Genomic DNA, 72089 nt, shown 5'->3' with positions numbered 1-72089 from the left:
GAATCATTCTTTAATATTATATTTGTGTCGTTTTCTTTTACTAAATTCATTTTCTCCACACAAAATTTAGTGATAACTACACTATAAGAAAAGTTATCATACCTAGTGCTAGGCTGCTTTTATTATTGCTTTACAGTGTGATTTAGTTTGTGTTTAGTTGAATATGTTGCTTTTGTGCGGTATTATGCTTTTGTTTTATGTTTAATTGCAGATTAGTATTTAGTTACGGGGATGGAGTGGATTGAGGAGAAAAATGCATGTGAGTATCAAAATGCCAAGTTTGATGTAAAATGCGATATTGGAACTTTCTGAGGATGTGTGAGCTACTCAAATCTCATGCGAAAGAAGTCAATTTAATGAGAAAAATGAATTTGAGCCGCGACCTAGTTGAAGTCAAAAAGCCCAGCATTTTGGAGTCCCGGGAGCTGCGATCTCGGAGGTGTGCAGTGACGCTTGAATGTTGAGTTGCGGCACTGCTGAAGTTAGAGGCAAAGGAGTTTTGGACTTTTTGCAGGGGCGTCGCGACACTTGAATGTTGAGTTGCGGTGCTTGATTCCGTACAACCCACGAAACCCTATTTTTATGAGGGCAAAATGGTCTTTTCATAGGGAATCGTCAGGGTTTGAAAAGATTAAGCCAAAAAAATGGTTGCCTTGTATTGATGATATACGTTGTATATATACAACCTACAAAAGAATCATTCAACTATTCATATCTTCTAAATTAGGAAACACTCCTAATATACATCAAATTTGTATCTCAATTTTATCTCACAAATTAATATTAGGATCCCAAAGATATTATCGTAACACCCCTCCTCAAGTTGGAGCATGCGGGTTCAAGATGCCCAACATGCTAAAGAAAAAATCAAATTTTTTCTTGCCTAGAGCCTTTCTAAATATCCGCCAATTGAACCTTCGTTGGAACATAGGAGGGATTAATCAATCCCTCTGTAATATCATCATGAACAAAATGACAATCAACTTCAATATGCTTTGTGCGTTCATGATAAACTGGGTTCCGAGCAATATGTAAAGCTGACTGGCTATCACAAAACAATGGAATAGCTCTAGGATGGTGAACCCCTAAACTCAACAACAATCCTTTGAGCCACTTAAGTTCACCACAAGAGGATTTATGTCTATAAGAACCCCACAAATCAACATGAATTAATTCAAAAAGGTGACTAGCTTTATTTTCACTCAAAGGAAATCTATCTCTAGGATGTTTGGCACGAAAACACACTTCACATGCTTTATTCAAACTACCCCTAAAATTACGAATGGGAGGAAGCAATTTTACTACTTTCTCGGAAGGATGCCCCATTCTATTATGCCAGAGTGCCAAAGAAGAGATCTCTCCATCAACTGTGACTGCCTGAATTGAGCTCGGTTCCTTGAAGTAGTAGAGTCCATCATGCTTACTTCCCGTTCCAATCAGCTCCCTCGTTTGGTCCTGTATAGCACACATATAAGAGTTAAATATGACAACACTGTTCAAATCGTCACACAATTGCGACACGGCAAGTAAGTTGCAATTTAATTTAGGGGCATAAAGAACATGTTGAGGAGTTATAGCAGCCGACAATCTTACTGAATCCTCCTTGGTTGCTACAACCTTCTTGCCATCAGGAAGGCCGACGGGACACAAGATATTTTTCACATCAAACAAGAGAGAAATATTGCTAGTTATATGATTGGATGCACCGGTGTCAATAATCCACAAATCACCATTAAACTTACCACTCAAACGATCCTTAGAAACAGTCATCTTACCGAACACACTTGCAAGTGCCTTCCATTGATCCGCAGAAAACACTTAAGAAGAAGGTGCGCCAAGAGTTTCAGTGGCTGTTGATTAGCACGAACGTCGTTGCCCCCCCCCCCGCCCCCCCCCCCCCCCTCGACCACGGCCAGCCGGAACCAAGGAAGATGACGATTTCCCTCGACCTGCCCCACCATCATTCTTCGTACGATCCTCCCACCAATCAGGATAGCCAATTTTCTCAAAGAAAGTGGTCACTTCATGACCGGTTTTCTTATAGTGGGTGCAAGAAAGATGCAATTTACCAGGCTTCTCGGATCTGTCCCATCCTCGCCCAACGGGACGACTAGCAAAACCGACTGCTTTCCGCTTCTCATCAGGTACATTCGATGCCGTTCGAACCCGTTCATCTTGAATTGCTAATTTGTAAGCACGATTAAGAGAAAGCAACGGATCTTGAGCAAGAATACTCGATCGCAATCGACCATAATACTCGTTGTATAATCCCATCAAAAATTGGTGAAGCATATCTTTTTGACGGCGGATTTCATGGTCTTGGCCAACGGTACATCGTGTACAACAAGAGCAAGTAATCAAAGGTTCGTGGGTATGCAATTCTTCCTACAAAGCGGTCAGTTTTCTGTAATAGGTGGCTCGTCATAGCTTTAGTTTGTCGGCAGCTACCAAGGGAAGTTTTTAATTCTTGAATACGCGGACCATTAACAAGAGCAAATCTCTCTCTGAGAGTATCCCACAAACGTTTCACATCTTTGTATTTTGAGAGAGTACTTTTTACCTCAGGAGCAATGGTGTTCATAATCCATGAAACGAGCATAGCATGAATAGTAATCCAATCAGCTTGCGTACAAGGAGGCTCCGGTGAGGTGATTGTGCCATCAAGAAAACAAAATTTACGTTGCACTTGAAGAGCAGTTTCGATTTCGCTTGCCCAATCGTCATAATTCTCACTGGTAAAGCGGGCGGGAGTGATGAAGTCGCCAGGACGATTGTGAGGACCAAGGAAAAAAGGGGAATTTATTTTGATTTTATCGATTTTAGGTGGTGGTGGTTGCGGCGGCGTTTCGGCGCCGGCCGTTGATATGGTCTGTGATAGTGGCATGTCATTGCCGGCCATTGTTGTGGATCAGCGTGTGGCTTTGGTACCATGAAAAGATTAAGCCAAAAAAATGGTTGCCTTGTATTGATGATATACGTTGTATATATACAACCTACAAAAGAATCATTCAACGATTCATATCTTCTAAATTAGGAAACACTCCTAATGTACATCAAATTTGTATCCCATTTTTATCCCACAAATCAATATTAGGATCCCAAAGATATTATTGTAACAGAGTTACTATAAAAACATAATTATGAGCGACTCAAATGACAACTGGCCGCTGGAAAACAAGAGGAACTTGGAGATCAAGATTAAGGAATTCATCAAGAGTTTTTCTTCTTTAATTTCTTTTTCTATGTTATTTTTTGAATTAATGGATGTTATGAATCTAGCTATGAAATAATTTTATTTTCTAGGGTTTGTAATGGAGTCTTTTGAAACTCATTAATGATTTGATACAATTTCTATGAGTCCTTCCTCTATATTGTAATTTATTCAACTTTTGCTTAATGCTTGTGAGTGCTTGATCACCATTTATATGATTTATGATTTTAATTCAAAATCTGAGAAATGAGAGTTGAATATGGTATGGTTGAATAAACATGAATTTCGATATTGGACGAGAGTACTTGTATGATTTGTGTAGCTTTAAGATTGTTTTGCTTAATGCCTATTATATGATTAATTTATCATAGAGATATAGAAAATTTGTATATAATTGAAATCTATATGTCCTAATAAGAATATAGATTACCCATGTTGATCCGCTATCACAATAGGAAAAAGAATAGTAGAAATTGTGTGAATAAGGTATACCCTAGTTTTCATCCATGCAAATTTTTCATTGATAACCTAGTTTTCATCCATTAATTCAATTCTTCAATATTTGTTTTTTTAATTTCAGTTGTTTTTATTCTTTTTATTGCATTATTTTCCAATCAAAGTTTTATTGATAAAATAAACTAAGAAATTAATTCATTGGTAACTGATAATTAATTCTCGTGGAAACAATCCTTTATTTTCCATTTTATTACTTGTTGCACTATCAAAATTTCACCTACTTTAAATATACATGTTATACCCTAATATAATAAGCAAACTAAAATCTTTTTCAATCATTTAGTTAGACATTGCACACTGATGTAAGATAAAATGCTAACCAAACAACTGCCAAGCCCTACTTTTGTTTACTTTCTATTATGTGCCATCTAATGTGGCCATTTTCTACTATCAATTAGTGCTTTCAATGAGACCATAAGATTATCCAGTTAAATTGTTAAAAGTGATATATAATATACATATTGGTAAGCATTTTCTTTTTCATACATTGACCAAAGAAAAAAAAAAATCAGTGTCCATTCACATGACTTATGGTCCACTCTAGTAGACTTTAATTTAACTTTTGTCAGTGAAAGGCTTTTGGCCTAGATTATATTGTCTGCAACTTAGAATTTAGGCTTCCGATTCCTTGTTAAAGTGTACTACTAAGCTTTGTTACACCTAACATGACGGCCAGAGTTACTACTAGGATCCGATTGTGAAGAATATGTAGTTTTTTAGTATTTACTTCACTTTTGGGATAAACGGTAGTCAATGTGTGTGAACTTTCATCATCTTTACGAGCAAACGATTACTTAGTTATAGAGTATCAAATGTGTAAATTGTAATATGATATGATCACATCAACCACAACCAGCTTGGCCAATAATAAAAGCGTTGATTACTTTAATGAATTCCCAACCAACATTACCACCTTAGTCAACAAACCATTATCTCAAGAAAAAGATGGAGTTTGAAAAGAAAAAGTAAACAAGAAAAGGGAAAAAAAAACAGCAAAAACAAAAAAGAATACCCATCAGCACCTCCATCTCTCTTGTCTCTTTGCTTTGCCTTGCTTTGCTTTCTGTCCAAGCTCCTTAGTTTCCTTTTTCACTTTCACACTTCTCGTCTCCACTGATATTTACTTCGAAAGTTCTCTGTTTGTACTTGTTTTTTTCCCTGCTCTTCAATCACCCAGAGAACCTAAAATAAGAAAACTAGCAGTGTTTTCATCAAAATCAATAGTGCAAGTATTTCTAGCTCAATCATTTTTGGTAGGAAAACCCCTTTTAGTTATCCAGCCTAAATAATAGTGTAATATATTGTTTGAGTTTTATTGTCACAGCTGGTTTGATATTGGTCTGATACTGGTTTCCATAATTGAGCATTTTTTTGTGATTTGATTTTAAGTTTTCCTTATTAAGTTGGCTAGTTGGCTAGTTTGGTAGCATTAGTTTTTAAACCCCCTATAGATGTTTTCTTAGGTCATTCATGGGGTCTCTAGGAAGCCCAAAAACCTGGGTACCATACCTGAACAGCAAAGACTGTTCTCAAGGCTTCTGTAGTTTGTACTGCCCACAATGGTGTTACATGAACAGCCCTCCTCCGCCCCCTTTGGATTTCCCAGACGACAGCCATTCATCTCCAAATTTCTCCCCTCTTGTCGTAGCCATCATTGGAATTTTGGTCAGTGCTTTCCTACTGGTGAGCTATTACACCTTAATCTCCAAGTACTGTGGTAACATGGATCAAGCTGGTGCAGGAGGAAGAAGATTCGGAGAAGAAGATAACGCAGATGATGATTTTGAAGAAACTCACAACCCTTCAGACCACGAGCCGTGGCATGTGGTGACCAATGGCTTAGACGAAGCTCTGATCAAATCCATCACTGTTTGCAAGTTCAAGAAAGGAGATGGCTTAATCGAAGGAACCGATTGCTCTGTTTGTCTAAGCGAGTTTCAAGAAGACGAGAGCATTAGATTATTGCCCAAATGCAGTCACGCGTTTCATATTCACTGTATTGACACTTGGCTCAGATCACACTCGAACTGTCCTTTATGTCGCGCGCAAGTTGTTTGCGTAAATGCCTCAACGACTACGGCGCAGCTCCCTCCAACGACAGAAACCTCCTCCAGCAGTGAAACAATGGAAGAGAACCCTCATCGTGAAAACGAAAATGGAGTTCTGGGTCATGGTCAGAACTCGGAAAGATCATCTGGGAATGAAGAAGTCGAGCGCGGTAATGGCGTTTACGTGCGAAAGACAAGCTCCCTGCGTGCCTTCAGTGACTTGGGAAATAATTTAGAGGAGAGACATACAATTATCGAAATCGGAGATGAGATCAGACGGTCGCTATCGATGGATCATCCTGGTCACAACCGGGTTTCGATAGCTGATGTTCTCAACCATGGCAACGAAGAGGAAGAAGAATACTCAATTGGAAAAAATGACAGGAGAAAGGGGATTTTGAATAGTGTAAGGAGTCCTGTTGCAATGAAGAGATCGGTTTCGAGTGGTAGATTTTTCCAAGCAAGGTCTGTTATGGCCGGAAGAGGACGAAACTCTGTTATTCCCCTCTGAAAAATTATTATCATTATTTCTCAAGTAAAAAAGAAAAAAAAAATCATTGTCAAAAGAATAGTGAGATATTTTGGTTTGAAAAAAAAACATTATATTATATTTGTTAGTGAATTTTTTTTTATTATCTCCAAGAGAATGAGAATAGTATTTTTGTCAAATTGATGGAGGATAATTCAATGGTGGCCTTTTGCACCCTTTTCTTTTCTTTTTGAAAACGATCTTTTTTGGGTGTGCTTTTGTTAGTTACTAAACCACAATTTCTGTTCCTTACAATCAACTCTGTAATACTAACTTTCCTCGGAAAAATGTTACTGCACTTGTAACTAAAATATGCTTCCTCTTTGCCTCAAAACAAGAAAAATAAGTGGAAAAACATTGTATTGTAACATTTTTTTTAGCACTTCAAAAAAACAAAAGAATAATGATACTTCATTTGGTATTAAGCACTACAATTGTCTGTAATAATACTAACTTTGTAGAGAAGCACACAATGCAAATACTATTTAGATATAAAATGGCAAAGAAACCTCTAAGGGCCAATTTAGTACTACTGTAGCTTATGCATGTGGAAAAAAGCAGCTAAAGCATGAAATTGCTAAAAATTTGGTAAATTATAGATTTAGGAGTGGTGTGAGTTGGAAAATTTATATTTGAGTATTTAGTAAAGTAGATGATTGGATTGATGTCAAATATAAAAAAGATCAAAATAGACATCATATATATATATATTTTTTAATTTTATTAAAATAAATTTGCACTTACTAAACATAGTTATTTATTTTTACTTTATTGGAAATATTGATTAAATTTATTATTTTTCTTTTCAAAATAATAAATAAAAGGGATTAGTAAGATTTTTTTTCTAATAAAAAAGATAAAAAAGAATTATATTTTAATATAAATATTATATCTATGTAAACATGTTAAAATTAAAATAAGTTTTGACCATAATAAATAATCCAAAATTTAATCAAATAGGTATGACACAATACAATAACTATTGAGAGAGAGTGAGATTACACTACTGCAATAACAAGAATCTACACACAATAACACTTGACAGAGTCCAAAAAAAGATTGAGATAGAAATATGCAAACTCTAGTTGTAGAACAAAACCCTTGATGGATGCTTGAGGCTTTCCTTAGTAGGAAAGAGAATTGAGATTGAACATGCATTGAAATTCACAAAGACAATCACTTTCTTTATGAATTTCTTAGAAAAAACTTTTGATCTTGAGAGCCAGAGAGAGAGAGAGAGGTTAGAGAGAGATTTGAGATAGTGATCAAGTTAATCAAAACTCTAAGAGACTCATTTTATAGTGTAGGCACCGTCATTAAGTTCAACAAATATGATTAGAGCTTTTAAACACATCATTTGGATCTTAAAATACGTGTCTAAACAAACACGACAGGCGACACGTCGCTTGTCTATAGGCGATGCGTTGCCTACTAGCGGACGATGTGCTGCCTGATGTGCATTGCCAAAACCCTAAGACTATGTTTGGTAGGAAGGATAGAGAGAAGGAATGATGGATAGGGTAGGAATGGTGGAGAGAAGGAATGCTTGATAGGGTAGGAAAGATAGAGAAAGAAGAGAAGTGAAAAGTAAATGAGTACTCCTTTATGTTGTTTGACAAGTAAGGTTGGATGGAAGATAATAATATTTCCTTTTGTTTGGTATTAGAAAAAAAATGGGGCGGATGGAGATTGATTTTATTTAAAATTGTTATCTTACTTTTAATATCTTATTTTATTTATTTATTTATTATTTTTATTTTGTTATTTAATTATATGAATATAATGTTTTATATATTTTAATAAAGGAATGAGATTTTAAAAAAATGAAATTATAAAAAATAATTATATTTTAATTACTTTTTTCTTAAAATTAAAAGGAGTTCAAAACTAAAAAAAAAGGTATATAATTGTAATTAATAATAAAATTAAAATTAAAAAAAATATAAGTTTTATAATAATTTTTTAAACCTGAGAAAAAATAAAATAAAATGATGATTTTTTTAAAGAAACCAACTAAATAATGTGTTGTACCAAAAAAATACGAGCTCATTCGTCTTGTTCGAGGTACAGTTAACAAGCAATAAATAAATATTACTAAGCCCTGGGGACACTATACTAGCTCTAGGATGAATAGATTAAGTTTAAGTCAACCGAGGTTATCAAGAGGCTCCCCAAATCGCACTAGATAGGTGTAATAGAGGTAGAATGGAATCATTTCCAAATCGCCCTCATCGGGCTACGAGAATCTTTATGGTCACATCATTTTAAGGTACAATTCCAGTTCGATGGATGCATTCAGATCGTAGTAGTCTCGTAAAGTGCACAAGCTTGAATACCAACAGACTCAGAGACTTTATATACATAATTAATGTTATGATTAGTTAAATACAAACAAGGTATAAACACTTAGTAGAATTCACATAATGAAGATGTGAATTTGAGTTTCAATTGTAGGCACTTATAAAATGCAAATTTGGGTCCAGAGTGATACATGAGAGTATATAAGGGTTCCCAAACAATTTGGTGGCATTTGGAGCATTTTTGGGACCTTTGGAAGTGTCCAAAGTAAGAGAGGGTGGCGATACGTCGCCACCCAAGAGGCGAGACATTGCCTAACACCTAGGGTTTCCAGAAACCCTAGTAGGCAATGCATTGCCTACTGTATTACGTGAAAAATCGTAAATGATCTAGGGGAAAGGAAATGGCAAGAACAAGGGCAAGGGTCGAAAACCCTTGGGCCCCAAGAAAAACGAGGGGAAATTTAAAAGTTCGAAGGGACCTTGATTTGTGTGTGGCAAGAATGACCCCTTTGCTAGAGATTGTAAGTTCAAGAGGAGCCATAACAATGAGGCAAAAGTCAACTCAGCCCAAGAGGAACTAGTGGCAACACTAAGTGAGGTTAATGCAATTCATGGAAAGGTGAGTGGATGGTGGTATGATACTTGTGACACCATTCATGTAACCTATGATAGATCTCTATTCAAGACCTTTGAATCTTCAAAGGAAGGGCATGAAATCCAAATGGGCAATGGGAAAAGGTCCAAGGTTGAAGGAAAAAGAACTATTAATTTGTTATTCACATCCGGCAAGAAGGTTCTACTCATCAATATTTTGTATGTACCGGAAATGATTAGAAACCTTGTGAGTGGCAATTTACTTGGTAAACCGGGAATCAAGGTTGTGATAGATTTCGACAAGCTTATTTTATCTAAAGAAAATGTTTTTGTGGGAAAGGGATATGCTTGTGATGGCATGTTCAAACTTTGTACTTCTGTTGACATTGTGGACAATAAAGTTTCTTCTTCTTCTTGTTATATGCTTAACTCAAATTCTATTACTTTGTGGCTTGTTAGATTTGCACATATAAGATTTAGCACAATCAAAAGGCTAACAATGTGGATTAATTGATTGTGATAATGTTGAACATGAAAAATGTGAATTATGTGTTAAATCTAAAATGGTAAAGAAACATTTTCCTAATTTTGAAAGAAACTCTAAGTTGTTAGATTTGATACATAGTGATTTATGTGAACTTAATGGAATGTTGACTAGAGGAGGTAGTAGATATTTTATTAATTTCATTGGTGATTGCTCTAGGTTCACATATGTATATTTGCTTAAAAATAAAGATGAAGCATTTGATGTGTTTGAAGTGTATAAAGCGGAAGTTGAAAATCAACTTGAAAGGAAAATTAAAATACTTAGAAGTGATAGGGGTGGTGAATACTTTTCAAATGAATTTAACTTGTTTTGTGAAGAACATGGAATAATTCATGAATGTACAGCCCCTTATACTCCACAACAAAATGGTATAGCGGAAAGAAGGAATAGAACATTTATTGAGATGATTAATGCTATGCTATTACACTCTAAATTGAATTTTAGTTTGTGGGGTGAAGCCTTGCTATCTGCTTGTCATAGTTTGAATCGTATTCCTATGAAGAAAAATAATATATCTCCATATGAGTTATGGAAAGGAAAGAAACCAAACATTGGTTCTCTTAAAGTGTGGAGCTGTCTTACTTATTGCAAGAGCACCCATCCAAAAAGAACTAAGTTGGGTCTAAGAGCTATAAGATATGCATTTGTGGGTTATGTCCAAAATAGCAAAGCTTATAGATTATTATTCTTGGAGTCTAATGTAATAATTTAATCTAGAGAGGTTGAGATCTTTGAAAACATGTCATGCGATGACAACAAGTTAGAACCAACTCAAACTAGAGAGCCTCGAGAGGAGACTCCTAGAATAGTTGGCGAGCAACCTCAATTGCCTAGAAGGAGCCAAAGGCTAAAAGATTTGGGATCAAATGAGAAGTGTTCTCCAATAGAGACACTATACCTTGTTGAAGGTGATATTGAGGAAGTTACTTGGAAACATCCAATAGTACTTCAAATAGAAGATGATCCTAAAACCTTCAAGGAAGCAATGTCCTCAAGGGACTCCGCTTTTTGGAAGGAGGCAATTAATGATGAAATTGATTCAATTATGTCAAACCACACTTGGGAATTGGCTGACCTTCCAAAGGGGTGAAAATGGATATTTAGAAAGAAATACTATACCGATGGCACCATACAAACCTTCAAGGCTAGGCTAGTAGCCAAAGGTTTCAAATAAAGAGAGGGAATATATCACTTTGACACATATGCACCGGTAGCAAGAACTACTTCTATAAGGTTGTTGTTTGCCTTATCATCTATATACAACCTTTATGTTCACCAAATGAATGTCAAAACAACATTCCTAAATGGGGATCTCGAGGAGGAGGTTTATATGGAACAACCAAAAGGTTTTGTTCTTCAAGGAAATGAACATAAAATGTGTAGACTTGTCAAATCATTATATGGTTTAAACAAGCTCCAAAACAATGGCATGAGAAGTTTGATAAAGTCATTGTTTCTAATGGATTTAGAGACAACAATGCAGACAAGTGCTTATACTCTAAGACTTGTGGTGACTTTGCCATACTTGTATGCATATATGTAGATGATATGTTGATTTTGAGTAATGACATGAAAGGAATAATGGAAACGAAGATGTTTCTATCTTCTAACTTTAAAATGAAAGACCTTGGAGAGGTGGTTACCATTCTAGGTATCAAAGTTAGAAGGAATAGTAGGGGTTTTGTGTTGAGTCAAATACACTATGTTGAGAAAGTGCTTGACAAAGAATATACATCATTTGAATCAAACATAGTATTTGAAAAGAATGAAGGAAGAACGGTGGCTCAATTGGAATATGCAAGTGCAATAGGTAGCCTAATGTACACCGCTCATTGCACAAGAGCAGATATTGCATATGCGGTTAGTAAACTTAGTAGGTTTACTAGAAATCCGAGTATCAAGCACTGGAAAGCTATTGAGAGAATACTTGGTTATCTTAAGGGTACCAAAGAGTATACTCTTCACTATACAAACTTTCCAAAGATACTTGAAGGATATTCCGATGCTAATGGATATCGGGAATTGGAGATAATCTCTCCACCACCGGTTGGGTGTTTACTCTTGGAGGAGGTGCAATCTCATGGGGCTCCAAGAAGCACACATGTATATCACACTCAACCATGGAAGCAGAGTTCAAAGCTTTAGCGACAACCGACAAAGAGGCTGAGTGGCTTAGAAATCTCATGATGGATATTCCTTTAACCACGTATATGGTATAAAAAATTTCAATACATGATAGCCAATTCACAATTTTTAGAGCATATAATACTGTGTATAATGGAAAGTCTAGACACATTAGTCTAAGACATGAATATGTGAGACAATTGATTCAAGGTGGAATCATATTGATCTCATATGTTAAAACAAGTGAGAACTTAGCGGATCCATTTACAAAACCTCTTGTGATAATGTTAGTAAGTTCTACTTCAAAAGGGATGAGATTGAAACTCCTAGAAGAATAGATTCACCAATGATGAAAAACCATCTCTCAACTTGTACAAATCAAGGGAAAGAGTTCAACGGGTAAGAACAAGTTATTGATGAGTGAATAGTTTCAACACTAAAATTTATGATGAGTTCCATCCAAGATGGTTAATGTTGGTTGCTACCGAGTTAGGGTTAAGCCTAGGGCTTTTAATGAAGTTCAATTGAGTGCAATAAGCATCTATAAATGTAGCAAATATGTTGTAAGAACTTCACATATGTGGACTTAGAGGTGGTGTCGCCTCTCATGGGAGTTGGAGTTTCTCCCCGGAAACACTATGAACAGATTAGTACATGGCCATGATAGTGCTAAGCGAGAAAGTGGGAAAACAAAAGATGTAATGGAGGTGTGTGAGGTATCACCGGTGTTATCATATGGAATACTTAGTTCAAGATTTAAGCTACTAATTATTTCGATAATACTTAGTTCACTAAGATAAAGTGTAACGCCCTGGGTAGCCAAGACCGTTACACTGTGTATTTATAAGGGTGCGAGACTTGCTAATCAAGTCTTTTAGTTAAAAACGTGTCACCGACATCACCAATGAACTAGGGTTAAAAGGTTTTGGTCATAAAATAAACATTTCATATAAGTAAACATTTTACACAAGGGATCCCAAAAGAAACAGAGTTTGAAAGTCAGTTTACAAAATTTCCAGAGTACAAACAACCGCTAACCACTCTAAGGGCAAAACAAACATTTATGGTCCTCCCGTTCCTGTCTCCTCCTCAACCATGGCGGGTGAGCAGCTGATCATGTACATTCTTCTCTTAGAGCTCTCCGATTCAAGGTTGATCAAGCTTGCCCTTGCCTTTACCTGCACCACGTAGCATCCATGAACCAAGGCCCAGCAAGAAAACATCATGTTATAGCACAAACAATGATAACAATTGAATAATCCTTAAAGAATGTTCATATACTTAGCATACCACATTAATTACATAGTCAACAGACATAACCAGAGAATCAACAAACCAACACTCAACTATTCATCACGACAAATCCTTCAATCATTAATAACAATCAAATCACATGATAATCAGGGTCGACACCCTTAGGTAGCACCCTATGTCTATTCAACTGACTCCGGTCCGCTTAAACCGAGCTCAGTGCATAAAAAGCTGTCCTCAGCTACCAATGGCTAAGTCATGCCCTGTGCGCCAATGTAAACTCCGACACTCTTAGGCCGTTTGTTTATTATTTACATGGCATAATACCATCCTTCATAAAGCATACAAAACAGGGAACCCTTAGTCCCATTATAAATTCACAACCGGGTGCAGTTTTCTTACCTTGAATTTCCAAATGTACTGGTTACGTGAGATGCCTCTTGAGCACGATCCACTTTCCGAGCCCCTAGCTTATACCTAGTCACAACCAAGATAAGGGATACCATTAATAATTGTAGAAAGGTTTCCGGATAAGGTTCTTGTAACGCCCTGGATAACCAAGACCGTTACACTGTGTGTTTGGATAGTGCAAGACTCGCTAGTCAAGTCATTTGATTCAAAACGTGTAACTAATGACGTAAGCAAGTTAGGTTAAAAAGAATTTTGGTTATAAACGATTAAGTTTTACTAAAACACATGTTTGATACACGGGATCCCAAAACAAGGTTTAAATAACGTAAATATAAAATTCTTGTTAACAAATAAACAACCAAGCCACTCTAAAGGCAAAATTCACAGTTTAGGTTCCCGTCCCTGTACAATCCCCCAACCGTGGTGGCCGAGCAGCTGAAAATGTACACCTCGCCCCCAGAGCTCTCCAACCCATGGCCAACTAGCATTACCTGCACCACGTAGCACCCGTGAGCTGAGGCCCAACAAGAAAACATAACATCATAATATAACAGTTATAGCAGCTAAACAATTTGTTGAGCATAATCCAAATAATCACAAGGCATTAATCAGTTACCAGCACCATAAAGTACATTCAAGGCAGCACACTGGCCAATAACCAACAATTCAGCTCTAGATACACATCAAGTCATACACCATAATCAACAATAGAACCTATGCCAAGCAATAACTAGGGTCAATGCTTGCAGGCCGCACCCTCTGTTTAATTCACTGTCTTTGGCTCGCTTAGGCCAATCCCAGTGACATACCCACTGACTCCGGCCAGCTTAACCGAGCTCATTGATTAATAAGCTGTCCTCGGATACCAGTGTCCGAGCCGCGCCATGTGCGCAAGTGTTGATTTCGGCACCCTTAGGCCGCTTATCATATGTCCCAGTGGCATAATACCACCTCATGACATTCATATAATTATAGGGAACTCTTAGTTCCAACATACTCACATAGCAATACAAACAAATATAGGGAACACTTAGTCCCAACCTATCCACCTACATAGGTGCAATTTTCTTACCTTGATTCTAAGTGCTTTAATTAGAAAGGACGACCCCCGAGCACGATCCACTTCCCGAGCCCTAGCTTATCACCTAGTCACAACCAAGATAATGGATTCCATTAATATTCAAATATAGGTTTTCGTATACAAAAATAGCTTCCGGGAAGTCGAATCCCACCAAGCACGGTGGTGAGATTGATCCCGAGCACCCTAGGCTCGATCCCCAAACTTTAAAATCTTGAACGTTCAAGTATGCATCTAAGGACTGCGGCCCCTAAAGCATAGCTGCAGCCCTGCCCTTAAAACAGAACCAAGGCCCTCCCTGAAAGAAGACACGCGCCGCGGCCCTTGCCTTGGGCGCTGCGGTGCTCACCCTTGGCCGAGCCCTCCTGACTCATCTTCATCCTAGGGCCGCAGCGGTCTAGAATAGAGCCGTGGACCTTCCCTTCGAGCCCAGAATTTCCACCATTTCCAACCTCCAAACCTTACCCAAAATCATCCCAAAGCTCCCTATTTCAATATCAATCATTCCCAACACTTTTAAGACAACTTTAACATCATAATTCAACAGGAAACCCAATCTAAAACTCATTGCAATCCATGTTTCAATCTCTGAAACTCAAGAACATCAAACACCAAAACCAACCATACAGAACTCAAATTTAAGCTTCTAAATCATAAATTAAAGTTTACCTCTTCAGCTGAACCCCTTCTCTAAACAGAATCCCAGCTAGTTCCCAAGTTTCTAGCTTCAATTCAACCTTAAACACCAAAATTATAATTATCTTACTACTCAGAAAAATTCAGAGCTTCTAACCTCAAAAACACAGTTTGATTCTCACCTTGGCTTTGATTAAATGTTCCTTGGATAATCCTTGAGGTAAGCTTTTAGATCCCCACTGAAACCCTTTGAAATCCCAGCCCAAATCCTCCAAGTTTCCTCTGTTTTCCTTGTGTTTTTTCTAGTTTCCTTGAGAGAGAAGAGGGAGAGAGAATGAGAGTCGGTCTAATCTTCCTTTCCACTAGCTTCTGTCTTAACCAAGTCTAACCTTTATTCCGTTAAGTCAATCCCAAGCCTCGAGGTGCCGGAAACGTCCCCGAGGGCAAAATGGTAAAATTCCCCAACATTCCCACCTAGACTTCCTAAACTCAAATATATCTCCATATATTTATTTTCATAACCCGATAATCTAAATAACTACTCGATACCTATAATACCCCTGACTTATCCAAAGTCAACTATTAAGCCCCGTTGTGACTTTCCCGCTACTTGCTCCCTAGGATCGCCTCGTGCCAATAACTACAAATGCACACACATGTGCACGCATATACATATTTATCTATCTATCCACATAATAATGTGGTATCAACAATTTATCACACACATTCACATTTATGCCCTATCGGGCCAAAATTACGATTAATCCCTTACTATCCAAATAGGGCCCGCCTGCTTATCCAGTAACCATATCCATACTTTCTTGCCATTAATTCTCTTAACCTCCAATTATGCCCTCCCGGCACACTAATCAAGGCCCTTAAGCCTTATTAGTAATTTTGGGTCGTTACAACTATCCCCTCCTCATAATAATTTCGTCCTTGAAATTTACTTGAGCACATCAGGCTGTATATCCCTTAACTCTGGCTATAATAATTTTTTTTCCCAAGGTCCAATGCCTTTTTTCTTAATTTTCACTAATACCCATATGTGAGTACAATCTTGTTCCACAAGATCTTCTCTGATAACCATATTCTCTTTTACCTTTACTTGCACATCAGATCTGTTGAAACTTCAGAGTCTGCTAGTTCACAACGATTACTTCATTGATTTATTCTTAATGCCAGAAATACCTATGAGTCATCACCCTTACCAAGGTGAGACCAGCTTATAGGCCCTCGGCCCATTTCTTAGTATGACCTTAGAATTCCTGTCGAATCGGAAGTCAGAACTACCTTTTTTTTTCAAACTATCATACTCTTTCTTGCTGCATAGCTTGGAGAGATATAAATCTCTCATCCTGGAACTCTGTACCTCAAAGTTAACAACTTGCAAGTTCTTACATCTTTTCAAGAATTACGCTGCCCTTAGCGTCTCAAGTGCTCACACACTTAGCACCTAATCCCTTAACATAACTGTTAAGCCCTCAGATTGCTATCCTATCTGCAATCAATCAGTAATTCCAGATTTCCCCACTCTGTTTCCTTCGCTCTCTGATCCCTTCCACAACTTAGAAGCTATAAAGTCTCAACTCAACATTACCAATGCTCTACTTCATTACCAATGCTCTACTTCATTACCAATTTGTACAAACCAAATTATGCTAACTCATTCAGCTGAGTTACAACTTCTTCTCTATTCAATCTCCTCATTTACAATTCAATATGGTCCATTTCTATAATCCGCCTCCTTATCAATTTATCTCTCAATATCTAAATACACAGAATTCTGTCCCCAATCCAACCGTTCTGGTACGACATACCTTAGGGAATGAAACGATATCAATTTAAGATTCCCTCCTACTCACCAAATTCTCATCGGATCACTTATCCAATCCTGGTACCCTAACACGTAATACCTTGACAGGGTTCTTCCCCGTTCCCACAAAACCAACACCCTGGATTCCATTATCCAAAGAATACGTATATGTTCATCACCACACACTAATACTATACCCATCTCAGTCGTTACCTTGCCCATTCCATTGTAATCAGTGGCGGCCTCTTAACCGACACATACCTTTCAGGTAGGAGATCCGCCTCCAATTAAATCCCCTCCTTGTACAATCGAGAACTTCCAACACCAACCATCCATCTCCTATGTTCCATTGACTTTTAGTCTCAAGATTATCTTTCTTACCGATGACCAAATACTCAAGTACCTTACACTATGTATAAACTATCAATTTAACGTTCCGTGCGTATCCACCATGTTCCCATTCTTTTACCTCCCGCGAGGCTCGATCCATCCTTGCGTCAATCTGAGCCTGGGTGTGCCCTAACCCGAGGTCTAGCCTCACAGTCTTATATCCTTATCAGAAGTTTGCTTCTTTATGCTACTCTTTCACATCCAACCACAACACATGTATTCCTGTATCACCAAGTCCTAATCAATTCTTACCCTGTCTTCTGCACTCTGACTTGACACTATCCATTCAGTCTAACTTCAAGTTTTACTGCTCCTCCAATCTCTGATGTAGCTATTTACGAAGATACCTATGTGATGGATGACACACTCGCCAGTTTTGTTGCACTTCCTGCCCTTTAGACGTTCTTCAGCAGCTTCTTTGTGGCTTTAGACCAAACCTCCTCATACCTGTCCCTTTCTCTTGTGGCTTCTTTTCTTGTAGCACTATTCTGAATACCCCTGGTGAAACCAATCTGATACTTCCTAGAACCTTACCCGTGACCCAGCTTCCTTAGTACTAACACCATCAGCGTAGCAGTCGTTCGCTTTCTACTTCTATCTGGGAGTAGTCCAATATACCGCTCATGAACCTGAAGGGGACTTGTCCACATCATTCTTATATTTTCTGCTTGAAAAACTTACCTGTGTTGCTGTAGCTTGAATCAATCTAGAACCTTTGTTATCAACTCCTCACACCCTACCTGGTACAAGTAAAGATTCCTGAAATGTCTCTTTCCTTGATCTCCAGCTGGTAATAACCAGGTCGTAGATCAACTCCTGGAGACATTGTCCCGTCTTGTACCCGACGTAAAAACTTTTCATTCTTAACTGGCGATGCTATCCCCGCAGTATAATGCTCCATCTATTCCAAAATCAAATTTCTTCAATTGCTTTAGTACTTCTTTCTGTCAACCAGTACTGTCTTCCACAACATTCCTGATACCAAATCTACCTGTAGACCGACCTTGTAATACCCCCCAATCTTTCCTTATATACCCATATAACTTTCCCATTGGTCAGCTTAGTTTCCATTCAGTCTAATTAAAGTACTCCAGATAGTATCCCCTTCAATCCATGGTTGTCTCCTAACAGATTCACTTTCACTCTGATTCATGCTGAGGCTTCCTTATGACGAACCCTATTGTTCTCACCACGAACTTCTTGATTTCTTGTACCCCAATTCATCTGCCAGGAGTTTCTAGTTCCCCCTCAACAAATACTACTATCCCCAACTTCTCGCATAGCACCCTTGGGACAACCTCTTTATGTCTCTCTCTCTCTCTCTCTCGGAGCATTCACAATGCTGAATTCTCCCAGCCCGTTACATGACTAAAACATAAACTGTCCAATTAAATACCCATCTTCGAGGAACCAGCCTCGAGCTTCAAGTGTAATGAGGCATTCTAGTCTTCCGTTCCCCCACCATGGGAAAACCCATCCTAACACACATAGAAGTCGTGTCCTCACCTGACATCCTCTCAGGTGGCGTCCTCTTCCTCAGGTGCATACCAAATAATCTCCCTTTTTAATCAGGCTCCTTTCCTATCACAAACTAGGTGCCCTAGCACTGTCTGGGGTCCTTCTACCTCAATAATTGAGAATCTGTCCTTACTGAATTCTACTAATAGAAGTACTATCTTTCGCATCTCTTGCCCTGCAACATTCATGCCCTATACCTCTTTCCACAGATCTCAAATAACATGGTTCTCTCTGCTACTCAAATACAACCGAAGATCTAATACTCTGGAGCGGCCCTGTCACCCTGAACCATTCCAGAATTTAACCTTTACATGGGTCATCGTCCCCAGCTACCACCGCTTGTATAAAATTCCAAAGTGAAGTATCCAACTCCTAACACTCATTAACACATATTGTCATTGTCTTATCCTTTCAAATCCAGCTCATAGATTAATTAATTTCCGCAGCTTAGAATGTGTCCTTATAACTTCTGTTGACAAACCCCCATTGGAGCTCTTTCCAATCCATCACGCCAGTAACTCAATCTGAATACCATTTTCTAGCATCCTCATGACTCAAGTACTTAGAACAATCCCTTAGTTATGACCTTTCATCTCTATATAACCAAGAATGAAGCTAGCTTTGCCCATCCACTAAAAAATTCCTAGACAAACCCGAACTTTCCTCTTCAACCAGAGGATAACGCCTTTTAGGCCTTCCGTTTAATATCCTTTATCTGTCTGTACCCTTATACTGAACCAACACCATTTACTCTTATTCTAGCGGACATCTCTGCGACTTTCAGGGTAGATAGAGGTTTCCAACCCTAATTATTATCTGCAACCCTCCTGTATTACAATGCCAGGTCTACTTAGCCATCCTGAATGCGAACAATCTGAGTTCATCCGCCACTGCTGAAAAAACTTCTCAACTCTGAGGTTCACACTCCGAACCAAACCACATCCAAGTCCTAGTAATCACAATATTCATGCACACATAGAACATAATAGACATTAATTCACATTTCTACACACTTAGCTATCAATCTATTGCTACCATGTTTATTCACACCTTCTCATGCTTCCTATAAATCGATAGACAAGCATAACACATAAATTCAGCTTGGGCAATCACCCACAAGCAATGAATATACAAACCATTGTTCAAGTACTCATTCACACGCAACAACAATGCTGATCAGCACGCCTCCATCTCATCATGCAATACTAGTCAAGGGCCAGGCCCTATCAGTTCTCATGCTCCCTACGGTCATACATCATAATACATTCATACTTCAATCAAAACTTAAGCATACCCTCTCATATATTCAATTATAGAACCCTGAATCGAGCTTGTCTTCAACGGCGAGTGTACATGTCCAGCCTATCTCCAGGAACCCTTAAACCTAGGACGCTCTGATACCAAGTTGTAACGCCCTGGATAACAAAGACCGTTACACTGTGTGTTTGGATAGTGCAAGACTCGCTAGTCAAGTCATTTGATTCAAAACGTGTAACTAATGACGTAAGCAAGTTAGGTTAAAAAGAATTTTGGTTATAAACGATTAAGTTTTACTAAAACACATGTTTGATACAGGGGATCCCAAAACAAGGTTTAAATAACGTAAATATAAAATTCTTGTTAACAAATAAACAACCAAGCCACTCTAAAGGCAAAATTCACAGTTTAGGTTCCCGTCCCTGTACAATCCCCTGACCGTGGTGGCCGAGTACCTGACAATGTACATCTTGCCCCCAGAGCTCTCCAACCCATGGCCAACTAGCATTACCTGCACCACGTAGCACCCATAAGCCGAGGCCCAGCAAGAAAACATAACATCATAATATAACAGTTATAGTAGCTAAATAGTTTGTTGAGCGTAATCCAAATAATCACAAGGCATTAATCAGTTACCAGCACCATAAAGTACATTCAAGGCAGCACACTGGACAATAACCAACAATTCAACTCCAGATACACATCAAGTAATACACCATAATCAACAATAGAACCTATGCCAAGCAATAACTAGGGTCAATGCCCGCAGGCCGCACCCTCTATTTAATTCACTGTCTTTGGCTCGCTTAGGCCAATCCCAGTGACATACCCACTGACTCCGGTCAGCTTAACCGAGCTCATTGATTAATAAGCTGTCCTCGGATACCAGTGTCCGAGCCGCGCCATGTGCGCAAGTGTTGATTTCGGCACCCTTAGGCCGCTTATCATATGTCCCAGTGGCATAATACCACCTCATGACATTCATATAATTATAGGGAACTCTTAGTTCCAACATACTCACATAGCAATACAAACAAATATAGGGAACACTTAGTCCCAACCTATCCACCTACATAGGTGCAGTTTTCTTACCTTGATTCTAAGTGCTTTAATTAGAAAGGACGACCCCCGAGCACGATCCACTTCCCGAGCCCTAGCTTATCACCTAGTCACAACCAAGATAATGGATTCCATTAATATTCAAATATAGGTTTTCGTATACAAAACTAGCTTCCGGGAAGTCGAATCCCACCGAGCATGGTGGTGAGATTGATCCCCAGCACCCTAGGCTCGATCCCCGAACTTTAAAACCTTGAACGTTCAAGTATGCATCTAAGGGCTATGCCCCCTAACGCATAGTTGCGGCCCTTCCCTTAAAAACAGAACCAAGGCCCTCCCTGAAAGAAGACACGCGCCGCAGCCCTTGCCTTGGGCGCCGCGACACTCACCCTTGGCCGAGCCCTCTTGCTCATCTTCATCCTAGGGCCGCAGCGCTCTAGAACAGAGCCGCGGCCCTTCCCTTCGAGCCCAGAATTTCCACCATTTCCAACCTCCAAACCTTACCCAAAATCATCCCAAAGCTCCCTATTTCAATATCAATCATTCCCAACACTTTTAAGACAACTTTAACATCATAATTCAACAGGAAACCCAATCTAAAACTCATTGCAATCCATGTTTCAATCTCTGAAACTCAAGAACATCAAACACCAAAACCAACCATACAGAACTCAAATTTAAGCTTCTAAATCATAAATTAAAGTTTACCTCTTCAGCTGAACCCCTTCTCTAAACAGAATCCCAGCTAGTTCCCAAGTTTCTAGCTTCAATTCAACCTTAAACACCAAAATTATAATTATCTTACTACTCAGAAAAACTCAGAGCTTCTAACCTCAAAAACATTGTTTGATTCTCACCTTGGCTTTGATTAAATGTTCCTTGGATAATCCTTGAGGTAAGCTTTTAGATCCCCACTGAAACCCTTTGAAATCCCAGCCCAAATCCTCCAAGTTTCCTCTATTTTCCTTGTGTTTTTTCTAGTTTCCTTGAGAGAGAAGAGGGAGAGAGAATGAGAGTCGGTCTAATCTTCCTTTCCACTAGCTTCTGTCTTAACCAAGTCTATCCTTTATCCCGTTAAGTCAATCCCGAGCCTCGGGGTGCCGGAAACGTCCTCGAGGGCAAAATGGTAAAATTCCCCAACATTCCCACCTAGACTTCCTAACCTCAAATATATCTCCATATATTTATTTTCATAACCCGATAGTCTAAATAACTACCCTATACCTATAATACCCCTGACTTATCCAAAGTCAACTATTAAGCCCCGTTGTGACTTTCTCGCTACTTGCTCCCTAGGATCGCCTCGTGCCAATAGCTACAAATGCACACACATGTGCACGCATATACATATTCATATATCTTTCCACATAATAATGTGGTCTCAACAATTTATCACACACATTCACATTTATGCCCTAACGGGCCAAAATTACGATTAAGCCCTTACCAGCCAAATAGCGCCCGCCTGCTTATCCAGTAACCATATCCATACTTTCTTGCCATTAATTCTCTTAACCTCCAATCAAGGCCCTTAAGCCTTATTAGTAATTTTGGGTCGTTACATTTCTAGCCTCTGAGATATCGAATTCCACCAAACACGGTAGTAGAATCGATCTCGAGGCCCTAGGTTATGTTCCTGCGCTTAAAAACTCCAAAAGGCCACAAATATTCTTAAGGGCCGCGACTCAAGCTCCCTATGCTGTGACATGGCCCCAACCGGAGGCTTAGTCTCGCTCAAAAACTGACATGGGTCGCGGCCCTACATGCCCCATGCCCCTTTCCGCGGCCCGCCCTCCATCTCCAGCACTCATCAGCTTCAGAGGGCCGCGGCACACCAAGAACTATGCTGCAGCCCGACCCCTTTGAACCAAGAAAAACCACCATTTTTAACTCTCAAACCTCACTCAAAACCTCTCATAACCATCCTAAGATATACTCCAATTATCACAAACATTCTTGCATGATTTCACAAGCATAAACTAGTAGAAACCTAATTTAAAAACTCATCAAAACACCATTTTAATTTCTGAAACTCACACACTCAAGAACACCAAAACCATTCAGAAAATCTAGAATTCAAACAATATATTATAAATTGGAGCTTACCTTCACTGAAGAATCAATCCTCCAAACACTCACTAAGCTAACTCCTAAGCTTTCTGCCCAAATTCAATCTTTAATGCCAAAACCCATAAACACTTTAAAACTCAGCCAAAATCATAGAATTTAACCACCATGCATAAAACTTATGGCTTACCTTAACTCTTGATTGAATCCTTAGCTAATCCTTGAGCTAATCTCCTAAATCACAGCTCCAATTCTCTGAATTCCAGCCAAGTTCCCTTAATTTTCTATAGTTTTCCTTGAGAGAGAAAGTGAGAGAGAGGGAAGGGTCGGTTTAGATTTTGTTCTACTGTTTCTAAAGTTAACTTAGTTTATCCTTAAGCAATTAAGTCAATCCCGAGGCTCGGGGAACCGAAAACGTCCCCGAGGGCAAAATGGTAAAATTCCCCAATATTCCCACCTAAGCTTCCTAACCTCAAATATATCTCCAATTATTTATTTCCATAACCCGATAACCGAGATAACCATATAATACCCAAACTGCCCCTTGACTTGCCCCAAGTCAAGTATTAGGTCCCGTTGTGACTTTCCTGCTAACTAGCTCCCTAGGATCGCCTCAAGTCGCATGCTGTAGATGTACCCACATAATAATGTGGTCCTCGCAGTTATCACATATAATCATATTTGCGCCCTCAACAGGCTAAAATTACCATTATACCCCTTTAAGCTAAACAGGGCCTACATGCATACTAACACTTGTAGACATGAATTTCATATATATTCATATAATCACACAAGCATGCTTATCACAGAATCATGCATTAAGCTAATAAATTCACACATAAACAACCTGTGCCCTCCTGGCATACTAATCAAGGCCCTTAAACCTTATTAGTGATTTTGGGTCGTTACATAAAGTTCAAACTGAAATGGACTTTATTTTATGCACCAAAACTGTTTAAGCTAGAGAATGTGGCTTGTATTTAACCACGTGGGGGATTGTTATGATTGGTTAAATACAAATGATAAGTATTAAAATACAAGCAAGGTATAAACACTTGGTAGAATTCACATAATGAAGATGTGGATTTGAGTTTCAATTGTAGGCACTTATAAAATGTAAATTTGGGTCCAAAGTGATATATGAGAGTATCTAAGGGTTCCCAAAAAGTTTGGTGGCATTTGGAGCATTTTTGGGACCTTTGGAAGTGTTCAAAGTCAGAGAGGGTGATGATACATCTCCACCCAAGAGGCGAGATATCGCCTAACGCCTAAGGTTTCCAAAAACCCTAGCAGGCGATGTATTGCCTGCATGCAGGCGACGCGTGGTTTGTTGTATTATGTGAAAAATCATAAATTATCTAAATGACGTGTTTTTCAAGTCTAATTCCATTGGTTAGACATAATGACGATGCCTACTCTATATAAGGGTAAAAAACAATGATTTGGAAGACTTGATCACTCTCTCCAATCTCTCTCTACCCTCTCTCTCTCAAGCTCCAAGAATCTCTAGTTTTCTCTAAGAACTCTCCAAGAAAGTGCTTGACTTAGAGAGTTGAAGGCTTGCTCAATCTTAATCCTCATTTCCTCAAGAGAAGGCCTCAAGCATCAATGGTGGCTAGGAAATAGAGTATTAGGACAGCGTTTTGCAACGTGTATAAGCATTGGTTTGTGTTTGGTTGGCTCAAAGGATTGCTTAAAGTTTTTCTCAAAGTGGTGATATTTCCTAGGGTTTAAAGCTTCATCAAAGTTGAAGAACACCATTGTTCTACTTGGGTTTCCATGATATTTCTTAATCTTTTTTAAGTCTCTGTCAATCCAAATTTTGAGTAAATTCTATTTCTTATGGTGGTGTTATCTCACTCTCCCCAAACTATTAATGTATTGTAATCATTGTCTGATAAATGTGCAATATCAGGCATTCTTCCACGTTACCAAATATTGAATGATTACCCAAAGCTGTCCATCGAATCCCTATAATTATAGGGGGAATGGACAGTAAAAGAAACAGAATTTTGTATGCAAAAACTCTGAAGAATTTTGTAATGTACCTCTAAACAGAACCTCTAACTATTGAATAATGGGAGGTGGAGGAGTATCTAATGAAACTACATTAGGCACCCTTTTAGACCCGAGCTCTGTTGGGGTTTTGTACCCTAATTAAAATCCAATTCCTTTGTAATCTCATTTTATTATTAATAAAAGAATAGAAATCATTTTTGACTTGATCAATCACTTTGCTCACATGTTTTATTTTCATATTTATTTGTTTAATATGAACTTCTATTAAATCTCGAGCGTATAGCTAATCATATTTATAGTGACGTAATCACAGTGAAATATAAATATGATTATATGTTAAAAAATAAGTTAGTCCTAAGATTAGTCAGTTAACAAGATTTACACTGACTTGCCAATTTACGATATGTTCTACTTACAATTGTAGTGTTATGTTCTTTTCAGAACATTTGCAAAATATATAAGGTCAGATGTATTTGTTACATTGGACATGACCGATATTGACAGTAAATAAGATAAGAATACATACTGTTATTATATATTCTAGTCATATCATATAGTTGACCATAGGTCAATTTAATCTCAATTCTGAGTGCTTAGTATTCTAACTGATTGTATTATTTGAGTTTTTTGACTTGTTACAAGCTTAACCTACGGACAAACCCACGCATACATTTTGGTAACTCGGTAGTATAATTGAGTGGGAGTGTTAATCATAGATATGAACATTTATAGCTTCTAATGAAGAAGTAAACGATGATTTCATTTTAGTTTGGTTTGAGGTGCTAAATGATAGAGATCTCATTTCAGTAATTAATATTAGTTTATTGAAATATCATTTACAAAGAACTAAGTACTTTAAGGATAAAATACAATGAGGGGTAAAATGATATTTTAGTCTCATCTCATTGTAGACCGTCTATAGATGATTGAGTGATAATTATGGTTGTAACAATGGTAACTAATAACGTATCTATATTGCTTATAGAGCGTTTTATGAATTCAAGAGTGCAATTCAGAGTCTTTAGTGGAGCAACGATGAATTAATAAGTTAGTAAATTAATTTGTTAAATTTATGATAACTTATTGGAGCTTGATTTCACAGGCCCATGGTCCCCACAGTACCTTGGATAAAATCATCTAGATAGTCTCAATTAATTGATTTAATCATCAATTAGAACTATCAAAGTTGACCAGGTCAATTTTGGATAATTTCACATAGTTGTGCAATTTAGAGAAAAAAAGAGATTTTAGGGAAAATTTATTAATTAAGACAAATTGGTGTCTAAATGAATAAATTTTTTTAAATCAAGGTTCAAATTATAAATAATTAATTTAATGAAGGATTTAAATATTTATTTAATTAATTAATCAATAGAAAATAACACGGGCCTTGAATTTAAGTCCAACGGGCTTATAATTAAATGGGAAATTTCATGGGCCTATAGCCCATGAGAATTTCGAGCTAAGGGCTGTAATTGCTTATTATTTTATTGATTTTTTAATTAAATAAGTGATCTAATTGAGTTGTTAAAATGAATGCTAAGCGAGAGTTGAAAACAGATGATCAGAAGATCTAGTTTTCATGCTTTAGGGTTTTAGACTCTTTCTACAACAAAAGTCCTTTTCTACGTCTCTATATTCTCTTCTCTTATTCTCTCTGTATCTATCTCATGTGTTGAGAATTACCCACTCTAGTCTAGATTATAAGGATACTGTGGAAGACTGTGAAGAAATTTGAAGATCGGTTCAATTTCTTGGTGATACCATGCGACAGAAAGGATACAAAGGTTAGAGAAACTGAAGGAATGACTTGTTCATTCCACTGCATATAATGTTCTTATCATTATTTTTGATTAAATTTAGTTATAGAAACATGTTCTAGGTTTTCTTATGTTAGTTTTTTTTAATATATGATTTACATGAAAATAAATAAGATCTTATATAAGTATTCCTAACAACTGGCCTTAGAACCTTTGATAATCTTTATTTTCATGCATGAACATGGCAAAATTGAATTATTTTATGTGTTGATTAATTGGATGGATTTCATGTTTTTAATGAAGCATATTGAATTTTATGAAATTATTAGCAAATTCTGGTTATTTTGTTGTGTTTTCTATGCAATTAATTATTATAATTGCTTTATTTGGTGTAAAACATTGTAAAAATTATTTAGAAAACATTTTTTTGGCTGCAAAGTCACCCCTTTCGCATGCGTCACCCCTTTCACGCGCGCGCACACCTTGGCGTCGCCCCACCCCGCGCGCGCGCATCCCTTGGTTGCCAGAGCACTTTCGTGCGCGTGTCTCGCCTGTACGACTGCGGTGAAAAGTACCTGCTACGGGTACTGTTCATCCATAATTTTTTTATTTTTTTAAAATTAAAGATAATAAAATATGGAATTGATTTTTTTATAACAAACCCAAAAATATCAGATTTATTTTATCATTTAAAAATATTTTTTAAAATAAGATATTTTGTTGTTTGATATTTAAAAATTAGATATTTTATACAAAGATTCAAATTCAAATTTAAAAATAGGTCAACTAATTAATTTTAAATCTTTTAATATATTAACATATTAAAATTAAGTTGACAGATATTAAAGATTTTTTTTAAATACTTGTTATTTTTATTATCTTTTATTTGAAAATATTAATATGTGATCATTCTATGGATTTTAATATTTAAATTATTTTAAATTTAAAAATTTGTTGACAAGATATTTTTATGTATATTTGAATTTGTTTAACTATTTTAAGATATTTTAGGTTTGTTATAATTATTAATATTTTTTTTATTTTTTTAATAAATGGTTAAGATATTTGCTCATAGTTGTAACAAAACAAGATATTTTTTGAAAAATAGTTAAAGATATTTGTTTTAAAATTTAAAATTGGTTAAAATTTGAAAAATATCCTGTTTTGCAAACCAATTGATAAAATAATACATTTTTTAATAAATAGGATTTAAATTAACTTTAGGTTAATTGTTGATAAATCTTATTTAAATTAAATTAATATTTTAAAAATGACCTAAACTAAGTCAATTGTTGATAAATAAAATTTAAATTAAATTTTGTTAATTGTTGATGGATTTCATTTAAATTGACTTATTTATTTTTTCCAAAAATTTAATTTATTCAAATTTTGTATAAATTCTAGAAAATTAATTGTGGCATTTGTGCAAATAAAATAAATTATTGTATTTTTTGCATAAATTCATAGACTTGCTCATATAGTAACGTGATTAGGACCATCCAATTATAACATGTTTATTTACACTATATGTGATATTTTTGCAATTGGGCTTAGTTGCATATAGTGACCCATATGTTTGCATAATATATGATATTTTGCTAAATAAAACATTCATAAAATGAAAGATTTTATTTGGGTCCATTAGAAAATATAAAGTTTAAATTCCTCTCTTGTGAGTGATTCCACTTGTGAATGCCTATTTGCTTTGCATGACTATAGTTGACCTAATCAATTAATAACAATTAATAAAATGAAGGTTTAAATTCTTGTCTTTTGGACCTTATATGGAAGTTTGGGGGCCCTAGCAGTGGGAATGACATACTAGACGCAACCCTCCTCCATACAAGCCCAATGGTTAAGACTCATTTGCCTGAGTTGGATAGGTTAATTATAATAGTTAAACCTAAATATTGATTAGCAACAAATTAGTTCTAATTTAAAATTTGTTTCAATGTGACACTTTAGAATTAATAGAAAATTATAGGACTTTGGTTTTAAAAATTTAATTTTACAATTTTTTGGAGAGCCGTAGTCATTAATTTTAAAAAATGAATGATAAAAATACTATTTTTAATTAAAAATGAGCTTATTTTAAGAATTATATTCGATCTCCACCGTTAGTTTAACAAGGTCAATAACTTAATGGGGCCTCGAGACGCTTCGATTTATCCCCCTATGGAAGTTGTTCATTAGTTATTTTGACAAGGTTAGATTTCGAAAGATAAATAATTATAGGTCAAATTCTAAGAGACTCACTCCTACGGTGACTGCTAGGACTAAATCTACGATTATCCAAACCGTGTTTCTAGCTCATAAAATAAGAAATTTTGTTTTCTTATTTTGATCGAATAGTAGGTTGTGAATAATGGTGTCCATTACTAAAGGAGTTTACAACTCTATTTAACTGATGATATGTTTTTTGACTCTCGCCAATCGGGACAACAATATCATAGAATAGTTAAAAACCTAAAGAAATAGAGATATGATTATTTTGATATTTTTTCCATATCTTACAAATTTATGGTATATGTTGTGCTATTTCTTGAAATTTGAGTGAATAGAAGTTTTATTGATCAAATGTGATTGATTTATATTTTATTGATAATATGTAGTATTATTATGGCTCTGTCTACTCCTATCCTTTCTCAACTTTCAATGGAGAAACTCATTGGAGAAAACTTCCTTAAGTGGAGCATAACATCATCATAGTGTTGATTGGTGACAACTCAAAGTTTGTCATGACTGAAGAATCTCAAGAAGTTCCAGCTGAAGAAGCTACCAAGTCTGTAAGAGACAAATATGAGCGTTGGCAGGCGGCTAATAACAAGGCACGATACTATATGTTGACTATTATGGTCAACACTCTCAAGAAAAAGATGGTGAATGTCGAGATGACCTATGAAATCATGGATCAACTCCAAGATATGTTCAGGGCAAAGTCTGTGCAGACTCGTTTTGAGGCCACCAAGAAATATGCCAATGCTCGAATAACATTGTCTCAGCACGTTCGTGATCACCTGATCAAGATGACCAACTATTTTCAGGAAGCTGAACTGCACGGAGAAATAATAGACGAGGAGACTCAAGTCGGCTTAATCCTCAACATCTCTCTCCAGCTTTCCTGGCATTCACCACCAACTATGTGATGAACAACTCAACTGTGGTCTAAGGCAACTCATGAACAAGCTTCAGACTTTCGAGTCAATCATGGGTGTGTTGGGAAAACTTATACATGATCTTGTTTATTTTCATGTAAATCTTATATTAAACAAATTAATATAAGAAAAACCTAGAACATGTCTCTATAATTGAGTTTAAACAAAGATAATGATAAGAACACTTACATTATGTGCAGTGAAATGAATAAGTCCTTCCTTCATTTTCTGTAATCCTTGTATCCTTTCTATCGCAGGGTATCACCAAGAAACTGAACCGATCTTCTAATTTCTTCAGTCTTCCAAAGTATCCTTAGAATCACCTATACTAGAGTGGGAAATTCTCAACACATGAGATAGATACAGAGAGAAGAAGAGAAGAAGATAATATAGAGGCTTAGAAAATGACTTTTTCTGTAGAGAGAGTCTAAAACCCTAGAGCATCAAAACTAGATCTTCAAATCATATGTTCATCTCAAGAACTTCTAGTTTCAACTCTCACTTAGCATTCCTTTTATAGGCTCAATTAGGTCACTTATTTAAATTAAAAAAACAATAAAATAATTGGTAATATCAACCATTAGGTCGAAATTATCATGGGCTTTATGCCCGTGAAATTTCCCATTTAATTATAAGCCCGTTGGACTTAAAATCTAGGCTCGTAGTATTTTCTATTAATTAATTAAATAATTATTTAAATCCTTGATCAAATTAATTATTTATAATTTGTACTTTGATTTAAACTAATTTATTAATTTAGACACCAATTTATCTTAATTAATAAATGTGTCCTAAAATCTCTTTTCTTCTCTAAATTGCATAACTCTGTGAAACTATTCAAAATTGATCTAGTCAACTTTGATAATTCTAATTGATAATTAAATTAATTAATTGAGACTATCTAGATGATTTTATCCAAGGTACAGTGGGGACCATGGGCCTATGAAATCAAGATCCAATAAGTTATCATAAATTTACTAATTTATTAATTCCTCGTGACTCCACTAAAGACTCGAAATTGCACTCTTGAATTCATAGAATGCTCTATAAGCAATATAGATACGTTATTAGTTATCCATTGTTACAACCATAATTTTCACTCAATCCTTTAAAGATGGTCTACAATGAGATGAGACTAAAATAATGTTTTATCCTTCATTGTATTTTATCCTTAAAACACTTAGTTCCTCGTAAATGACATTTCAGTAAACTAATATTAATTGTTGAAATGAGATCTCTATCATTTAACACCTTGAACCAAACTAAAATGAAACCATTGTTTTACATCTTCATCAGAAGCTATAGATGTTCATATCTATGATTAACACTCCCACTCAATTATACTACCGAGTTCCCAAGATGTAAGTATGGGCTAGTCCGTAGGGTAAGCTGGTATCGAACAAGTCAAAGAACTCAAATAATACAATTAGTTAGAATACTAAGCACTCATAATTGAGATTGAATTGACCTATGGTCAACTATATGATATGACTAGAATAGATAATAGTGGTATGTTTACTTATCTTATCTACTCTCAATATCGGTACAGTCTGATGTAACAAATACATCCGATCTTATCTACATTGCTAATGTTCTGGAAAGAAAATAACACTGCAATGTGTAAGTAGATCATATAGTAGATTTGCAAGTTACTATAAATCCTGCGGACTGACTAATCTTAGGACTCACTTATGTTTGAACATATAATCACATTTATAATCCACTGTGATTACGTCACTATAAATATTATTAGCTATATGTTTGGGATTTAATAGAAGTTTATATTAAACAAATAATAATGAAAATAAAACATGCGAGCAAACTGATTGACCAAGTCAAAAATTGATTTCTATTCTTTTATAGATAATAAAATGATATTACAAAGATATTGGGTTTTAATTAGGGCATAAAACCCTAACAGGGTGGACCAAGTAAGGGAGGAGAAAAGAAGACTACTGTAACGCCCTGGTTACCCCAGAACAATTACGGTGATCGGTGAACCGGAAATTTGACTCGCTACCCGAGTCCTTTGGTTAAAAACGTGCATCTAAGTGTTATTAACAGGCTAAGGTGAAAAACCAATCAAAAGGAAAGGATATATTTTATTAAATACATAACACTGTACATGGGCCCATAAAAACATTTACTAGTTATTTACAACTCAAAATGGTCATTATTGTTTCAAATTTACAAACCCGCCGACCTAAGTGGCAAAAATAGGGTAAACCCCCTAGTTCCTCTGAGAACGCCTTGGCCGTGGTGGTCAAGCGGTCGCTTATGTACACATCACCACCTAAGCTCTCCACTCAAGGCTGGGTGAGCTTTTCTTTCCCTTTACCTGCACCACATAGCACCCATGAGCCAAGGCCTAGCAAGAAAACACAATATAACATGATATAATATCAACAATGATCATAATAATCATTCAAGAACTTTAGTCCAAATAGAAGAGTGACAATTGAAAAGTCACTAAGGTGGGTACAGCTCCCTTTAGTCATGTGACGATAGGGTCACCGTGGATTAATAGATAAGTGAACCTTTCACTAGCTTAAACAAGATAGGTGCATGATGACTAGTCACCAACATAACCTTCCTCATGACCATAGAGTCATAACCATGGAACACAGTTCCCTAGCCATGTGACAAGCAGTCACCTAGGCCTTTGGCCCTGGCTCTGAGTAACCAGTCCTAGACTAGTCAAGCGCTTATAATTTTCATCGACTTTAGGGTCGGTCCAGCATTAATGCCTTAGAGTCATTCAGCGCTGATATCGATTAGATCTAATCTTCATTCGGCCCTGCGTTCAGGACGCTTATGCCGTTTCTGACTCTTAGGTCAGTGATACGTGACTAGTGCCGTCCCTGAATAATCAGTGCCATACACAAGTAAACAACATCTGCTAGCATTTAATATGCAATCAATATCCATATTTATCAACCAACATGCCTCAACAATAATCATGCATGTCATACACACTGGGTGCAATTTTCTTACCTCCGGTTCGAGCGAGAAATATAATAAGAACGATTCCTGAGAACGATCGACCTTTTGATTCCTTAGCGGTTACCTAATCATAACCAATTATAACCTCCATTAATCAAATTCAACAATAAAAGGGTCTTAACCTAAACCCCACTCTCGGGACCTCGAAACATGCCCACACGGTGAGTAGATTCGATCCCAGGCCTTAAGGATTGAAACCCTGAGCCAAAAACCCTTAAAAACACTCAAAACAGGATTTTGAAGGAACAGAGTAGCGCTACAGCGCTTCTCCCTAGCACCCCAGCGCTATACTCAGAACCCCCAACCGCCCACAGAAAGCCTTGTGTAGCACTATAGCGCCCCCTAATGGGCGCTGCAGTGCTACCCCTAGAAAAGCTCTCCCCTGAAACCTCCTTCTTCGACTCCTTTAGTTCTAACTCGATTCCAATGGTTCCAAATCCAATTTTTAGTGCCAAATGAACCCAGAAACCATCCTCACATACCCCAAGCATCACAACCACAAGAACCCTAGCCAAAATTCCCAACAAAACCAAGCATCCAACCTAGAAATTCCAATTGAAAACTAGAACTAAAATAGAGCAAACCAGGGAGTTTAATGGATAGAAACTTACCTCAAGCTTAGATTATGATGCTCTTCAATGGTGGAACACACTCCCAAACTCCCAAGGCTTACTTCCCAAGCTTGAATCCTCAAGAATGGCTCAAAAATCCAAAGAGAAAATGGCCAAAAACTGGTACGGGAGAAGCTTGAATTTATGCTCTGATTTCCCCTTCTTTCTACAGCCTTAATGGCTTAAGTCTATCCTAGGGGTGAAAAGACCAAAATACCCCTAGGTCAAATAAGGGTTTCTAAAGGCTCCCAAGGGCAAAATTGGTATTTCCCACCTATCTCGTTAATCATAATTAACACTCTCCAATTCCCGCTATTGTCGATAATCTCAAACACCAATAATTCACACCCCGTTACCCATTAATTCCTGGCAATGCTCTAATCATTAAAATCACCCCGAGACTCATCCCGAGCCTCGAACTTAAACCTGTTATGACTAGACCGCTAATTAATATTTCAAGATCTTCTCATGCCAAATAGCTCGAACAAACCCACATTATAATGTGGTCTCAACAATATGTCACTGACATGCATACAAATATACAATTATGCCCTCAGCGGGCCAAATTTCCAAAACACCCCTGTAATGAAATGTGGACCCCCATGCATGCATTAAACATCATATTATAATAGAATTCACCTAAACATGCATATTATCAGTTAATGGCATAATTAAACAGTTATGGCCCTCCCGGAATACTATTCCAGCCATTAAACCGCATTAAGGATTCTAGGGCATTACAACTATCCCCTCCTTACAGAAATTTCATCCTCGAAATTTACTTGAACAACTCGGGATACTGACTCTGCATATCTGACTCCTGCTCCCAGGTTGCTTCCTCAACCTTGCTGTTCCTCCACAATACCTTAACCAAAGGTATCGTCTTATTCTTGAGGACCTTGTCTTTTTTGTCAAGTATCTGAACTGGTTGCTCCTCAAAGGAGAGATCTGGTTCAAGCTCCAGATTTTCATAGCTCAAAATATGATTCACATCAGATACATACCTCCGAAGAGCTGAAACATGAAATACATTATGCACAGCTGACAACGCTGGAGGCAAAGCCAACCTATAAACCACTTGACCAATCTTCTCCATGATCTCAAATGGACCTACAAACCTAGGGCTCAGCTTGCCTTTCTTCCCAAACCTTCTCACCCCTTTCCATGGCGAGACTCTAAGAAAGACATAATCTCCCACTTTGAACTCCACGTTCATGCGCTTGGGATCTGCATAACTTTTCTGCCTACTCTGAGAAGCAAGCATCCGAGCTTTAGTCTTTTCAATAGCCTCACTGGTCCTCTGAACTACCTCAAGACCTAAGTATCTCCTTTCACCTGTCTCATCCCAATGAATGAGAGATCTGCACTTCCTACCATACAACATCTCATAAGGTGCAACTCCAGTGGTAGACTGATAACGTTGTTGTAAGAGAACTCTATCAAAGGTAGATACTTGCTCCAAGATCCACCAAAGTCCAGCACACATGCCCGTAGCATGTCTTCCAATATCTGGATCGTCCTCTTCGATTGCCCACCTGTTTGAGGATGATAAGCAGTATTGAACTTCAATTGTGTCCCCATGGCCTTCTGCAAACTCCCCCAGAACTTGGAAGTAAAAGTAGGGTCTCGATCTGACACGATCGACCTAGGCGCTCCATGGAGGTGCACGATCTCTCTCACATAGAGAACTGCATACTAATCAACTGTATAAGTAGTCCTTACTGGCAAGAAGTGAGCTGACTTGGTGTAGCGATCCACTATCACCCAAATAAAATCATGCTGACCAACAGTCCTGGGTAAGCCCACCACGAAATCCATCGTGCTGTCCTCCCACTTCCACTTTGGGATATCCAGAGGCTGCAATAACCCTGCCGGCCTCTGATGCTCAGCCTTGACCTATTGACATGTCAAGCACTTAGCCACATACTCTACTACATCTCTCTTCATCCTCGGCCACCAATATAACGATCTCATATCCTGATACATCTTCGTGGTGCCTGGATGCAAAGAGTAAGGTGTAGTATGAGATTCATCCATAATTTCTCGCCTCAAAGCAGTGTATAACGGAACACATATCCGCCCCTTGTATCTCAACAAGCCTATCTCAGACACTGTATAATCTCTAGATGCTCCATCCAAAACATCCTCTCTGATCTTGATCTGCTGTAGATCACTCAACTGACCCTCTTTAATTCTCTCTAACAGCGTAGACTGTAGCGTAATATTAGCCAACTGGCCCACCAGCAACTCTATACCAGCTCTGGTCATATCATCTGCTAACTCCTTGGCTATCAGCCTCATACCATAAATCTGTCCCAGACCCTTCCGGCTTAAAGCATCAGCGACAACGTTGCCTTTTCCTGGGTGATACGAAATCTCACAGTCATAATATTTTACTAACTCCAGTCAACGCCTTTGCCTCATATTCAAATCTATTCGAGTGAAGAAGTATTTCAGGCTCTTGTGGTCTGTATAGATCTCACACTTCTCTCCATAAAGATAATGCCTCCATATCTTTAAAGCAAAGACCACAGCCGCCAACTCTAAATCATGAGTGGGATATCTCTTTTCATACTCCTTCAGCTGACGAGAATCATAAGTAATTACTTTCTCTGACTGCATTAGAACACAGCCCAAACCCTGATGAGAAGCATCACAATAAATCACAAACTTCTCCTGATTTGTTAGAAGACTCAGAATCAGAGCTATAATCAATCTCTGCTTCAGTTCCTGGAAGCTGTTCTCACATTTATCTGACCACACAAATTTCTGACTCTTGCGTGTCAGCTCAGTCAATGCAGTAGCTATCTTTGAGAACCCTTCCATGAAACTCCTATAATAACCTGCCAGTCCAAGGAAACTTCTAACCTCAGAAGCATTCTTTGGCTTTGGCTAATCTTTGACCGCTTCAATCTTCACTGGATCTACCTTAATCCCCTCCTTACTGAAAATATGCCCAAGAAAGGATACATGTGATAACCAGAACTCACACTTCTTGAACTTTGCAAACAATCTGTGTTCCCTCAGTCTCTATAGAGCCAACCTCAGATGCTGCTCATGCTCTGACTCAATATGAGAATATACCAGAATATCATCGATGAAGACGATCACAAATCGGTCTAGATAATCCTTGAACACTCGGTTCATCAGATCCATAAAAGCAGTAGGGGCATTAGTCAATCCAAAAGACATAACTAAGAACTCATAATGCCCATACCTGGTACGAAAAGCGGTCTTTGGTATGTCTCCTTCCTTGACCCTCAACTGATGATAACTAGAACGAAGGTCGATCTTTGAGAATACCTTCTTACATTGCAACTAATCAAACAGATCATCTATCCTTGGCAAAGGATACTTATTCTTAATTGTCAGCTTATTCAGTTCTCTGTAATCAATCAACATCCTCAGAGAACCATCCTTCTTCTTTAAAAACAAAACTGGTGCACCCCAATGTGAGAAGCTAGGTTTGATAAAACCAAAATCCAACAGTTCGTGCAACTGTACTTTTAATTCTTTTAACTCAGCTGGGGCCATTGTGTAAGGTGCTCTAGACACTGGCTCTATCCCTGGTGCCAGTTCTATAACGAACTCAATTTCTTTGTGTGGTGGAAACCCTGGAAAATCTTTTGGAAGCACATCCAGGAATTCACAAACAAGTCTGGTATCCTCTAGTCTCACTGGCACGACCTGAGTGGTATCCACCACACTGGCTAAGAATCCAATACAACCCCCTTGCAATAGATCCCTGGCCCTCAATACAAAAATCATAGGTATGCGAGGTCCATGCACAATACCAACAAACACAAAAGGATCCTCACCTTCAGGCTCAAAGGTGACCATCTTCCTTCTGCAATCAATGGTTGCCCCATACTTCGCCAACCAATCCATACCCAATATCATATCGAAGTCAGTCATAACTAACTCTATCAAATCCACTGATAACTCTTTGCCCTCCACTGTAACTGGCAAAGATTTGACCCATCTCTTGGATACCACTAACTCTCTAGTGGGTAACAAAGTTCCAAACCCCATAGCATAAAAATCACAGGGTCTACACAATCTATCAATAATACTACTAGCAACAAAAGAATGTGTAGCACCAGAATCAATCAAAACATTATAAGGGGTTCCGGCACTAAGAAGCTGACCTGTAACAACTGAGGGAGAAGCCTCAGCTTTTGCTTGTGTCAATGCAAACACTTGAGCTGGGGCCGAGCTGTCCGCTTTCCTAGGTTCTTCTTTTCTTACCTTAGGGCAATCCTTTTTAAGATGACTCACTGCTCCACATGAGAAGCAGGCCCTTGCCCTATACTCTCCCAAATGACGCCTCTTGCATCTAGGGCATTCAGGATAAGACTTCCAGGTTTCACTACCACCTTGACGACCCATTGAAATACCACGGGGCCGCCTATCAGGACCTGGAATTGGGAAGGTATCAGGAACCTTACTCTTCTGATCACTGGGGCCTCCACCCCTACCAGAACCCACAAATGGAGAACCCGTCCTCCTGAACTCTTTTCTGGCTGCACTGTCTCACTAGATCTTGTTCTCTGCACTCTCAGCTGTGAGTGCCTTCTCAACCACCTGTGCATAGGTAGTAACCCCAGCCACAGGAGTGATACATACATCACGGGCTAATCTGGGTTGTAGCCCTTGCAAAAATCTCTCTCTTCTCGTCCCATCAGTGGGCACCAACTGTAACGACCCGGATTTTCAAGACTCGATAATGCGGAAATATAAATGTTTTCATTTAACAAAATGTCTCAAAAACCCATAGAATTTTTTTTTTTTTTTAAAATTCGTATGGCCATACTTAACATTTAGTTACAAACATGTTTTATAAAGATTAGAGTGAGCCTAGTTTAGGAAAATTACACAACATTTCCAAAAATAAAAAGGCTTCCCAAAAGGTCGGTCCACATGTACATTTGCAAGGAAGACTCCAGCGCTCACTGCTCTGCCTTGCCCTTGCACTTACCTACAACATGAAACAACTAGGTAAGCGAAAACGCTTAGTAAGATCAACTTTCAAACAAAGCAGATAGAGAAATAGGGATCCGGACCCATCCGGACCCTACACAATCAATTTCAAGAACGCCAAAGCGTCCTGGAAAACTTATGGTCATGCCTGATAACCAAGGATAAATTAATTCATATCTAGATAAAAATCCTGCACTCAGAAAAATCCCAGAACAAGCAGATATATTATATCACAGCTAATTCTTATCAACAATTATATCCCTGCAATCAGAAAATCCCAGAGCAAGCAGATATATTATATCACAACTATATCTTATCAACAATTATATCCCTGCACTCAGAAAATCCCAGAGCAAGCAGATATATTATATCACAGCATAATTCGAGACCAACGCTCGACAATTTCCAACAATTCAGGCGTAACGCGCCCTCCAACATAATTGCTAATCTGTAAAAGAGAACCGAGTCTCCACACTAAGATCTAGCCAATAAATATTCTCATCAAGGGTAACTATCGTGTTACCTAGGGCATCGCTACTTATTCGAGAGTGTAATCTAATTTACACGGTTTCACGGAGACTTCTATGTTAATCAGTGGTGCTGGTGAGCAGCTGCCCCTAGGGTGTTCAACCTCACTCAAACTTGGCAACCCCTAGTATCTCTAGGCACTCTCACGGAATGGCCAATATTCACGGCTGCTATCCGGGAATAACTTATCAGAGCACTTGCTCGGATTCTAACCGTCCAATGATTAAGTAAGCATGAGGGCCCCTAGGTCCCATTTATCTTGGCGCCCCTAGGTTTAACCAGCTTATCCTCATCTCATGGCCACTCGTCGCGGTAATGAACCGGACATAAATAAAATCAAGCAGTGTGACGGGGATCAACCGTCTAGGATATGACGGACTTCTACCGTTCATATTTTCTAAATCAGCACTCACTAGACTAACGTCTCTAAGCAACTTTCTATGACAGCCTATGTATATGCATGTATCCCTATACTAACATACAAGACAATAATCATTTCATGTTGCAGCCATACAATATAAGTTGACTTACTTGGAGTCCTTAGCGCTCAGCAAGTTTTCACCCTCCAACGTTCAGTCCAGTTACACTTAGCCAATACTGTAGTTATCCATACAGTATACTCGGATTAATTATGGCACTCATAATTCATTATTATTATTTTGGGCAGTTTGGTCATTTTAATAAAAGTCATTTGTAAGGATTTACAATCCTTATTTGGTTTTAAACCTATTAAGAAAAGTTATACAAAATATTCGAGACTAAACCCTAAGTCTCGGGGAGACCTATCCTAAGGTCTCGATACCTAGGCTCGGGTATCACAATGGTATTTCCCACAATCCGCTAAAAATCTTATTCTTTCAAGGTATCGCTATTAACCCGCACTTTCGACTAGTCGGTTAAAATATGTAAGATTTTAGCCGGTATTATATCCAGAAAATACAAATAAATTCCTTAATTATTTTTAAAGAAAATAAACTCTTTAAATTTTCCTTTTATTTTTCTTAAGGTTTTAATATCTAAAAACCGTTTTAAGAAAATTGCCTAATTTGTCTTAATTAGGAAAACCGTTATAAATTTCTCATCTTGACTAATTAATTTTCCAAAAGCAATTAATCAATTTTTACTTACTAGAAAAATAATTCATTCAATTATTTTCTCAAAATATAAGGTTTTAAACCCTCTTTTAATTTATTAACTATTAATAAATTAAATCTCTTATTTTTAAAAAGAATAAAAACTCTTTAATAAAAATAATTCATTTAAACTCAAAGGGGTAATTTTAGTGAAAATATGATTTCAAGACTTACCATTTTATATCTTGAAATAAACAAAATTTTACTTTTTACCTTATGTTCCAAAATCTCATTTTTACACTAAGTGTGAAAAACCTATTTTTCACATTTTTAACTACATATTTCGTTAGTTCATAACTTGAAATTTACTTACCCAATTGTTACCAAAATTTCCCAATTCCATTTTTGTTATGCCATTTAGGCCTTTGTAAAATCTTAGGTCAAAATGAGCATTTTTGATTGGTGAAATCATTTTCCAACAATGAGGTAAAAATGACCTTATTTTCAAGTCCTTATTTTTTTCCAAACTTTGACAGTTAATAACTTTCAAACCGTTCAATATTTTCTTACCAAATTTTACAGTGGAATAATAGGTTATGCCAGTAATAGGTCCACAAAATTTTAGAAAAAACTGGGTTCATTTGCCCTATACAGTGGCTGTCCAAACTTGGTTCCGAAAATAAGAATACGAAAAAACAGTTTTTTACCTAATCTTTGAAATAGCACAACTTACTCATTTCTAAACATTTTTTTGTGTTTCAAAAGCTCAATTTTATGTACTCAATCTCAACAACATCACAGTACAATTAAATTTTACAAAAACAATATACAGTGGCTGCTTGACCCCTTGGAAGTCACAGCTCAAAACATGTTTTGTTTTAGGGTAACCTACAAAACCCTTGGGGGTTTTGGTTCCCATTTTCAAAAATCAATACACATGCATCATAAAAATTATTAAACAACTACCATAACCTTATTACATCACCAACAAGAAACTCTAAGCATTATATATACAAAATAATGCTTAAAACTAAAAACCCTACAACAAAATCATCAAAAGTAAACTTTTTACCTCTTTTGTGTTCTTGCTTAAGGTTTGGACCTTCCTATAAGCTTTGACTCCTTCAAAACCTTTCAAAAACCCTAACAAACTTCCCCCAACAACATAGTCAATTAGCTATTTGAAACTCTAAGCTTTAAACTTTACAAAAGCCTAGATTAGTGAAGGTTTACCTTAGGGAAAATACTTCCTAGACCAAGACTTAGCCTCAAAGTTTCCTTGGTGTTCTTGGGCTTGAAAAATGGAGAGAACACTTTGAGAGGTCTTCAAAAAAGATGATAGTGAATGAGAGATGGAGAGTGATCGGTTCTTAGTGTGGGAATTGCTCACAATACTCTTCAAAATATCACAAGGTACTTGAGTGCTTTTCTACCCACTTGCCCACTTGACCTCTTAATTAAATGGCATTTAAATTTTATAAAATTTGGGTTCACACCACTCTAAAACACCACATGGCCGGCCACTCTTTGCTACATATATGATCATTTCATTTTTTATTTTTATAAAGGTTATTAATGTTTCATAAGAAGAAAAGTCCAAATTGGCTTTTGACACCTTTTTCACTCTTATTAAGTTTTAATCACCAAACTTAACATTAATTAATTAAATCAAATGTCTCTCACATTTAATTTAATTAATCACATAATAAAATTTAACCTAAGGTCCATTCATGGAATAAAATTCCCCATTTCGGTAGAATTAGGCATTTAACACAAAATGCCCTAAAATTTCCATTTTCTTTTAGGTTTATTATTTTTGACCAAACTTTAACTTTTATGAATGTATTTTATGCCCAAAATATAATTGCCATGATTTTTCGTTTTATTTTTCGAGATTTTTACCCGATCAGGGTTTTTGTGTCGGTCCAGGACCGAAAGTCTTATCTTGACTTTTAAAATCACAAAATTCATTTTTTGGCTAGCAATAACTCATGGAATACTTACAAACAAAATATAATATTATTTAAAATAATATTCTTAACCCGGGGGAAAAATCCCGACCCGAGTCGTTTAAAGGTACCCAAAAACGTAGGACGTTACACCTACTCCATGGTAAATTTCGCCAAACAATCGAACTTTAAGGCATACTCGGTGACTGACAAATTTCCCTGAAGTAGCCTAATGAATTCCTCAGCCTTTGTTGCCCTGATGGCATCATTATAATATTTCTCGTTGAATAGAGTCTGAAACTCTTCCCAACTCAGGGCATTAACATTTCTGGTATGGGTAATAACCTCCCACCAAATTCGAGCATCCTTCCGAAACATATAAGTGGCACAAGCCACCCTCTCATTACCAGTCACCCTCATGAAATCTAGGATGGTGGTAATCATACTCATCCATTGCTTTGACTTGGCATGATCTGCAGTGCCCTAAAAAACTGGAGGTTGTTGTTTCCTGAACCTTTCATAAAGATGCTCCCATTTATTCCCATATGGTTACGATCCAAGAACAAGCAGACAATTATCATATTTCGCAGTCATACAATTATACAAACGGATACATGTTTATAGCATTTTAGCACTCAACATGTATCACATAATAGTTCACAAACAACAATACTAATAAGTATGTTTAAGCAATCTCAGTACTATTTAGCACCCATTTGCTGAGGATATAATATTTCAGGGCACAGGTTTAACATGGTGTCTCATGCATACAGGTAAAGCATATATACAATATTTAAGCAATTATATATATAACTACATAAATAGTTACCAAACCATGAGTCGAGCTTGACTTCAGTGATGTGTGTACATGCCCAGCCAGTCTACAGGAACCCTAACCTTGGCACGCTCTGATACCAAGTTGTAACGCCTTGGTTACCCCAAAACAGTTACGGTGATCGGTGAACCGGAAATTCGACTCGCTACCCAAGTCCTTTGGTTAAAAACGTGCATCTAAGTGTTATTAACAGGCTAAGGTGAAAAACCAATCAAAAGGAAAGGATATATTTTATTAAATACATAAAACTGTACGTGGGCCCATAAAAACATTTACTAGTTATTTACAACTCAAAATGGTCATTAATGTTTCAAATTTACAAACCCGCCGACCTAAGCGGCAAAAATAGGGTAAACCCCCTAGTTCCTCTGAGAACTCCTTGGCCGTGGTGGTCAAGCGGTCGCTTATGTACACATCACCACCTAAGCTCTCCACTCAAGGCTGGGTGAGCTTTTCTTTCCCTTTACCTGCACCACATAGCACCCATGAGCCAAGGCCTAGCAAGAAAACACAATATAACATGATATAATATCAACAATGATCATAATAATCATTCAAGACCTTTAGTCCAAATAGAAGAGTGACAATTGAAAAGTCACTAAGGTGGGTACAACTCCCTTTAGTCATGTGACGATAGGGTCACTGGGGATTAACAGATAAGTGAACCTTTCACTAACTTAAACAAGATAGGTGCATGATGACTAGTCACCAACATAACCTTCCTCATGACCATAGAGTCATAACCAAGGAACATAGTTCCCTAGCCATGTGACAAGCAGTCACCTAGGCCTTTGGCCCTGGCTCTGAGTAACCAGTCCTAGACTAGTCAAGCGCTTATAATTTTCATCGACTTTAGGGTCGGTCCAGCATTAATGCCTTAGAGTCATTCAACGCTAATATCGATTAGATCTAATCTTCATTCGGCCTTGCATTCAGGACGCTTATGCTGTTTCTGACTCTTAGGTTAGTGAAACGCGACCAGTGCCGTCCCTGAATAATCAGTGCCATACACAAGTAAACAACATCCGCTAGCATTTAATATGCAATCAATATCCACATTTATCAACCAACATGCCTCAAAAATAATCATGCATGTCATATACACTGGGTGCAATTTTCTTACCTCCGGTTCGAGCGAGAAATATAATAAGAACGACTCCTGAGAACGATTGACCTTTTGATTCCTTAGCGGTTACCTAATCATAACAAATTATAACCTCCATTAATCAAATTCAACAATAAAAGGGTCTTAACCTAAACCCCACTCTCGGGACCTCGAAACATGCCCAGACGGTGAGTAGATTCGATCCTGGGCCTTAAGGATTGAAACCCCGAGCCAAAAACCCTTAAAAACACTCAAAAGGGGTTATGAAGGAACATAGTAGCTCTACATCACTGCTCCCTAGTGCCCCAGCACTATACTCAGAACCCCCAACCACCCACAGAAAGTCATGTGTAGCGCTACAGCCCATTAGAGGGCGCTGTAGCGCTACCCCCAGGACAGCTCTCCCCTGAAACCTCCTTCTTCGACTCCTTCAGTTCTAACTCGATTCCAATGGTTCCAAATCCCATTTTTGGTGCCAAATGAACCCAAAAACCATCCTCACATACCCCAAGCATCACAACCACAAGAACCTTAGCCAAAACTCCCAACAAAATCAAGCATCCAACCTAGAAATTCCAACTGAAAACTAGAACTAAAACATAGCAAACCAGGGAATTTAATGGCTAGAAACTTACCTCAAGCTGATATTATGATGCTCTTCAATGGTGGAACACACTCCTAAACTCCCAAGGCTTACTTCCCAAGCTTGAATCCTCAAGAATGGCTCAAAAATCCAAAGAGAAAATGGCCAAAAATAGGTACTGGAGAAGCTTCAACTCATGCTCTATTTTACACTTCTTTCTACAGCCTTAATGGCTTAAGTCTATCCTAGGGGTGAAAAGACCAAGATACCCCTAGGTCAAATAAGGGTTTCTAAAGGCTCCCAAGGGAAAAATTGGTATTTCTCACCTATCTCATTAATCATAATTAACGCTCTTCAATTCCCGCTATTCTCGATAATCTCAAACACCAATAATTCGCATCCCGTTACCCATTAATTCCTGGCAACACTCTAATCATTAAAATCACCCCGAGACTCATCCCGAGCCCCGAACTTAAACCTATTATGACTAGATCACTAATTAATATTCCATGATCGTCTCATGATGAATAGCTTGAACAAACCCACATTATAATGTGGTCTCAACAATATGTCACCGACATGCATACAAATATACAATTATGCCCTCAGCGAGCCAAATTACCAAAACACCCCTGTAATGAAATGTGGACCCACATGCATGCATTTAACATCATATTATAATATAATTCACATAAACATGCATATTATCAGTTAATGGAATAATTAAACAGTTATGACCCTCCCAGCCTACTAATCCAGCCATTAAACCGCATTAAGGATTCCAGGGCATTACAACTACTGCTGCTATTGCTAATCCAGCTAAGGCTGAAGCTAACCTAGATTCATCTTTGAAAGCTAGAAACAAGAAAAAAGGTGGACAAAACACCAACCCTAGGCCTGCATAGGCTGCAAAGACGAGTGCACAACCAATTGCACATATGCCTAAGGGGAAGAAAAAGAAAAACAAGAAAGGTAAAGGTAAGTGCTTTCACTACAATGAGAAGAGGCATTGGAAACAGGATTGCCCCAAGTTTCTAGCAGCGAAAAAAAAAGATAATGATTATAGTTCATTCATCTTAGAAACATGTGTTTTAAAGAAAGATAATCCGTTTGGATTATGATTCTGGATCTACTAACCATGTTTGTAATTCTTTACAACTTCTTGAATCGTGAGAGGAAGTGGACGAAGGCGGCTTAAAGCTTAGAGTTAGGAACAGAGTGTTCATTGTGGTCCAAACTAGAGGAAGAGCTCGCCTGAAGTTCAGAAATAAATATTTAATTTTGAAAGATGTATTTTTTATTCTAGATTTTAGAAGAAATTTAATTTTAGTTTCCATGTTGCAATTAGAACGATTTGTTATGACTTTCACAAGTTCTAATATATCTGTTTCTTTAAATGGATCACAATTGTGTATTGCATGTTTGGAAAACAAGCTTTATATTCTACGACCTAATGAACCCCTTGCGCTTAATACTGATTTATTCAAAGTAGTTAAATCTATGAACAATAAACATTGAAAGACCAATAACGATAACATGATGTATTTATGGCACTTGAGACTAGGTCACATTGCCTATGATAGAATTCAAAGACTTACAAAGGACTAGCCTTTGAGGGAACTCACCTTAGGTGAATTACCTGTCTGTGAATCTTGTGTAGAAGGCAAACTGACCAAGCATCCATTCTCTGCAAAGGGTGATAGGGCCAAAGAACCACTTGGACTTGTTTATTAAGATGTTTGTGGACCTTTGAATGTAAAAGCCAGGGGTGGTTTTGATTATTTCATCACTTTCATTAACGAGTACTCTAGATACTCATGTCTTTACCTAATGCATAAAAAATCAGAAACATTTTCAAAGTTTAAGGAATTCCTAGCTATAGCTCAGAACCAATTAGGTAAAACATTAAAGATCTTGCGATCCGATTAGGGTGGAGAATATTTGGATATGCAATTCCAAAATCATTTAACTATACTTGGGATTTGATCACAACTTACTGCCCCGGGTGCTCCGCAACAAAGTGGTGTATCGGAACGTCGTAATAGAACTTCATTGGAAATGGTTAAATGCTTGCTTAGTTACTAAACTCTGCCAAATTTATTATGGGGACATGCAATTGAAACTGCGAATGACATTCTAAATGTCGTACCATCCAAATCAATCCCCAAAACACCTTTAGAACGTTGGAATGCTTGTGAACCTAGTTTACATCATTATAGAATCTGGGGATGTCCCGCCCATGTCCTGAGGGAAAATGAAGGAATACTAGAATCACGAATCGAAGTTTGCATGTTTGTTGGTTGTCCTAAAGGAATTCAGGGTGGAATTTTCTATAGTCATTCAGAAAAGAAAGTGTTTACTTCTACGAATGCTAATTTTCTGGAAAATGACTATGTCCAAAACTTCAAACCGCGCAACAAAGTTGTTTTAGAGGAGATGGTTGAAGAATTGAATCCAACCAATGTTCCATTGTCATCAATGAAAGTTAATGATGAAATCCCCACTATTCATGTCCAACCGACGCACGTCAATTTAAATGAAGAAAGTACCATTATTCTTGAGCAAACAGTCACGGAGCCTCATCGTATAGTTTCTAGGAACCCAGTTTGCTATGGTTTGGATGGTGAAACCAATATGGTTGTTGCTGACACTGGTGACGATGATCTGTTGTCTTTCAAACAGGCAATGGCTATCCCTGAAAAGGAACCATGGCTCGAAGCCACGAAACATGAAATGGAGTTCATGTACTCAAATTTCGTGTGAGATCTTGTGGAAGCACCTAGTGACTTTAGAGAAATTGGGTGCAAGTGGATCTATAAGAAGAAATCAGGTGTTGATGGAAAGATCGAAACTTATAAAGCTTGATTAGTGGCAAAGGGTTATACCCAAAGAGAAGGCGTGGAATATGAGGAAACTTTTAGTCCGGTAGCCATGCTTAAGTCCATTCACATCCTCGTATTCATAGCAGCCACCCTCGACTATGAGATCTGGAAAATGGACATCAAGACAACTTTTCTTAATAGGAAGCTTGACGAAGTCATTTATATGGATCAACTAGAAGAATTTAAAGTAGCTGGACAAAAAGGAAAAGTTTACAAGTTGAATAGGTCCATTTATGGACTTAAGCAAGCTTCTCATTCCTAGAAACTTAGGTTTGATGAAATAATCAAAACCTATGAATTTGAACAAAATATTGATGAGCCTTGTGTTTACCAACAGAAGGCAAATCAAATAATGGTATTACTGATTCTTTATGTAGATGATATCTTAATCATTGGAAACAATGTTAAGAAATTATCAGATGTTAAGAATTGGCTGAGCACTCAATTCCAGATGAAGGATTTGGGTGAAGCAAGTTATTTTTGATAACTTCATTTTAGTTTAATTTTAGAATGTGTTTTCGTGGTAATCTTGAGTCTTTATGTGTGTTTTGTGCAAGATTATACTTTTGTTTGTCTTTGTTGTAGGTCGGTGCGTAGAATAATGAGAAAAATATAAAAAGAAGAGAAAATGGTGGAAAAACGAAGCTCTTGGTGGTTGTTCGACTAAAAATGATGCTAAGGACGAGTAAAAGTCAGTTTGTGATGAAGAAACGAGGCTAAAAGACTTAATTTGAGAAATAATGGAATTAGGATCTCGACTTAAGCTTATAAGTTACGACTCTAGACAAGTCAGAAACACAAGGTTGCTGAAAGGATTTAGTGTCGTGACTTGCCCTTATAAGTCGCGACACAAGGGAAAGTTAGAGGCTAAGCAAGGGGACATTATGGACATGGGTCGCGACTTGAGATGCCTGAGTTGCAGCGCCTAAAGACTTATGCAGTTTCGGAGAAGCTACAAAAATTGACACGGGCCGCGACCTAGAGAAAGCTAAGTCACGGCCCGCATATGAAAAACAAAGCATTTGTATTATTTTTTTACTATAAATTCAGACTTAGGGTTTAACTAGGTCAGATTTTAATTACGTTTTTAGAGACTAATTTCGATTCTTAGACTAGTTTTTCTGCATTTTTGAATTTTTCTTTCTTCTTCAAGGTTTTGAATCTTATGTTTCTAAATTATTATTTTGTTTATTTAGTCATGTCTGATTTGAACTAAACATTTTTATCTAGGGTTTATTGTAATCACTTGAATTTCTATCTAATTTAATTATGATGTTCTATTGATTTTTCTTCTCTATTCTAACCTATATAATGTGCGCTTAATGCAAGTAAATACATGCTCAATATTTGCTTGATTTATGAATTTGATTCAACATTTGAAAGATGAGAATTTCATATGCTATCGTTATATAGACATAGGTTGCATATTGGATAAAAGTACATGTATGGCTTGTGTAGTAATTAGGTTTCCATGCTTAATGCCTACTATATGTTTAAGTTTATCACAGAGATGTAGAAAACCTGCATATAGAATGAGATCTTATATATTGAAAAAGAATAGGAATCGATTATGTTAATCTATTATTATAATAGAAAGAAAGAAATTTAGAACTGATTAATAAAATTAGTATAATGAAAAGTTGATGAAATTAACACCCTAGGTCTTTTAAATATTGATTTTCATCTTTTAATTAGTCATTTTTGTTCATAGTTATTTACAATTTTAAAATTAAATTCATTCATCTAAACTTTATTTTCCAAATAGAAAATAAAGAACAATTATTGGTAATTGGGAAATTGTCTTTGTGGGAATGATACGATATTTTATCATCTATATTACTTGAATAGACTGTGTGCACTTGCGTACATATTTTCACGGTCAAGTTTTTGGCGTCGTTGCCGGGGACTTAATTCCATATCAAAATTAATTGTTGTTTATTCTAATTTGGTTTCTATATTTTACACTTATTCAAATCGAGGCTATTGTTTATTTCAGGAATTGTTGGTATATGCGGGGAAGTAGACAAAATGCACTCATACTGATAGATCTTGAAATTGAGAGAACTTGCAGTGAAAATTGCAAGATAAAGAAAATGTTGGATTTCACCATGGCTAAGAACACGAATAATGGTGTGAAAAACAAAGCAAATATGGGTAATGCAGCGGAAGTCGATCCACCATTGAGAAGCTATGTACTCCCTACTGTTATAGGGATACATTCAAGCATTCGTCCTCCTACTGTTGAGGCAAATAATTTTGAGATAAAACCCTCAATTATTCAGATGGTACAGAATTGTGTACAATTTGGGAGGTTACCAAATAAGGATCCAAATCTCCATATCACAAACTTTTCAGAGCGGTGTGCGACATTCAAAATGAATGGGGTGAATAATTATGCTGTAAGATTATGATTATTCACATTTTCACTAAGAGACAGAGCTAAGCATTGGTTGAATTCATTACAAGACAACTCTATAGTTACTTGGGAAGACTTGGCTCAGAAATTCCTTGGTAAATATTTTCCTCTTACGAAGTCAGCCAGAATAAGAGGAAAGATTTATAACTTCCATCAGCTGGAAGGGGAGTCTTTATATGATGCATGGGAACATTTTAAAGAGTTGCAAAGGAAATGCCCACATCATTGAATAGAAAAGTGGTTGCTGGTTCATACATTTTACAATGGTTTGGGGGGAAATACAAGGACAATTATAGATGTAGTATCGGGAGGAGCTTTTATGAGAAAAAGCTCTAATGAAGCATATGAATTATTGGAAGAGATGGCCATGAATAACTATAATTGTCCTACTGAGCGTGAGAATAAGAAAGTAGCATGAGTCTTAGAAGTTGATCCAATTGATTTATTGATCGCTCAAGTGGCATCTCTAACATAACAATTACAATAGAATAACCTTGCCACACCAGCAATGCATGTGCAGAATGTCGTGAGTTGTGAGATTTGTGGGGGACCACATTATTATGAACGATGCCCGAACACAACTAGTTGCTCAACAGACGTGAATAATATGCCTTTGGAATAGGCACAGGTTATTGGTAACTTTTCTAGACCTGCACCCAACACCTACTCCAATTTATATACTCTTGCGTGGAAAAATCATCCTAATCTGTCTTGGAAAAATAATCATGGGTTACAACCACAATATCCACAGTACCCACCTCAACAACCCCCTCAACAACCAACTTATGGGCATTACGAGTTCTTAGTTATGTCTTTTGGTCTTACCAACGCACCAGCCGCGTTTATGGACTTGATGAATAGGGTCTTCAAGGACTACTTGGATAAATTCATCGTAGTATTCATCGACGACATTTTAGTATACTCCAAGAATGAAGTCGAGCACGAGGAACATTTGAGGTTGATTTTGTCACGACTAAAGGAGCATCAACTCTAAGCCAAGTTCAAGAAATGCGAGTTTTGGCTTTCGCAAGTGGCGTTCCTCAGGCACATTATATCCAAGGACGGAGTTGCAGTAGACCCATCAAAGGTAGAGGCCGTGAAGGATTGGCCAAGACTGAAGAATGCATCCGAAGTAAGAAGCTTTCTAGGATTAGCAGGTTATTATAGGAGGTTCGTAGAGGGCTTTTCTAAGATAGCCACTCCACACACCAACCTGACCCGGAAACAACAAAGATTCAACTGGAATGATAGATGTGAAGAAAGCTTCCAGTTGCTTAAGGACAAGCTGTGCTCAGCACCAGTACTCTGTGTACCGACACCCAACGATAAGTTCGTAGTTTACTGCGATGCATCGAAGCAAGGGTTGGGTTGTGTGCTAATGCAGAATGACAAGGTGATAGCCTACGCCTCAAGGCAGCTGAAGGAGTACGAGCAACGCTACCCAACTCACGATATGGAGTTGGCAGCAGTAGTCTTTGCATTAAAAATCTGGCGCCATTATCTTTACGGAGAACGGTGCGAGATTTATACGGACCACAAAAGTTTAAAGTTCTTCTTTACTCAGAAGGAGCTTAACATGAGGTAGCGCAGGTGGTTAGAGTTAGTAAAGGATTACGACTGTGAAATCTTATACCACCCGGGAAAGGCAAACGTAGTTGCTGATGTGCTAAGTAGGAAGAGTTATGGAAGTTTAGCAGCGCTAGAAGGAATAGAAAAGCCGCTACAACAGGAGCTGATCTGTGCCGGAATAGAAATAGTTGTCGGTAAGCTGGCTAAATTGTCTATCCAGTCAAATCTGCTAGAAGATATACGGATTGGGCAAGGGCATGACGACACACTAGCAACACATATGGATGCAGTCAGAGAAGGCAAGGCCATAGATTTCTCAATATCAAGTCAAGGATTATTGAGATATAAGGATCGGGTATGCGTGCCAGATAATCAAGGGATTAGGATGGCGATTCTAGAAGAAGCGCACAGTACCCCGTACTCAGTTCACCCAGGGTCGACCAAGATGACGCATGACATCAAGGCAATCTATTGGTGGACAGGGATGAAGAAGGACATAGCAGAATTTGTGTCTAGATGTCTAGTATGCCAACAAGTGAAAGCAGAGCATCAGCGGCCTGCAGGCTTATTGTAACCGCTTAGCGTACCAGAATGGAAGTGGGATGATATAGCCATGGATTTCGTGACAGGGTTGCCACGAACAAACAGGCAGCATGATTCAGCTTGGGTAGTAATAGATAGATTAACCAAGTCCGCTCATTTCCTGCCTGTTAAGACTTCATACATGGCAGACCAATATGCAGACATCTATGTCCAAGAGATAGTATGGTTGCATGGAATCCCCAAGACAATAGTATCTGATAGAGGATCGGTGTTTACATCGAGATTTTGGGGAAGTTTATAGCAAGCCATGGGTACTAAGTTAAGTCTTAGTACAACTTTTCATCCTCAGACAGACGGGCAGTCCGAGCATACGATTCAGATTTTAGAGGATATGCTACATGGTTGTGTACTTGATTTCGGAGGATCATGGAATAAGTACTTGCCACTGATAGAATTCTCCTACAATAATAGCTACCAGTCAACGATCGGGATGGCACCTTATGAGTTGTTATGTGGAAGAAGGTGTCGATCACCGTTGCACTGGGATGAGGTAGGAGAAAGGCAGCTTCTCGGTCCCGAAGCTGTTAGAAAAGCTCAAGAAGCAGTAGTGCTAATTAGATAGCATATGCTTGCTGCTCAAAACCCTCAGAAAAGCTATGCGGATGCCAAGCGACGCGATGTGGAATTCAAGGTTGGAGATCAAGTCTTCCTGAAGATATCTCCTATGAAAGGTTTAAAGCAGTTTGTGAAGAAAGGAAAACTTAGTCCCCGTTTTATAGGTCCTTTTGAGATATTGGACAGAGTGGGAACAGTTGCGTATAGATTAGCCCTACCGCCAGCCCTAGCAGATAGCCACAACGTCTTCCACATCTCAATGCTACGCAAGTATGTGTCAGACCCATATCACGTCCTCAAGTACGATACGATAGCACTCCAGAAAGACATGAGTTACGAGGAACGACTGATTAGCATCCTAGATAGAGGGATGAAGCAGTTACAGTCCAAGAGTATTCCAATAGTCAAAGTCCTATGGAGTAATAGTTTTGAATGAGAGGCAATGTGGGAGTTGGAGGAGGACATGCAAGGCCGGTATCCGGATTTATTTGGTAAGTAAATTTCGAGGACGAAATTCTTTTTAGTAGGGGAGAATTGTAGAGTCCAAGAACTTTACTTAGCTAGTTAGATAGTAGTAGTAATAGTAATAGCTAGTAGTAGTTGTAGAATGTTTATTACTGTGGATTTTGGTTCAAGCCGAGACTTTGTTGGACACTCATAGTAACACTTGTAGATTTTATAAGTTTAACCTATAGTTTAAGAATATTAATTATAACCTAAGGTTTGATTAATATGACTGATTATGAAGATGATATTTAGTATACTATAAGGTTTAGATAGACCCAATAAGATATCAACACTTGTCATGTGTATGTTTAATGAATAATTAAGTATTTTTGAGGAATAGTTTATTAAGTGCAATATTTGAAAATCCTAGAGTCTGCCAGCAGCTTTGAAATCGTTAAAGGACTTAGTCAAGACTGTTTACTCAATTCAAATTAGGCTAAAAGTGTGTAATTACGTGTATAATATTTCAGCGTATGCCGATATATCGCAACTCTAGGGGCGATATATCACCATACGGGGATACAAAAAACACGTTGCATCGTACGACAACCTCGACGAGCCTCGAGAGCATCAGTAGCGATATATCACCTAGCATGGGTGATATATAAGCTGTGGTGCATGGTTTTCAAATGATTTGGAAACCGAACTCATTTTTATCCGTAACCTCTTGATAAGTCCATAATCTTTCTAACCGAGTCTTCAACTTCTGCTGAACAATTATTCAAATGTTTTTCAATTAAAAAGCCATTATTTTATTCAAGCTAAATGAAGATCTTTTCATTCTTGAACTCTAAAAATAGGACCTAGTACCCAGCCATTTCTTCATTCATCAAGCTGCTAGGTTATTTTAGAGTGTTAAACACTTGGGTTGGGGTTATAACTTAATAAACACTTGGGAAGTAAGGTTTATAGTGTATTTCAGTTTCGAGGTGTAGTTCGGTCATAGAAGCATTCAAGGTATTCCTAATTCTAGTTTCTTTCTGTATTGTTCTTAATAGTTTTCTCTACTCAAATCCTAACTATTCTTTATTCTTGGTTAGGCAGCTAAGATCTTGAACTTGAGGTTCTTGTTGGTAAGTATCTTTTCGATGGTGTAGTTCATTCTTGTCATCTCTTTTCTTTAATATACTCACCTCTCTATAATGATTTTTAGGAGTGTTCCAAAGTCCTGATCTTGTTCTCACATTCCGGTTTTTGGTAAGGAAAATAGGGTAGATTTGTACGCTTTTATGTTGTTGATATATGTTTATGTTGTAAGTATGATATGTGTTTAGTTATTTTACTATATGAATTATTTAGATAACAAGTCCCAATAGTAGATTCCTTGGGCATATGATTGTTTAGATAACAACCCAATAAATTTATATGACTTGTTTAGATAACTAGCCCCGTAAATTTATGGGCATATGATTGCTTAGCTAGCAAGTCCCAAGAAGTATGATGGCCATTATAATAGATGTTGTATTTGTATAGTCATATGATTATAGTTTACAGTTTATAGTTTATAGCTTATAGTTTATGTGTATGTATATGTTTCATGCTTGTAGTAGATTTTCCTTACTGGGCATTAGGCTCATTCCTTTATGTTTTATATGTGTAGGAAAATAGTTATGGCGGCGGAAAGGTTATTGGCAGCTTGGGGATGTGTATTGAGGCAGGATGGAATCGGCGCGTACGATTCGAGGATGAAGTTTTTAAGTCTTTTAGTTATGATTTCTATGTATTATTTTTTCGCACTTAATTTTGTAACCAATTTATTTAAGTTATGTTTTGCTTTATTTTCAAAACAATGGGATCCCATATCCTAAGTGAAATATTTATGTATTTAAACTTTTACTTTACAGTTTAAAATAAAGTTATGGTGTTTTCATATGTACGTTTTCTTGAGATTAGTATAGTATTTATTAATGGTCCAAGGTCTAGAATAGTTAGGTCGTTACAGGTTGGGAGAAGGTAGACCCACTACTGTTACTCTTCAACTCGTTGACCATTCATTAACACACCCCAGAGGTATTATAGAGGACGTTCTTGTAAAGGTAGATAAGTACATTTTCCCACCATATTTCATTGTATTAGATATGGAGGAAGATGAGGGCATGCCTATTATATTGGGATGACCATCTCTAGCCACAAGGCAGGCGTTGATAGACGTTCAAAAGGGTGAGTTAAGGCTCAGAGTACAAGGTGATGAGATTGTCTTTAATGTTTTTAAAGCCTTGAAATATCCTTTAGCTAGTGAAAATTGTTTTAATGTTAGTGTATTGGAGGAACCAAGTAAAAGGGTCTAGTCTATTAAGGATCCACTTGAGTTGAGTTTGATTGCAAGTCCTGAAGAGTGTGCTGGTACTGAAGCCAGTGAGTATGTTAAGTGGCTGAATTCCTCAGAGAAAATTTATAAAAATAAATATGAGGAATTGAGGCAAGTGCCTGAGAGACTTCTCCCATCCATTGAGAAGTTACCAGTTCTTGTGTTAAAAACTTCACCTGATCATCTTAAGTACGCTTATTTGGGTAAGAATGACACTCTCCCAGTTATTATTTCAGCTTCATTATTTGTGATTGAAGAAGATAAGCTTCTTAGGGTATTGAGGGCTCACAAACTAGCAATTGGGTGGACTTTGGCAGATATAAAGGGTATTAGTCCTTCAACAATGATGCACAGTATATTAATATGATAACAATGAGCTTATTCCAACTCGTATGGTGACGGGGTGGAGAATTTTCATTGACTATCGTAAGTTGAATAAGGCCTCTAGGAAAGACCATTTCCCTTTGCCTTTTGTAGATCAGATGCTAGACAGATTGGCAAGCCATCCTTATTACTGTTTCTTGGATGGGCATTCAGGATACCATCAAATTCCTATAGCACCGGAGGATTAAGAAAATACTACCTTCACATGCCCTTATGGAACATTTGCATTTCGGAGGATGCCATTTGGGTTATGTAATGCTCCCGCCACCTTTCAAAGATGTATGATGTTTATCTTTTCAGACATGGTGGAAAAAGGTATTGAAATTTTTATGAATGACTTTTCAGTCTTTGGACCTTCTTTTGATGGATGTTTGGTTAATTAAGAAAGGGTTTTGAAAAGATGTGAGGAGTCAAATTTAATACTAAACTGGGAGAAATGTCACTTTATGGTGACAAAATTTATAGTCTTGGGCCACAAAATTTCACGCCATGGAATTGAGGTAGACAGGGCCAAGATATCAACAATAGAAAATTTACCTCCTCCAATGTTTGTTAAAGGGGTTCGTAGTTTTTTGGGCCATGCTGGATTTTATAGGAGGTTCATAAAGGACTTTTCAAAAATTTCTAAGCCCTTATCTACTTCACTTATGAATGGTGTGGTATTCAACTTTGATTTTGATTGTTTAAGGGCATTTAACACACTGAAGGAGAAATTTGTATCTGCTCCGATTGTTGTATCACCACATTGGGAACTTCCTTTTGAATTAATATGTGATGCTAGTGATTATGCAGTATGAGCGGTTCTTGTATAACGAGTTAACAAGGTATTCTGAATAATTTATTATGCTAGTCGAACCTTGAATGATGCTTAATTAAATTATGCAACTACTGAAAAGGAATTACTTGCAATTGTATTTTCATTTGACATGTTCAGGCCATATTTAATTGGTAATAAGGTGATTGTTTACACAGATCATTCAGCTATTAAGTACCTTCTGACCAAAAAGGATGCTAAACCTTGCCTGATTCTATGGGTCCTATTATTGCAAGAGTTTGATATGGAAATTTGTTATAAGAAGGGGAAAAAAAACTAGTTGCTGAATATTTATCTAGATTGGAAAAAGAAGAAGAGAATAATGCGAAAGAGGAGCAAATTGATGAAAATTTTCCAGATGAACAATTATTTTTGATTGAAGTGAAGAGAATATACCTTGGATTGCGGATTACGTCAACTATTTGGTAGCTAAAGTTGTGTCTCGGGACATGTCAAGGCAGCAACTCAAAAAGTTCTATTCGGAAGTTAAGCATTATTATTGGGATGAGCCCATTCTTTTTCGTCATTGTGCTAATCAAGTAATTAGAAGATGTATCCTAGAAGAGGAAATGATTTCCATACTTACTCACTGCCATACTTTACATTGTAGTGGTCACTTTGGGGGAACAAGGATAGCAACAAAAGTTTTGCAATGTGGGTTTTATTGGCCTACATTATTTAAAGATGCTAGTGTCTTTGTTAAAAGTTATGATCATTGCCAAATGACTGGTAATATATAGAGAAGAAAGAAGAGATCAAATGCCAATGACTGGAATTCTGGAAGTTGAGCTGTTTTATGTGTGGGGAATAGATTTTATGGGGCTTTTCCCATCGTCCTATAATAATAAGTACATTTTGCTGGTAGTAGATTATGTTTCTAAATGGGTGGAAGCTGCAGCAACTCCAAACTTGTGATGGTAAGGAGGCACTTAAATTTCTTCATAAAAATATTTTTACTCGGTTTGGTACTCCAAGAGAAATTATTAGTGACAGAGGTAGTCATTTCTGTAATTGATCATTCACGAATCTATGCGCTTGTTATGGAGTACATCACCAAAAGGCCCTGTTTTATCATCCACTTGCTAATGGTCAAGTTGAAGTGTTGAACCGGGAAATTAAAAGTATTTTAGAGAAAACTGCAAACACATCAAGGAAAGATTGGTCGAAAATGCTTGATGATGCACTGTGGGCATATCACACAGCCTTTAAGACTCTGATAGGTATGTCACCATATCGGTTGGTGTTCGGGAAGGCATGTCATTTACTAGTAGAACTTGAGCACTGAGCTTATTGGGCAGTGAAAAAGTTGAATATTGATTTATTTATGGAGGGATAGAATAGGCTTCTAGAGCTGAATGAGCTTGATGAATTTTGAAATAAAGCTTATGAAAATGCAAAGATTTATAAAGAAAAGTCAAAGGTTTTTCATGATAAAAGGATAATTAGAAAGGATTTCCAACTGGGAGATAAAATTTGTTATTTAATTCTAGATTGAAGCTGTTTCTAGGAAAACTAAAGTCTAGATGGTCGAGACCCTTTACAGTTGTTGTCTCATTACCTTATGGCGTGGTACAGATTCATAGCGAGAAAACATGATATTTTAAAGTAAATGGTCAGAGATTAAAGCATTATTTAGAAGGACCGGTGGAAAAGTGCAAATCTATGATGGTTTTGGAACCCCTTTGAAAGGGGTATTCAGCGTCCGGCTAAATGACGTTAACGACAGTGCTATAGGAGGCATTCCTATACTTTTTTTTTTGTTTTTAATTAGTGGACAATTTTATTTAATTTCATTTTGGATTTGTCAAGATTTTTTTAGTTTAATTTTTTATTTATATTTAGTATACAATCAGTAAAAAATCGTGCAAATCATGAAAATGATGTTTTTCAATTAGTCTGTAGGCCAAGTCGCGACTTAAACTTGTAAGTCGTAGCTTTGACACGAGTCAGAGAGTATGAAAATTGAAGGAGGGGGCCAGGCCGCGACTTTAGGCCAAGTTAGAGAGAAAATTAGATTTTAAAATAGGGGCGGGCCGTGTCTTGACTAAGCTCAGTTGCGGCGCCTACGATACTAAAATCTGGGAAAATTCGATGTGGGCCGCGACTTTCTCTGCCTGGTCATGGCGTGCCTGTGTCAGAAAGAGAAAACGTGTTTTAAAATCATTTTTTTCAGCCATGCCTCTCATTTTCATTTCTTTCATCCTAGTTCAAAGTATTTTTGAAAAACCTCTCACAATTTCTTCCCTTTTCTTTCTACTTAAAATACCCTTACGCCATATCCTCTAATTCTTAGTTCCATATTTCTTTCTTTCTTTTACTCTAACCCTAATTTTTTCTATTGGTGATAAGTGAAGAATGAAAGGAAAATTTAAGAGTGGGCAGTCTCCAAGATTCAAGGCCATGTAAGTTTTCCTTTTTGATGATCTTAAAGTTTTGATTGAAGTAATTTTGTGCTAAGGGATTGAATTGGATTTTTGAACTGCCTTTTTAGTCTATTTAGTGTCTTTTAGTTGATATTTTTGGGGTTAATCATTTGAGGAAATTATAGTAAATTAGTGGAAGTGCTACCTAATTTTTGCTGTCATATTTGATACATTGTGTAAGTATGGGTCCCCGAAAACAACCTACTAGGACTGCATCTTCTAAAAATGCCAATCGCCCTTCCACATCCCGCACCAAACCACCCCAACCTCAACCAATCCCGCCAACACCTCAACCAATTAAAGAATTTGATCCATCTAGGTTTATTAGTAAGGATGCCTTTGATCACTATCAAAGGTTATCTCAGCGTCCGGTAATTCAAGAGAGAGGAATGGAATATCAAGAAGATCCTTACCCTTAGGAAACTTATAATATCATTCGGGTGAAATTCAACGCAGTCGTTGGAAACTTTTTGTGGATGATAAAATGCCCAAGGATAATTGTTCAATGGTTTATGAGTTCTATGCCATTTTTCCTGGGGCAGTTAATAGAATGGTTTTTGTGCGAGGGGTTTCAGTAGAATATGTTATTGATAATATTGATGCCTTATATCAATTACCAATGCTGTCTCAAGAAGACGATGAATATTATCAATTGGCGTATAATAGTGAAATTTATTGGACTGAGGTGGTAGAAACATTAAGCATTCCTGGTGCTACTTTTGTCATGCCAAATGGGGAGCCGAAGCATTTTCGAAGATATCAAATGAATTGTTTGACCAAGGCATGGAATCTCATTGTGAGTGCGCGACTCATGCCCAACACTCACTTATCTGAAGTGGGTACTGATCGGTGTCTTCTGTTATATGCTATTATGATGGGACTCTCTATCGATATTGGCTGAGTTATCCGCACAAGTATCAGGGATTTATGTTGACTGACTACCACTGCTGGTTTGGGGCACGAATCAATGATTACTGATCTATGTGAAGTGTGGGAGGTACCTAAATATCTTAGTGATATTTATAAGAAGGCAATGGGGTCTATTTTTTGTGCTGCGGTGTATAAATTCAATGACCCATCTTTGGAGCCACCAGTACCACAACCCAGGCAGGTGAGAGTTGTAGAAGGAAGAGTTGCGGTTGAGGAACCCGCGCCTGTCAATGATCAACTAGCCGATTCAAGGGCAGCTGAGGAGGAAAGGAGAAGAGAATATCCTCTATATTTGGCACTTGAGACTCCACTGGATCCGCACTTGGCCATATTAGATTATATCATTCGGCAAAACCAACATACTCATACTTATTTGGGAGAGCTTCATGATTTTCATAGAGCTAAGGTTGATAGACAAAATGAGTTGGTTTACCGATGGTCAAATCAGGAGGTGGACAAATAGTATTTTCCTTATCCACCACCTTGGCATCCTTTTCCTCATCCACCACCTTATTGAAGTGATTCACACTAGGTAAGTTTTCTTTCTTTACTTATTTTTAAACTTTGTGGACAATGTTTAGCTTAAGTTTGAGGGAGGGAGCTTATTTTTTTGTTAGTTTTTCTTTGTGTGGTTTGTTTAGTTTATGTTAGTGTTTGGAGTTTTGTTTTAGTGTGTTTAGTACCAATATGAATGATGATTGACAACAAGTGCCGATGAGAATAAAGTGAATGTTATGAGTATAATCCAAAGAAAATGAAATCTGAAAAAAATCTGTGTGCTTGATTGAACACTCCGTTAGTTCATTTTAGTTTAGATAACATTTGTTGAATATTTTATCATGATATTTAAATTGATGTTTTTGATATTGATTATGCTTCCTGAAATTGGTTAGTGGAAAGTAAAAATTATTTTCTACAATTCTAGAACTTGCTTACTTGTTATTTGAGGCGAAATAATATATCATATATGCTTAGGAATATGATTTAGGCTATCATTTGGACCGTTTGAGATTTTCTTGCCGACCTTATATTAATTGATCCTTTGTTTACCCCTTTTGAGCCTAACATTGTATCTTTTTGTTCTAAGCCATTATTTAAGCCTAATACATGAAACTTGGTTATATATCCGTCCCTAATATACTATGAGCATATGATTGAGAAACAAATTATGGGGATTGATGTGTAATGGGGTTTATTTGTGAATTTAGTGGGTTTAGAAAATGAAAAGTGAAAAATTTAGAGAGAGTATATATTGAAAAAAAAGAGGTTCAATACACTCCCAATATGAATATATAGTAAAATCAAGTTTGAGGGAGTGTGATTATCATCTAAAAAAAATATTTTACACCACTCAAAAGAAAAGCAAGAAAGGGGATTATGGGATTGTATTACTATGGAAGAAAATTCGGTGCTTTTTGGGTCATGTGCTTATAGTAAAGTGAACTTAAATATTACTTTCTCATCTACCTTCACCTAAGCCATCATTACAAGCATATACAAGTTCTATTGATTCTTACGCATATCATGATTTATATTAGTGGAGAGTAGCAAGTAAGTGAGCTTATGGAATTATTTGGTTTGAATGGATTTCTTGGAAAGAATTTGGTTAGCATAATTGATTTCAAATACATTTATTTAATGATCATGATTTGATAATCCAAAATGTTAGTAGACTAAAGTGTGTTGATGGAGTGTTTTGATCAAAATTCTAGATTGACTAAACTATTGAGTAGTTTTATGAGAATTATATGATTAACATTCATGATTTTGAGGCATAATTGTTGTTGTTGGTATAATTCACGTTGTTAGAGTCTAGGTTTGTTTTGAGCCCTTTGTTCGAGGGAGAACAAAGAGTAAGTTTGGGGGAGTTTAATAACTTCATTTTAGTGTCGTTTTAGAATGTGTTTTTGTGGTAATCTTGAGTCTTTATGTGTGTTTTGTGCAAGATTACACTTTTGTTTGTCTTTGTTGTAGGTCGGTGCGTAGGTACATGAGAAAAATGTAAAAAGAAGAGAAAATGGTGGAAAAATGAAGCTCTTGGTGGTTGTTCGACTAAAAATGATGCTAAGGATGAGTAAAAGTCAATTTGTGATGAATAAATGAGGTTGAAAGACTTAATTTGAGAAATAATGGAATTAGGGCCGCGACTTGAGCTTATAAGTCACGACTCTAGACAAGTCAGAAACATAAGGTTGCAGAAAAGATTTAGTGCCGCGACTTGCCCTTATAAGTCGCGACGCAAGGGGAAGTCAGAGGCTAAGCAAGGGGACATTATGGACAGGGGCCGCGACTTGAGATGCCTGAATTGCGGCGCTTGAAGACTTATGCACACTCAGAGAAGCTTCAAAAATTGACATGGGCCGTGACCAAGAGAAGGCCAAGTCGCGGCCCGCATATGAAAAACAAAGCATTTGTATTTTTTTTACTATAAATTCAGACTTAGGGTTTAATTAGGTCAGATTTTAATTACGTTTTAAAGACTAATTTTGATTCTTAGACTAGTTTTTCTGCATTTTTATATTTTTCTTTCTTCTTCAAGTTTTTGAATCTTATGTTTCTAAATTATTATTTTGTTGATTTAGTCATGTCTGATATGAACTAAACATTTTTATCTAGGGTTTAATGTAGTCAATTGGATTTCTATCTAATTTAATTATGATGTTCTATTGGTTTTTCTTCTTTATTCTAATCTATATAATGTGTGCTTAATGCTAGTAAATACCTGATCAATATTTGCTTGATTTATGATTTTGATTCAAAATTTGAAAGATGAGAATTGAATATGCCATCGTTATATAGACATAGGTTGCATATTGGACGAAAGTACCTGTATGGCTTGTGTAGTAATTAGGTTTCCATGCTTAATGCCTGCTATATGTTTAAGTTTATCACAGAGATGTAGAAAACCTGCATATAGAATGAGATCTTATATATTGAAAAAGAATAGGAATCGATTATGTTAATCTACTATTAGAATAGAAAGAAAGAAATTTAGAACTGATTAATAAAATTAGTAGAATGAAAAGTTGATGAAATTAACACCCTAGGTCTTTTTAATATTGATTTTCATCTTTTAATTAGTCATTTTTGTTCATAGTTATTTACAATTTTAAAATTAAATTCATTCATCTAAACTTTGTTTGCCAAATAGAAATTAAAGAACAATTATTGGTAATTGGGAAATAGTCTTTGTGGGAACGATATGCTATTTTATCATCTATATTACTTGAATCGATTGCGTGCACTTGCGTACATATTTTCACGGTCAAGTTTTTGGCGTCGTTGCCGGGGACTTAATTCCAATATCAAAATTAATTGTTGTTTATTCTAATTTGGTTTCTATATTTTACACTTATTCAAATCGAGGCTGTTGTTTGTTTCAAGAATTGTTGGTATATGTGGGGAAGTAGACAAAATGCACTTATACTGATAGATCATGAAATTGAGAGAACTTGCAGAGAAAATCGCAAGATAAAGAAAATGTTGGATTTCACCATGGCTAAGAACGCAAATAATGGTGTGAACAACAATGCAAATATGGGTAATGCAGCGGAAGTCAATCCACCATTGAGAAGCTATGTACTCCCTACTGTTACAGGGATACATTCAAGCATTCGTCCTTCTATTGTTGAGGCAAATAATTTTGAGATAAAACCCTCAATTAGTTAGACGTTACAGAATTGTGTACAATTTGGGAGGTTACCAAATGAGGATCCAAATCTCCATATCACAAACTTTTTAGAGCTGTGTACGACATTCAAAATGAATGGGGTGAATAATTATGATGTAAGATTACGATATTCCCATTTTCACTAAGAGACAAAGGTAAGAGTTGATTGAATTCATTACAAGAAAACTTTATAGTTACTTGGGAAGACCTGGCTCAGAAATTCCTTGGTAAATATTTTCCTCCTGCGAAGTCAGCCAGAATAAGAGGAGAGATTAATAACTTCCATCAGCTGGATGGGGAGTCTTTATATGATGCATGGGAACGATTGAAAGAGTTGCAAAGTAAATGCCCACATCATGGAATAGAGAAGTGGCTGCTAATTCATACTTTTTACAATTTTTTGGGGGGCACTACAAGGACAATTATAGATGCAGCATCAGGAGGAGCATTTATGAGAAAAAGTGCTAATGAAGCATATGAATTATTGGAAGAGATGGCCATGAATAAATATAATTCCTAAAAATATAAGATTTTTTTTTCAAGGAATTTTATTTCTTAAAAATATAGATATTTTTCAATGAATTTGAAATTTTAACCATACCAGATATTTTTCAAGGAAATTTGAATTCCTAAAAATATCTTGTCTGCTTGAGAGGTTATAAGTAGGGTTTTTCTTCTCATTCTTGCTCTATGCGCCTCTCCCAAATGAGTTCTAAGCCTGATTTCTCCAGTTCCTCATCAAACTCAGATCTTTGGTAAGTACTTTCTTCTTATTCTTACACCATTTAATTTAAATGTGCTTAGATTTAGAAGAAACACTTTGAATCTTTGAGGAATTTTGTCTGAAACTTCCTGTTTTGTTTTATTTTGATCCAAAATAATTGACTTACTTGAATCAAGTTAAGATTTCTCTGTAAAATTCCTTAGCCTGTACGATTTCCAAGGTTAAAACCCTAACATATGCAACTTTAGGTTTGTGAAACCCTAGGATGGGTGATTTCTAGGGATGTCAGACCCTAGGCTGACCACCTTATTAGCTTGGCGATTTTTAGGATTCCAAACCCTAGCATAGGCGATTTCCAGGGATGTCTATTCCCTCATGGGCCGAGCACTCCTAGGGCTTCTTTATGGGCCGAACACCTCCAGGGTTTCTTACCTTGTGCGATTTCCAGGTCTAGGATTAGGGTTAGGGCCGACCACCGCTAGGGCTTCATCATAGGCCGAGGGGTGTGTATCTCATGGGCTGACCACCATACCCTTGGGCAATTTTCAGGGATCCATGGTGGTCGGCCCAAGCATAAGCCGATCACCTGGTACCCTAAAAATATTTTTTTTCTGGAGACTCGAACAGTCCTCTGGCATTTTTATGAGGCTTGCCTCCCTGGGGTGGTCGACCTAAGGTGGTAGGCCAACCACCTACGCCCATATTTCATGCTTTATAATTTGATGGATTCAGGGTGGTCAGCCCAGGCTTAAGCTCACTGGGTCAACCCCCTATATAAAATTTTTCTCCTGATTTCTTCATTTTGCTCCTTAGTTCATGGATATGCCCCCAACTATTGGCTTCATTATGCTCACTTACTAACTTTACTCTTTATCTTTTTTCTGTTGCAGATGTCCAACTCCTTTTCATCAGACAAGTCAGTAAGTGAACGTACTCCCCAGGAGTTCTTGGAAAGGTTGAAAAGGATTCTCCCTTACTCCACTTTATATTTGTTCAGTGCGGAAGATTTCCTTAAAAGGTACTGCCCAATGGTGAGAGTAAAGCAGACGACTCGACAACCCTCTAAAGATGATCCTCATATTTCCAGGCACATCACTCAGAGATCCTCGCTTGGCTCTTCTCAGATCTCTTCTCAGCATAGTACGCCCCACGACTCTCAAGGTACATCTCAGCCGAGTCATTATTCTAAGCAGGATAGGCCAGGTGAGCGAGACTCATTGCAATGCCCTTTGCACTGAGATACTAGTCGGGTTCCCCATCAATCTTCTTCTTAGCAAGGACATACTTATGGTTCTCATCGCTATGCTACTCATCCTCAGGATCGTTCTATTCACAGGTTTTGGCCTAAGATGGTTTGCCCCCTTTCCAACAGCAAGACTGTCTCGAAAGCTAGGCAGTAGAAGAAGAGATGACAAAAGGAGTTCAATTCATCAGATTTTGGGGCCACCTTCGCCAGTGAAATCATATGGAAACCGGGTGAGAAGCCTCGCCCTACTAATTATAAGGTTGTTTGGTTCAAGGGGGCAGCCTCTGACATGACTGAAGAGAAGGTAAAGAACTTAAGGAAGACCTTTGACCTCTCTGACGTGTCTATTACTATCCCTGGTCTAGATGACAGAGCTGAGGATCCCCCTCTTGGCATGTGCGCTTGGACACGTTCTACCATAAAGTCTGGTGCCCTACTTCCTCTTCATCCATACTTCCATAGCATTGCGGACTATTTTGACATTAGTCCTTCTCAACTAGCTCCTAATGCGATCTTGGTCTTATCTGTGTTGTACATTATTTATCATCGTAGAAAATGGGCTGCTCCAATGCCTCATGAGATCCACTACTTGTTTGACTTGAAGACAAACCCTTCTCAGCACAACTCAGGGTATTTCCACTTCCACCATTATATGAGCGAGGGTACCAACACCTTCTTGGAAGAGATCTCTGGAAATAGCAAGGCATTTAGATACGTCGACAACATTTTTCTTTACTAAGGACGTAGAGGCCAACTACTCAAAGTTTAAGCACGTTGGACCTTTTCATAGACCGCTGCCGACCAAGGGTATGGTAGTTAGGGCCAAGGCACTAAATGCCATGACCCCTGAGGAGAAGAATGTCAAGACCGTCATTACTTCAGAGAACCTTAGGAAGGTGAGGTTGTTTCCTCCTACTATAGCCGATGTTTCAGATGACGATGGTCCCAAGCCCGTGACCACCATAGACTCCCCAGGACCCATTCATCTCGAGGAGGTACCCTCTTTGCCTGTGCCAGCTGGACATGAGGGTAATGAGGTGGGTGCATCTGTCGCGTACTCATCACTTGCTTCAGATGACTTTGATGAGACTACGTTCAAACCCAATTCTCATTTAGAAGGTTTGACACTTTATCACCTTTATTTTATGATTCATCTGTGTTTAATATCCTTCTAACATTTGATCTTCTTTTGCAGGCTTAGACATGTTTGGTTTTGTTAATACCTAGCAGAGGTTGACTCCCACCAAGGCTAGTCCTTCTATTCGAGTGGCAAAAAGGGCCAGGGTTGAGGCTGAGTCGGTCATGGAGGTTCCTCCTGAGGTGTCTCCTCCGACTCCTTTGGCGTCTAGTCTTGTCGAAGAGGTAGAGCCATCTTTGTCTACACCAGTTCCTCCTATTTTCACTGATGCGGGTGCTACCTGTTCTGCGCATACTCCCTTATCTGAGCCACATCAGTCTGCTATACAAAACTTAGGTGCTTTTATGCCCAAATTAAAATCCAATTTCTTTGTAATCTCATTTTATTATCAATAGAAGAATATAAATCATCTTTTGACTTGGTCATTCACTTTTCTCACATGTTTTATTTTCATGATTATTTGTTTAATATAAACTTATATTAAATCCATAGCATATAACTAATCGTATTTATAGTGACGTAATCATAGTGGAATATAAATATGATTATATGTTCAAAATAAGTTAGTCCTAAGATTAGTTAGTCAAATCTACGATATGATCTACTTACACATTGTGGTGTTATGTTCTTTCCAAAACATTAGCAAAGTAGATAAGTTCAGATGTATTTGTTACATCGGAAAGAACCGATATTGACAGTTGATAGGATAAGTAAACATACCGTTATTATCTATTCTAGTTATATCATATAGTTGACCATAGGTTAATTCACTCTAAATTCTGAGTGGTTAGTATTCTAACTGATTGTATTATTTGAGTTCTTTGACTTGTTCGTTACCGGCTTACCCTACGAACTAGCCCATACTTACATCTTCGGAACTCAGTAGTATAATTGAGTGGGAGTGTTAATCATAGATATGAACATCTATAGCTTCTGATGAAGAAGTGAAACGATGGTTTCCTTTTATTTTGGTTCAATGTGTTAAATGATAGAGATCTCATTTCAGTAATTAATATTAGTTTATTGAAATATCATTTACAAGGAACTAAGCATTTTAAGGATAAAATACATTGAGGGGTAAAACAATATTTTAGTCCCATCTCATTGTAGACCGTCTATAGAGGATTGAGTGTTAATTATGGTTGTAACAATGGATAATTAATAGCGTATATATATTTGTTATAGAGCATTCTATGAATTCAAGAGAGCAATTCCAAGTCTTTAATGGAGTCACGAGAAATTAATAAGTTAGTAAATTTATTTGTTAGATTTATGATAACTTATTGGAGCTTGATTTCATAGGCCCATGGTCCCCACTGTACCTTGGATAAAATCAATCATCTAGATAGTCATAATTAATTGATTTAATTATCAATTAGAATTATCAAAGTTGACTAGGTCAATTTTGGATAGTTTCATAGAGTTAGGTAATTTTGAGAAGAAGAGAGAAATTAGGGTATTTATTAATTAAGATAAATTAGTATCTAAATTGATAAAAAAGTTTAAATCAAGGTTCAAATTATAAATAATTAATTTGATAAAGGATTTAAATAATTATTTAATTGATTAAATCAATAGAAAATAATACATGCCTTGATTTTAAGTCCAATGGGCTTATAATCAAATGAGAAATTTCACGGGCCTAAAGCCCATGATAATTTGGACCTAGGGCTGTTAATTGGATATTATTTTATTGATTTTTTAATTAAATAAATGACCTAATTGAGTCTATAAAAGGAATGTTAAGAGAGAAGTCAAAACAGAAGTTCAGATTTTTGAAACACAAGTTTCTGGTAAGTTTTGGATTCTCTCTAAACATAAGTCATTTTCTAAGCCTTATTGTTCTTATCTCTTCTTCTCTTTGTATCTATCTTATGTGTTGAGAATTGCCCACTCTAGTCTAGGTGATCCTAAGGATACTTTGGAAGACTGTGAAGAAAATTGAAGATCGGTTCAGTTTCTTGGTAATACTCAGCGACAGAAAGGATACAAGGGTTAGAGAAACTGAAGGAAGGACTCATTCATTCCGCTACGTATAATGTAAGTATTCCTATCATTATTTCTCTTTGACTTCAATTTTAGAAATATGTTCTAGGTTGTCTCATATTAACTTGTTTAATATTAGATCTACATGAAAATAAAGAAAGATCCTGTATAAGTTTCCCAACACTCTCATGGACCGAGCATCTCATCTGGAGCAAACGACAACAACTTTTAATGGGATTAAGAATGAGGACTTGAGCACCATTCTAATGAAGTCACTCCTAGACATTTAGAGTGTGAGTCCTTTACATTTCTCTTCTTGTCTAGTTAGCTTGTGTTCTAACATTTATCTAACACTTGTATGTTTTTTTTTTTTGCAGGCATTGATGTTATTCTCTCATGTCCGTGATAGGTTCATGGAGTATGCCTCTACGCTCTCCAACCTTCATTCTAAGCTTGAAGCTGCCCGCCAAGAGGTGCTAGACCTTAGGCGCTTTCTTGGCTCTAGGAATGCTGACATTGCTTCAAAGGATTAAGAGATCAACACCCTCCGTAGTACCGTGGAGCTCAAACAACATGAAGTGATCGAGTTGACTCTCAGGATAACCCAGATGGAGGGGAAATTTGTCGATCAGCTCCAACTTTCTAAATCTGAGAAAGACACATAGTGTTATCTTTTTCACCCAATGATGCAAGAAACAAATGCTTATCCCGCATTAGTAGTCGGGTAATTGTTTCATACTCAGTAGTAATGATACTTATACACAGATGCAGATTGTGTAGCAAGTGTCGATCACGATCTACATAATCTCTCGTGTACTCGTTATAATGATTGTAGACAGAAGTGTCTAAGTTGGACCAATCGAGTCTAGATGGGCTAATCGAGCCTATAACGAGTCTTAGATCAAATTATCGATCGGTCCCTCAAGGATCAGATTCGATTATGATGCAATGATGGCAACTGGTCTTCGGACCATTATCTTGTTTTTTGATCATATGGGTCGATAGGTTACTCAAGAATCAGAATCGAACATGATCAAATAATGGCGGCTAGTCCTCAGACCAGTCTATTTTTTTGATTGTATGGGTCGATAGGTTACTCAAGAACCAGGATTGAATGTGATCAATAAATGGCGGCTGGTCCTTGGACCAGTCTCTTTTGTTGATCGTATGGGTCGATAGGTTCCTCAAGAACCAGGATCGAATGTGATCAATAAATTTATCAAGAAGGTCCTAGGACCTGTCTCTTGTTTGGATCGTATGGGTCGATAGGCTCCTCAAGAACCAAGATCGAACATGATCCATAATTTGGTGACATGGTCCTAGGACCTATCTTTCTTGTTGATCGTGTAGGTTGATAGGTTCCTTAAGAGCCATAATCAAACATGATCAAGTAGTCTGGCGACAAGGTCCTCGTACCAGTCTCTCATTTGGATCTTATGGGTCGATAGGCTCCTTAAGAACCAAGATTGAACATGATTCATTAATTTGGTGACAAGGTCCTAGGACCTATCTCTCTTGTTGATCGTGTGGGTTGATAGGTTCCTCAAGAACCAAGATCGAACATGATCAAATAGTTTGGCGACGAGGTCCTTGGAGCAGTCTCTCATTTGCATCTTATGGGTCGATAGGTTCCTTAGGAACCAGGATCGTACATGATCAAGTAGTCTGGCAACAAGGTCCTCGGACGAGTCTCTCATTTGGATCTTATGGGTCGATAGGCTCCTAAAGAACCAAGATCGAACACGATCCATTAATTTGGCGACAAGGTCCTAGGACTTGTCTCTCTTGTTGATCGTGTGGGTTGATAGGTTCCTCAAGAACTAGGATCGAACATGATTAAATAGTTTGGCGACAAGTTCCTAGGACCTGTCTCTCATTTGGATCGTATGGGTCGATAGGTTCCTCAAGAACCAAGATTGAACATGATCCATAATTTGGAGACAAGGTCCTAGGACTTGTCTCTCATTTGGATCGTATGGGTCGATAGGTTCCTCAAGAACCAAGATCGAACATGATCCATAATTTGGCGACAAGGTCCTAGGACCTGTCTCTCGTTTGGATAGTATGGGTCGATAGGTTCCTCAAGAACCATGATCGAACATGATCCATAAGTTGGCGACAAGGTCCTAGGACCTGTCTCTCGTTTGGATTGTATGGGCCGATAGGTTCCTCAAGAACCAAGATCGAACATGAACAATAATTTGGCGATAAGGTCCTCAGAATCGTCTCTTGTTTGGATCTTATAGGTCGATAGGTTCCTCAAGGGCCAATATCGAACATGATCCGATGGGGTTCATAGGTCTAAAGGACAAGTCCCTCGTTGAAAGAAATTTAAAGAATTAAGTGAAACTTAAGAAATTAAATTCATTCATTCATTGAAGCACAATGGTTGTTACACAGATAATTCAAAATAATACATTTGCCTCCTGTTCGGCTATGCTTCTTTTTGCCAAGTAGTCGACGGGAACGACATTCAGAGTGTCCGTATCTTTGGCACTGGCAAGCTTTGCTAAGGCATCAGCGTTGGAAATTTGCTCCCTCGGGACTTGAGTAATCAAGTATCTCTTGAACTGTGTTAACAAGTCCTTCACCTTGTTCATGTACTGGACCATCCTAAGTCCCTTGGCTTGATACTCTCCCAGTACCTGGTACACCACTACCTGGGAATCGTTTAATATCTCTAGAGACTGTGCATGCACATCCCGAGACAAGCGTAATCCTGCTAATAATGCCTCGTACTCAGCCTCGTTGTTTGAAGCGTTGAATCCAAATCTAAGAGTGCAATGGATTCGGTGATTCTCCAGAGTGATCAGAAGATTCCTGCGCCTGAGTTGTGTTCATTGGATGCTCAGGCGCAGGAATCTTCTGATCACTCTGGAGTATCTCCTTCCTTCTTGGTATCTCCATTCTCCGATTGGTAGGAAGGGTCTGCAAAGTTGGTGCCTTTGATTATGAAGTCTACCAATGCTTGTCCTTTTATT

General features: G+C 37.4%; 1 protein-coding gene and 2 non-coding genes across 4 annotated transcripts; 1 reads left to right on the top strand and 2 right to left on the bottom strand.

Annotated features, from left to right (window-relative positions):
* The first annotated feature begins 4711 nt into the window (after positions 1-4711).
* Positions 4712-6463, top strand: LOC133777860 (RING-H2 finger protein ATL52-like). 2 transcript variants are annotated; one of them, XM_062217612.1, is made up of 2 exons: positions 5089-5392; positions 5469-6463. In XM_062217612.1, exons 1-2 carry the CDS (start codon positions 5287-5289, stop codon positions 6284-6286), a joined length of 924 nt encoding a protein of 307 aa, XP_062073596.1. In that variant the 5' UTR covers positions 5089-5286; the 3' UTR covers positions 6287-6463. The 2 variants fall into 2 exon arrangements, with proteins under 2 accessions (XP_062073595.1, XP_062073596.1); XM_062217611.1 differs by having other exon boundaries at positions 4712-6463.
* Positions 6464-50375: 43912 nt separating this feature from the next.
* LOC133780922 (small nucleolar RNA R71) lies at positions 50376-50482 on the bottom strand. Its single transcript, XR_009869728.1, has one exon. It is a non-coding gene; the product is annotated as a small nucleolar RNA R71 (small nucleolar RNA).
* Positions 50483-64270: 13788 nt separating this feature from the next.
* On the bottom strand, positions 64271-64377 carry LOC133780938 (small nucleolar RNA R71). Its single transcript, XR_009869743.1, has one exon. It is a non-coding gene; the product is annotated as a small nucleolar RNA R71 (small nucleolar RNA).
* Between the last annotated feature and the right edge of the window lie 7712 nt (positions 64378-72089).

The sequence above is a fragment of the Humulus lupulus genome, chromosome 5, assembly GCF_963169125.1.
Source record: "Humulus lupulus chromosome 5, drHumLupu1.1, whole genome shotgun sequence".
NCBI lineage: Eukaryota > Viridiplantae > Streptophyta > Magnoliopsida > Rosales > Cannabaceae > Humulus > Humulus lupulus.
This window is presented reverse-complemented; position numbering and strand designations above follow the sequence as displayed.

Excerpts from the sequence above, each read along its gene's own strand:
- LOC133777860 (XM_062217611.1), top strand. The coding sequence starts at position 5,198 with ATGGGGTCTCTAGGAAGCCCAAAAACCTGGGTACCATACCTGAACAGC.